General features: G+C 24.8%; 3 protein-coding genes across 4 annotated transcripts; 2 read left to right on the forward strand and 1 right to left on the reverse strand.

Moving 5' to 3' along the window:
* The first annotated feature begins 8,509 nt into the window (after nucleotides 1–8,509).
* Nucleotides 8,510–28,384, forward strand: LOC105362183 (uncharacterized). Of its 2 annotated transcripts, none has more exons than XM_011499555.1 (2): nucleotides 8,510–8,548; nucleotides 27,969–28,384. In XM_011499555.1, the coding sequence occupies exon 2, from the start codon at nucleotides 27,996–27,998 to the stop codon at nucleotides 28,362–28,364; it is 369 nt and encodes a 122-aa protein (XP_011497857.1). In that variant the 5' UTR covers nucleotides 8,510–8,548; nucleotides 27,969–27,995; the 3' UTR covers nucleotides 28,365–28,384. The 2 variants fall into 2 exon arrangements, with proteins under 2 accessions (XP_011497857.1, XP_011497849.1); XM_011499547.1 differs by lacking the exon at nucleotides 8,510–8,548 and adding an exon at nucleotides 26,592–26,717.
* Nucleotides 28,385–37,438: 9,054 nt separating this feature from the next.
* Nucleotides 37,439–43,653, forward strand: EDTP (Egg-derived tyrosine phosphatase). Its single transcript, XM_011499536.1, has 7 exons — nucleotides 37,439–37,730; nucleotides 38,109–38,330; nucleotides 38,471–38,805; nucleotides 38,883–39,202; nucleotides 39,712–40,174; nucleotides 41,686–42,012; nucleotides 43,311–43,653. Exons 1-7 carry the CDS (start codon nucleotides 37,644–37,646, stop codon nucleotides 43,483–43,485), a joined length of 1,929 nt encoding a protein of 642 aa, XP_011497838.1. The 5' UTR covers nucleotides 37,439–37,643; the 3' UTR covers nucleotides 43,486–43,653.
* A 1,145-nt stretch (nucleotides 43,654–44,798) lies between these two features.
* On the reverse strand, nucleotides 44,799–45,859 carry Pex10 (peroxisomal biogenesis factor 10). The gene is made up of 3 exons (XM_011499568.1): nucleotides 45,555–45,859; nucleotides 45,234–45,485; nucleotides 44,799–45,152 (listed from the first exon to the last, which is right to left on the reverse strand). The coding sequence occupies exons 1-3, from the start codon at nucleotides 45,837–45,839 to the stop codon at nucleotides 44,835–44,837; spliced, it is 855 nt and encodes a 284-aa protein (XP_011497870.1). The 5' UTR covers nucleotides 45,840–45,859; the 3' UTR covers nucleotides 44,799–44,834.
* Between the last annotated feature and the right edge of the window lie 26,230 nt (nucleotides 45,860–72,089).

A 72,089-nucleotide genomic window follows, 5' to 3' on the forward strand; every position in this document is an offset into this window, starting at 1 on the left:
AACAATATTGACACGATAAGGCCGCGTGCCCATTTTCATAATTTATTCGATTGACACTTCCGAAAGTTATGCATGAATTAAGTAACGCCAACAGAACTTTCACGGACATGATAAAACATGACTACGATTTATTTCTTTTCAGAGGCCATACAGAGGAATAAACTTTAGTTCGAGAATTTCACGTATTAAATAGCACATTTTCACCGCAGACTTTACCTCGATCGTTATCATATTAGAAATCTGGGCACGAATTTATCGTTCACTCATAGGATATGACCGACTCAGCTTCATTTCAATGATATATATACAAAACGCATGGGGCGGATACAAAAATGGGCGAATTTACTATTACTATCGCATTGAAAAAAAAGATTCAAGAAAATAAATGATTTTATATTGGATATCATAAAATCAAGTTCTGATTTTTTAATTTTTTTCTTAATTTTATTAAGTTGGTATTTTAAGCCTATAGTCCTCTTTAGTTGAATTATTATATACTTAATAATAATTCTTAGATTTTTTAGTATTAACTAATATTAGAAGAGTAGGTAGAATATATCCGTCATATCTGTGAAAAAATTACAAATAGCGGTAAATAACAATTAGATTCCTTACAAAGTTTTAATAATTTTTCTTTTAAATCATTAGGTTCATTTATGATATATCTACATTTTATATCTTACTAGACTACACATATAATACTCTAAATTTTAAATGAAAGAATATTGTTCTAGGATATATTTATAATATCAACTAAGTGAATAATATCTCATTTTGCCTTATTTGATTACGAATATACGTGAAATTTTATGAAATAGTAAAAGCTGTTTTATAATTTTAAAAATTAAGTTCGTTACACTTTCGTTTAATAATTTTAGCCTTATGATAATGTATACAGCACCCGATCATAATATATGAAATAACATCTCAGACTGTACACGTGATATTTAAATGATCTGAAATGTATTTACAAAACAGAATATGAAAGTAGAAAAAGTAAGCTTTCATTTGTGACATAAGACATTGGAAACGGTACTCGTTGTAGATCTTGAAACAGCTAAAATATGCAAAATAATAGCATTAAAAAGCATTAAAAATGAAACGAATTTTTTAATGTTTTACAAATTGCAATTAAAGTACTTATTTTTATTTAAAGCTCTACTTTCTTTTCTTTCAACATTCTATACATATTATAGAATGCTTACACATCAAGTTAGTAACTTTTATTGCATCCAATGAGACAAATAGTTGCGCGCAGCATCTTCATAAAAATGTTTGCTTGTACATTCCCCTCTCGAACCAATCGTGATTAAATTTCCATTGGGTGACCAAAAACAAAAAGTGCCCAAACGCTTTCCTTTAGAAACGTAGCCCAAGAAATCCGCGTTTCTCCTATTGTATACGCATGAGAAAGTATTCGATTTATTTTGTTTTTAAAACGAAGGAACAGAGTACCTTCGTCTCCGTAAGGTCGACAACCCGAAAAATGAAGTAAGAAGGAAAAAATGCCTGACCCAGACGATGAGCGCGCCAGGCCCCTCCAAAGGGAAGGAAGGGGCACAAGGTCGTTAGAGAAGAGGCCCCGGCCAAGGCCACGCATGCGCGCAGCAGAGGCCTTCGACACAAGACAGTGAAAGTCGCGCCGGGTAAAAGTATTCCGCAATGGCTCATCAAGGAAATGCGGAACTTCCGACAGAACAATGATATGATATGATGATGATATTCGCATACGTAAGACACACGGGTGTACTTCAGTGGATTTATCAGGATCGTATAGTCAATTCTTACGAGACTACTCCACCAATTTGATGATACGGCCGTATGATAATTCTCAAATAGAATATTTAAAAGTCTATCACTTTGGAAATATTGGCATTCAAGAAAAAAATAACTAATGCTTAGAGACATTGTGTACAAATTTACTAACAAACAAAATAAATCTAATTAAAAAATTATTAAGTAAGTTATGTAACTTTAAGGTCTATATAAATAGTCTCAATATTGATTTGTTTAAATCTTAAATGTCCATATCTCAATACAATATCAAGTCTGCAATATTTGCAAAACTCTTAGAACTTAACATCGAAAACAAAAATGTGATTACATGATCAAGATAATGAATGAATGTCGGTTATTACGGTTAACGTTGCAAACTTGGAAATGATTTAATTTCTTTAAATTATATGAAAGTTTGATTTATTATCAAGGAAATAGGTGGTTTGTCCATAAATTTTGTACAAAGCATTAATTTTACTATTTTTTTATGACATGTAAACGTTGAAATAAGTGGTAATTGAGATATTTACCTAGCAAATTCACTTGCAAAAAAGGAAGATCTCGTATGGTGCTGATGGATGATTTATATAAATATAAAAATATTTTCTTTTGAAAATAATAAATACTTCGGACCTGAAAAATTCTTTTTATTTCAGTAAAACATTTGACTGATTTTATGGAATTTCTATGTCAGTGATAAAATATTATGTATTTTGATGCCATATTATTAGATAAGCAAAAATTAATTTAAATAAATATATATGGTATTAAACAAGTACATAAATTCTTACTTTGAATCAATTATTTGCAATAATTGATACCTTATTATATTCATTATATTGTTAAACGATCACACAATGTATCTATGTTCTTAAGTAATCTTGATCATTGATATAGCTTTCTTTTTAACTTATAATTCTTTCTTGATTATTCCGTGCGTGTATCATTTTTTCATAGAAAATAAAGTTTTTTTCTTAATCTAATATTATCATATTTCATACTAATTTATACTTTCGTGATAATATATACCTTTTTAATATTTTAACTATGAATAGTATTTTCTTAGGCGATATAAAATAAACAGAACGTTATTGATTATTCTTAGTTATTTTCATAACGACAATTATTAAAATTATCTTTAAATATAATATTATTCTACTGTATGTATATATATATATATTTAAAACTCGTATATAATTAAAATATAATATTTATTTAAATATTGCAGATTATGAAAACCGTTTAGTCTTTTTTTAATCCTAGAAATGAAAAAAATTAAAATTTTTTAAGGTAAAGAAAAAAATCGGATTATATTAACATTTTATATAATAAGCTTATTTAAAATTATATGAAAAAAAGTATCTGAGAAGACTTAAAATGAATTTATCAAATTTAAAATTAAAAAATTACATGTCCCGTTATAAGAATTAAATTACAAAGATATATATGAGACATTTTAATTGATAAAGTATATTCTTTATATATGGTAATACATTTTCATTTCACATACATTAACGGAAATGGTTTCCGCAAATGATATTACTTTACAAAATTAAAAAATCTAAAGAAGGTAACATCTTATATAAAAGAACCATTAATTTAAAAGTATGTAAAAGCGTATACATTTATATAGTTTTTATCGGCTTTATTGAATTTTGTTGTTCCATTATACCTGACTAACCAATGATCTAATAATAATATGCAATGTAACTTAATTTTACATTATTTTATAATATTTAATTACGTTAATATATCCAAGTATAATGATTTAGCATCCGATTGATAATTAATTCTAAAAGTAAGTTAAATTATATGAGATATTCTATATTATAATTATTGAATTGGAAGTACTTTCATATATTTACACAACAAATAAATAATGAATTTATAATATTGGAAGTATTATAATAAAAAAAGTAATTTATAAGCTATTTAATAAATAGAATTTTAAATAACCGCAATGAATAATTCAGTCGTGAAATTACATTTCTTTACTATAAAATACATTAAATAATTAAAAATAGAATTAATAACCACGATCATCAATAATTCAGTCATAATATTTATATTCTTATACTTATTAAAATATTATTATATATATTCTTATACTTATATAAAAAATCTTTCTTATCAACTTGTCAATACTACAAATTTTAGGCATATAAACCCGAGACTATATTAAAATATAAAGAATATAAAATATAATGAATAATAATAATATACTAATAATGAATAGGGCATATCTAAGTTTTATTTGAAAATGATGTATAGTTTATTTTCCCAACAGTCATGTATATATTTGTATAGAAGAATTAATATTTTCCTACCTATAGTTTGTATAATTAGTTTATTATTAATCATCAATAATAGAATAAGATCATTTCATTATAGAAATAAATGTCATAGGTCATTTTTAATCGCTTCATATTCCATTATACACTTACTTTTCTATTACCTATACCGAGGACAATAAAACAATAAAATATATATATATATATATATATATATATATACATATATATATAATGACTCCAATAAAAAAATTTCACAGATCACTTAATTACATTACATTATATTGTGTACAGCTGATTAAATGGTATAACTTGAGCATTGTTCTATGCATTTAATTAAAATTTAATATAGGGTAAACAAGACACTATTAGTAATAACAAGATACGTTATTGAAAATACAGTGCTTTACATACTTAAAATTTACAAAAGTAAATTTTATATCTAAAATGAGATAAAACGGAAATTCTTAAAGATTCAATATATTACCGCCGAATGAACAAATATATATTTAAATAGGTACGTATTATAATGTAGATTCGGTATTTAGGTAAAAAAAAACAAAATTATTTATTAGGTATATTCAAGAAATAGGAAGTTTTACAACAGTAATCACAGGTATTCTTATAAAATTTAATAATTTAAATATAAATTATATAAATATTGATCTTTTATAATTTATTTATCTTACTATAAATTGATGAAAAGAAAATATCAACATTTATAATAAAATTTTATGTTTAAAAGAAAATAACGTAGAGGTAACAAGAAAAAAGGATTTAACGTCATCATTAATAGAGATAATCCACACTTTAGACAATATTATCATTTAAAGACGATATTACTGCAGGGATAATTAATGCAGTCTGCTTTACACATTTATTTACGTAGATTGTTAAATAAAAGATTTCAATCGATTTTGTATGAAAACAAATAGAATTTCTAAGTAGATGAAGGCGACGGAGAAAGAATAGTAAAATATCCTTGGGAGTAAGCATTTATTTTAAAATGAGAAGTAGAAATAAAAAGAATGACAAGGTTGTAAAATATTGAGGTAAATGATAATTAACTCTATGTGACAGTATTTCTGTTCAATATAGCGTTTAATTAACTGATAAATTAGTTTAAAATACATTAATAATTTTAATATATGGACAGCAATGAAATCTTTGACTGGTTTACTTAATAATGACAACAATCAAACAAAAACAAACTTCTTCTTATTCTTAACAAAATTCGAAGTTAAGCTAATAAACTCAGACCTCACCCAAATAACTTTCGAGCTTCATCGGATTTCTTACTGACCAGGAAATCGTGTAGGACCTTATTGCACAATAGATCAATGTCCTTTCACTCTATTGAGCATTCGTCCTGTTTTCGCGCACATTGTGTGAAAAGCCTTGCACTGACTTACGTAAAGGGACGATGCTTCCTAGGTGGAACTATTGTCCGGACAATTCTGGGCTTCTAAGAAACTTTACGGACTTATGGTATAAAGCAGTTTATACGCCGGCGATATTTCTACTTCTAAAAATTTGCCCTTTATTTTACATAATTGATAACCTTTTATATTTTTGAAATCGATAAGTATCCGAAAATTTGTGTTTATTTTTTCATATGTCTTATTATCATAATCGAATTTATTCGTTCTATCAACAAAAATATAATGAAATTGTTACAATTTTTATAAAATTAATTTTTAAATATGATCTAGAATTTTAAAATAGTTTATTTTATTAATTATAAAATTCTAATATTAATTGAATTTGAAGTGTACCCTTAATAATTACAGAAATAATTTAATAATAATAAAAATAAAAGCTTTTAGAAAATCTAATTATATAATTTTCTTTTCAAATATCAATAATAACAATAATTTTAATATCAACACAATGAAAAATAGATAATTAAAATTTATCTTTTTATGTACTTTAATGAATACTAGAAATGTTATGTAAAAACCCGAGAAAGCATTGAAAAAAAAACAAGAATGATAAAAAAAATTATTTAATTATAATTAACAATGTAGAAGTAACAAAAATCATTATTACATATAAAAACTAAATTATATGCTAAAATATTATATTTCTATTCAAATATATTATTCTGTAAATCTGAGTCTCTTGTTTAATTTTTATGTTATGATCATATTTATCATCATATTTTATGATTTATTTATATCATATTATATGTATTTAAAATGTTGGATGCATTTTATATAGGTTGAAAGAAATTTATTAATATAAGACATAATGTTTAATGGAATATATAATTATTGGATTGTATTTTAAATAATAATTTTAATTTTAAGAGATAAAATTTTTTAAAATGAATAATTAATGAGTATATCGAGCTGGCAATTTATTTAATTAATTATTATCATTTTTTAAAAGTTTATTTATATTAATAAGAGAATTAAAAATAGTTTCGTTATTAATATTTTTTACTACAATCTAAGTACAGGAAGGATGCATTGATCGAAGAATACATTATTACTCTCGGTTTGCTATATACTAAATTGTACAATTATTCTTTTTGAATATAAAAATTATAGTAATGTAATACTGCGGCATAGATTCAAAGAATCAGCGCATAATCAAATCTCAGATTATATAACATGTAGATGAAAAAGTATATAACCTCAAATGATTACCGCACATAGATAAATATTTGAAAAAAAAAGAAAACATAAAATCTCAATGTTAAAATGCTTGTTGGATCTGCGTACAGAAAGATGGAAAAATGTACTATTTATTACAAGGTTCTATTATGTAAGTAATGTAGGAAAGGAGAGTAACAAGGTAACAGTGCTCGCGTGCAATAATTTTCAAAAAAGCGCATGAATGCAGGTGAAGCTCAAACTTCTTCCTTGCTTATGTCGGTAATGAATAGCGGAAGAGAGAAAGACCAAAACGATCCGAAAAATCAGTGCTAATTTACAGAAGATCGTTAATCATAGTGCACCTAACGACTGTTAATTACGATTTATTGCTATTTTTATATAAAATCATTGGCTGAGAAACTCACGCTTTCCATTCGTTGTGTGCTCACACACGCGCGCACGCGCACACGTACATCTATATACGTATGACGCAGTCATTCCTTCTTATTCTTGCTTTTCTTCCGTATTTATACAACGCAATGCAATAAAGTACGATCGTAAATATTTTAATGGTACAACGACGGCCGATACTTAGAGGTAATCCAATGATCGACTCTTACTTTTAATGCCCGCTCGTGTGATTTTCCAAATGAAAAACTATAAGATTTCCATCATTTCTGCGAATATTGCAAAGATTATTGAATTAAAACCTTTAGCAAAATATGAATTTGATAAATGATATATTTTTAAATAATATTTTACTTCTAATATATACTTCTTAAGATAATAAAAAAAAACACATTTAATGTTCATAGGATATAATGTTCGTGATATATAATTTATTACTTACATCTCGATTACGAGATTCAAATAAATCCCGGAACTTAACCGTTTTACCATGATAAACCGAGGACTTTACATAAATCTTTTTATTATAAATAAGTGCGATAAAATAGATGTTTATATGTATAAAAGAAACCCGTAATTTGCGTACAGTAATTTAATTTTATGATTTTAAATATCCAATAATTATAACGTTATCATAATAACTATGCAAAAATGTTGAAAAGTGTAATTGATTGAGGAATTACAAAAAACTACAAATTTGTTTACTTTTCTGATTTATTATATATGATAAAATCAAGTAAATCAATTTTTTCGATTTCCATTACACTAAAGATATAAAGATATTTAGAATAATTGATATTATTGATTTTTTATTAAGAAAAAATGGGTATAATATGAAAATTTTATCAATTTATCTGTATTATTTATATGCCTCACAAATCGCCTAAGTAATTCAAAATTATTTAAACGCAAAACAATAAAAATTTTACGAAAGTATCTAAAATAGTAGATATGTTTTTCTATATTATATCTGCTAACAAAAATCTCTCTGCATACATATGTTTATATTTTTACGGGTACTGTGAACGTACAGTTTGAAATTTATTCGAATATAGCAGTGTATTCATTTTAATCAAACTAGTATATCAACAATTATAATGTAAAACTTAATCTAGCGGCATGTGAATCCAAACGTACACAATGTACAATGTAAACAACGTGCGATTAACGACAAAACCAAAACATAATATTGCGAATCCTTGTGTCCCGTTCAAATAATATAACGTGCATATATTCCCTTGCATAAGAGTTCCGTCGCTCGTGTGACGTGCGGGAAAAATCGTCCGTCATTATATCACTAGATACCGAGAAACTCTAACGTGCAGGTGAAAGTGACGATTCGCGCAGATTTTCGACACCTTGGCTAATTTTCTTCATCGTGTATGTTAATTCGTGAATCCCAACTGCTTTTTTCTTACGAACGGCAAGAAGGAAAGAAAAAGACGAAACGACTTCCTCTTAATTCACGTAAAGGTAGACAACGTTTTATTTTCACTTTGGAACAGAAGCATACGCTAGTTCTATTAGTATTGATTGTACGTAAACTAAACACTAATTTGATTACATTAAAAATTATTAAATGCCTTGGTTTTATTGAATTTGTCAGCTATTACAACGCATATGTTAGCCTGTGTTACTTGTATAATTAATTTATTATTTTTCTATATTATTAAATTAAGTATCAGAGTACAATAAATATTATAAATTATAACATGGCTCTCACGTATTTTTTTCAAATCAAATTCGATTTATAATATAAAATAGATAATAATTATATTTTTCCTTCTAAGTTCGATAATAGATTGAAGTGACATATTATCCATATTTGCAAATATATCATATTTTTTTAATATGTATTCAACATTTAATTTTGAAATAAATTTATATATATTAATTATTATATGTGTGAATGAGTGGCTCTGTGTTTTGTGCGTGTGTTCGTATGCTGAGTGCGTATATGTTTAAAAAACAAAGACTGTTTAACTTGTATTCCTCAATATTTTATATTGTAATTTCGATTTGTATTTATTTAAGTAGATGTATGCATCAATAAGTAAATGACATGTACTTCCTTTAAAATTTCAAAAATCGATTGTATTCCATCCAACTCTTTTGATCATTCTGCGTATTGTTTTTTTTTTTTTGCAACGAGAAATTTCATTTTTAAATAATATTAATTTATATGTCCTATCATATTGTGCAATTAACTATTATCATTAAGTTTTTATTAATAGTAATAATTAATAGTCAGTTATATTTAATAGGACATGTAAATTTTCCAAACAACGTTAAATTTAAATATTCTTTCTCCAAATTTAAGACAGTAAGTAAACAAGACTAAACTCTTGCTTAACTTCCAATAAATTTTATTACTCGAACTATCACGGAAGCCGGACACTATTAATAACCGAAAATTACGTAACTGTTAGACTCATCACTCGGTTGCAAGAAGTCTCTGATTTAACAGATACCCGCTCCAAGCATATTACAAAAAAGAAACTACAAACGCGACATTCATAGTTAACGACACGGCAAACATCACACATAAACGATATCTTTAAAGCCAATTAAAAATAGCTCGGACAGATTACGTGGCTTCCGATTTCCGCGTGATTGACTGCACAATGCCAGCATTAACTTTCTAAAATATATACAAAATTTATTACTCTTAGGGCGCACGGATGCCCTGAAAAAAATCGAGATAAGGTAAGAGAGAAAACGGAACCAAAACAATGCATATACGAGCCATTCTCTTGAAACGCTTATGAAGAAAAAATACACTAATGCGTATACGATAACATAATGTGTTGATCGTTTTTTTTGCTTTTCGGTGAATATGTTTTCTTCGTTACAATGTGATTTTTTATGCATAGCTATTTGCTTTCTCATGCTTTGTTCCACGTATAGATATTTATAATCCATTATGTATTTATATTTTTTTAGATATCATTTGCTTTATGTAATAAGTAATTTTTTTAGATGGAAAATATTGTTATGTGTTGTTCTCTTTAACATTTATACATAATTATCTCTAATAATAACATTTATTGGTTCCTAATATATTGAAAAACAGTTTTCATTCAAATATATAAATGTAGACTTATGCCGTAACATCAAAACATAAATATATTCAAAATATTCTTTTAATAAATAAACATATTGATAATTTATATAAATAATTGTTTATAATTGTCCATATGTTCATTCATATGTAGTAATTTATTATACATAGAATTATATTTTATTGTACTGATTTGTTATTGGTATTTAATAATAAATATTCAGTTTATATATTTTTTATTCTTTTTTAAATGTATTACAATCTTTTAAATTTTTTTTATAAGCTAGTATAATTAATGAAATAAATAAATATTCTTTAACTTTAATATTCTACATAATTTTGTCCTAGCATAATTCTTATGTATGATAATTCTTAAGTATACTTTCTTATATTTTGTCGTGCATTACTTTTAAATAAAGTTTATACATCAAAATTGTTATAAATATCAATACGGAATAATAACATTAATCTTGAATGAATTGGTATTCTAAACAATCGAAAATTAAAGTGATTATCGTTTTAATAGACCATACATTCAATTTATCTACTTTTTTTTATCTACAACGCTTAAACACCATATTTTGGAAGCATAATTTAAATCGTCCTCTCCTACAGTCTACAATTTTTTCATTTAAAATTTTAAAAGTAACAAGTGAATAAAATAGAATGTAAGTAATCAAATTTATCTCGAAAATAAGTGAAATTCTATTTATATTTAACACAAGCGTGTAACATATTCAAGATATGTTTATTATCCATTTAAATTTCCGTCTAATAGTAAACAAAAATTTCGATTCTTAAATTTACTTAAGTTATAAATTACCATTGCCAACAATAGTCTTTTCTATTCGGGTTGTACCAAAATAAACATTTAACAAAGGATTTGACATAACGGCTGATAAGAATGTCTCTGCTTTGAAAACTGTTCACAGTAGTTACGAAAACTCATATATGTCAAATGATTCCTGATTTTCCATAGGCCAGTCAAAACTGACAACCCTCAACCAACACTCACTCCAAAAACATTAATATAATTTAAATGTTTGCTTTATACTTTTATGCATTTTAAATCTCACCTTTTATCATTACATTTATCACTTTTATAAATGAACAATATAGGATTATTAACAGAGTTCGAAAGACTACGTCATATGTATAATTGTAATAAATTAAAGGAAAATAAAAATTGGAAATTATTTCGTAGATTGTGTATGTTAGCACATTTAATGTAAGATTAACAGCATCCTCAAAACCTCTTGAATAAATACTGCAATAATTATAATTGGTTAAATTCTGCAAACAAAAACTCTTTATTTATTGAAATGTAATCATGTAAATACTTAAAATTGTAGAGCTTATTCTACTCGCGCTAAATGTTCTATATAAACAATTGTATAATATATACTCTTGCGAGTATGTATATATCGTCTTTTAATAATAAAACATAAAGCAAAGCTATTTATTAAACTTTCACCTTTTGTTTGAAACCAATAAGAGCAATTATCCAAGTACCCAACAGACACACGTCGATAACATCTATGACGATGGATTACATTTGATCTTGATTCAAGTAATTGATATATGTTATCCGCAATTTTGTATATATGCATCAAACTTCTTAGAGTCCCAATTACGATAGTGTAGAAATCACTATTAACTTGCTGCTGACCATATTCCCACATATATGACCATGTTCCCACATATTCCCAATAGACATTTCCTGAGTTATGAATATTAATAAATAATTTTTCTTTTAATTAACTACTTTATTCAAAGAATAATAATAATAACTTTTGTACATTATCTGAAAAAATAATAATTATAAAACTTTTCATCAAATTAAATGAACAAAAATATAAGTCATACTTTCAAAGGTGCAATTAATATGTTTTCTCAACTTCAGACAAGCTTTAGCAAAGAATTTAGATTTATTTTTCTATGAATATTTTAGAAGTTTATTCATTAAGATTTTCTCGAGTAAACTAATAAATTTATTTCAATTACTCAATTGAAATGCTAAATTCCATATTTAGTAGAACTATTCAGTTGTGATGCTTCTTCATTAACCAATATTAATATTAATCATTTAATTAATTTTGTTTTTGAATATATTTTTATTATTTAACAATAAAGTAGAAATGAATTATAAAAATCCTGAAGTAATTTGTTTAAAATAAATTGAAACATATATAGAAAGAATAATTCTGCAGAGATGGAGTTTCTATCAAGACAAGCTGAGAATTCTCGTCAAAATTCTTTCATCAAGTATAATATATTAACGTTAAAAAATATAATATGCTAACTGTATACAATGCTTTTATAATATTTGAAATTTCCGCAATTACATGATTGAATATCACGAGCATATCGAAATTTATGATTTAGTGAAAGTAGCCTAGCCTCCTTGGAATCGACTATTCAAATATTATTTTATCGTTCATATATTTAAAATAGAATTTCTATGATTTTTAAATTATTTAGATAAAATCCTGCATTCATTAATAAGGGAAGCTGTATATCTTTTCTGGGAAACTCTTTATATTTTGTTACTGTTCTATATTACCCGAGGTATGTGAATTTGTATGCCATAATTCATCGATTTAATCAACAGTCTTATATACATCATGTATACAGAAAATTGAATCATTTGTGCTTCTAATGAGATACTCTATCGTTCTTTAAATGAAATGAATTTTAATAATTAATAAAGAATTTTTACATAATTTTATTCATTAATAAAAATAATAACATTTAATTTTATTTTTACTTATTGTTATTATAAACAACTACGTTCAAATTTAGGTTTATTTATGTAAAATAATTATTCAAACGGAAATAGGGTTTTTCAATATTTTTATTAAAAATAAAAAACTTTTTCGTTAAAAATATCGAACAATATATAGTTATCGAACTCTTTATTCATGCATTACTCCTACATTGTCTCACTACATCCAATTTAAATCGTAAATATAACGATTACTATCAAGTGAAACGTTTTAAATTATTCCTGTAACGTCTTACATTTCCATCAGCGTCTAAGCATTGAAACCATTCTTTTCTAAACATTTTATCGGATGTGTCCAAGATTAATAAAAAACTTTTTCCCATCATTCGCGATGTTAAGGCTGCTATTACATCATCGTTATTGTGAATATTATCAAATCGCATATGTAATGGCGTACTTCCGTTAGCGGAAAAGGGATTGCCCAACACTTATGAAATGTTATTTTGATAATACGATAAATGCAGTAGTTATAAATTAAGAGAATAAACAGAAAAAAGTAATTGAAAGAGAAAATTCTCACTTCCATTGACTTCTCAGTTAATCTCAGACACAAACGTTTTGATAATGAAAAACCTTTGTAAATTGATACTTTCTTCTGTTCTGTACAGTATTATTTGCATATATCCTTCTTCTCCTTCTTATCCTCCTCTCACTATCTAATATCTAAATAAGCTAATAATATTTAAATAACGAAAAATACAATGCCATTCTTGGATCTATCAATACCAAAACATTAATCGATGGATTTCATTTTTATACTAACAAATTCTCTATGTTATAGTTTAATTAGCACATTCACTTTCGATTCCCGCCACACATTTGCATACTAAAAATCAAAGGTACAGCGATAAAAAAAATCAGGATAAACCGTTAAAATAATCTTGGGAATAACTTGTATAGATTTGTTGTAATAACTAAATAACTTGTCTAGATTTGTCTACTATAGGTAAAACATCCTATAAATACAGCTATTGTTATTAATAAAATATAATCACTTCAAGTTTTTAAATTTTAACGCATTTAAAAGTATCTATATTATATAAATAATCTATTATATAACTATCCAAATGAGTAATATTGAGATTACAAAGTATATTAATATTTGAAGCCAAATAAATGAAAAGGAATTACCGAACCATTTCACCAATACAAAGTCAGTCGAACCATTTTTAATTTTAATATACTTTTTACATCACTGACATTACCATTTGCTCCAAAATATATTACTTTTTTCATAAAATTTTTCGAAGCATAAAACTCTTCTATAATTTAACATATTTTATTGGAATTTAGCTCAATATCCTAAATAAATAGGCATTAAAACTAAATTCAAAATAATATTTTAATTTCAAATAAATAGAAAAACTTATTTGACTTTATATAAAAGTCAAAGTTATATTTATAAAATCATATTAGGCGTGAAAGCAATTTCTAATTATTTTTATGTTTCGTTTTACTTTGGCAAATTAATGATTTACAATTAATATTAACATTACATATAGCAAACATTTGGTAAATAAACAACTATTTTCTCATATGAACTCATATAATTCATACGAATCACAATTGTGCGTGTATTCTAGAAAATTCTTCTTAGTCGGAATGCATTTTGACATTTTTGCGTTCAATTTAACAGACTTAAAAAATTTGTATAACTAAACAATAGCCGCATTAACATTAATTGCCTTCGATATTGATTATATGTGTATTATATGTGTAACAACAACCACATATATTATTGATTTTTATGATAAACAGGAAATCTAATAAATTTAATAGATATGATTACATATATAAATGAAAATTTATTTTCGTTAAAATATGAATTTCGATTAAATGAAGATATTGTAATGAAAGGTATTACAATGAAGTAAATTGTAAATTAATTAAATATAATAAAAATTTTAATCTATTTTTATAATTTAATATACAATACTGCAAACTAAAATAAAAATAATTGAATTATATATTTACGTGAAGTATCGTATATATAAATATATCAAATTTTAGAAAGCATCACATACATAAGGTATAGAATTACCAATTACAAAAAAATACATATAATATAAAAATAATTTATATGTACACATCAATGTAAAAAATAATTGTTTTCTATTAAATTTCACGGACAGCCAATTCTAGCATTTGTTGTTATAGCTTTTGCAACATAATATGAGCATTTACTTTTGTGTAGTTTTATTATTTATTTTCTATTAATTATTGCACAACTTTTATCATTTTTCAATATTATAATTCAATATTTAAATTGTTTCTACCTGTAGTAGAAACTATGTATAAAGCTTTCTTTATCTAATAACCATATATTTTGCATTTCTGAATAAAGTTTTGGTTAAAAATATTAAAATTCATTATTGTTTACAATTAAGCGCGTTTTTGTATATAAGTTAATTTTATAAATTAATTTTTAAATAAATTTTTCAATGCACTCAATATGTCGTATCATGACAAATGTGAAGAAAACAGCATCTTAAAACCATTACATGCCTACTTGGAGATCAATATATTAAAAAAAGTTTGTTACGAGCATAATTTTATAGAATTGTCTATGATACTATGGCGATTTGTACGAGATTCTTTACCATGATATTAAATGACCCCTTTATGTCAGTTTTATTAAATTACCATCTGCTTGTCTTCGTTTTTATAATTTTGTAACAGACCTCGCAAAAAATGTCCTCAATCGACCAAATTTCCGACACATCTAAGTCCTTCTCACGTCGTAATACTATCCTCACATCCTGTAAATACTTTTTTACGGATCACATAAGTGCCAATTATTATGCATAAAATCAAAACAGTAAATTAATACGTATTTTATCATACATCGATGAATTTTTTAAATATATTCTACACTAAATAGATTCTACAACAATTAATATCTTATAATGCCTTATTCCATTTTCCTTACGGCTAAAAAGTTTCATTATCAAAACTTCTTTATAAGTTAAACATTTTAAATTAATATAATAATACTAATAATTTGTCCTGAAAAATTATATATTTCATTATAATCGCTATTTTCATTATTATTTTTAAAAATATTTAGAAGTTTATATTTTCAGTAGTGGTATAATTATAAATTATTTTTATAATTATATTTTATGTATATATTATTGTTATACTAACAATTATAAAAATAAAAATGAAATTTCAAATTGTAAATTTCAATCCTTTATTCTAACAATTTATTTATTATTAATAATTTTCTTTTAATTTATTACATGAAATATGAGGTCAAGAGCACATTTATATTAAGATTAGTATATTAATACATTTATATAAAAAAAGTATGTTTGAAATATATTTTCCAGATGGAATTTCTTTGAAGACAAATATTTAGACATATTTTTCATATTATGTAATTCATAAACTATACATTGTTATATAAGAGATATAGTTTAAAAAAATTTAATTAGTTCAAATATACTATTTGTTCCTAAAGTATGACAATTAGTAGTAGTAGTAGTAGTAGTAAATATATATTATACTATTATAAACAGTTTTAAAATTTTAAACATAGCATTTTGCTATTAAAAATATTTTCTTTATTATATTTAAATAAAACCTATGGTATTTTTTTAGTAATGGAAATTTCTTCTTTACTAAAATTAAATTATTATATATATTATTATAGATAAGGAAATTACAGTTATTTTTTATAATAAATTCAAACATAAAAAAAGATAAACTCATGAAATAATAATGGCAGAAAAGAGATAACGAACGAATATTCATAAATAATAGTAGTAAATAAGTAGATTTAATCTACTATAAATATGGTTTGAAATTTGTTGAAGAAAATATACTTAGATATTGCCTATCAAGGATCCAATTTGGGACAGGATCGTAATTTATAGTTTATTACAGTAGTAAGACTAAAATAAAATTTATATATTCTTTTTATAACATTCAGTCGTAAACACTTGCTGCTAAATCAATCTTTAAAAATTTTTTGAAAAGACATTTCATTTTTTTTCTTTTTTTTCGGATATGTAGAGTTATTAAAAGATAGATATTTGTTGTCTATTATTGTACTTATTCGAAGAACATTAAAACTTTGGAAGATTAAATATTAACCTTTGCAACTACAGTATCGAACAGATATTGGAATTGCCCAAAGCCGTTATGAGAAAACGAAATGTACACAACGGTTAAAATGGTAATCAAAAGCGTTAATAAATATGTTAATTGTAATTTTATTATCTAACATTTACTATATAGTAGTTTATTTGCAAAAAATAAGTATTCAATTTCTATTTTAATTGTATTTAAACGATTTACAGTTCTCAATAATGATAAGTAGTAGAGAAGCTCATTATAAATAAAAAAAAAATTATTTGCTTATTGAATTTAATTAAGAATAGATTAAAAATGTATAAAATAATGATAAATATAAATAAAAATAGAAATATAAATAAAAATATATACAAATTTATTTATATTTTTAAATATTATAATACTATAATAGTAAATTTAAAATATGTATTAAATTACTTTTATTTTAGCAAGGAATACAGTTTTTGAAACAGTTTTAATTTATTGAAATAGAATATCCGTTGTTTATACTTTATTTAAATTTAATTTAACTGCATATTACATTTAATGTGTATTAGATTCTAATTTAAAAAATCATAAATTTTATTTTTATCGAAAAACTTTTTGAAATTGTTATTATTCCATGATTGTTCGTAATTCCATTCAAATTTCTTGAACCATATTTTTATAGCTGGGAGATTTATGTTTTTCTAACACCTAGTACGGTCGATAAATTTAACTATTTTTATCGCAATTAAACGATGAAACATTAAAAAAATTAACTTTTATAATAAAATGTAATCTTCATAAATAATACCTTGAGTCACAATGTAGTACAATATAGTAAAACTAACATTTAACGAGGTTTATAAAACTTTTAACTTCGATTTCTGCTTAAAATTTTTTTATAAATAAATAAATACATAAGAAAATTAATTATAAAAACTAATTAAAAATTTATTGAATTTGTTTTCTCATAAGTTACATGAATGCAAATGTAATAAAATTATATTTGAATCCATAAATATTTGAAATATATCTTCTAAAAATATGTTATGTTTTTCATTTAATGTCAAACATAAGGTTTAAAATGAAATCATAATCATATAAACTTGTAGTTCTTATAATTAATTCTACATAAAGTATTAATGTTCTAATTTATAAAATTTTAATATATAAATTGAAAATTGTTATTAGCATATCAACAATCGATAATGATCGATAAAACAGATATCTCATACAATCGTAGTTTCAAGCATGGTATTATATATACATAATCTGCTAAAAATTTTATACAATTATAAATTATAATCAATGACGTTATAAAGATTATTTATAATAATTAAAATATTTAAAATCATTCAAAGTTCATTATTCTTTAAAACATTTATTATATTTAGATCTCTTAAATTATATATGTAAAAGAATATAATAATTAAAATTTATTTTAGAACATTTCCATATTTTTGTACTTATATTATTCAAGTCTCTCTTTACTTATTATCTTTATTTATTTATTTATTTATTTATTTATTTATTTATTATTACCTTTACTTATTATCAGTTGTATAATGTGCTTAATGTATTAAAATATGTTTTGTTAAAAAATATTTTTAAGACATATAATTTTTATTCTAGTTAATAGATATTGACATTAATAAAAATGAATAGAAAATAATAATCATATAATATGTCAAATTTTTCGCATCTTTTTTATTTTCAACTTTAATATATAAATTATCATTCATTAAATTGAGGAATTATATTAAAGAGCAATAAAATATATAAAAAAACGAATAATGAAACATTAATGTATCTACTCATATGTATTTGTATATACTTATATAACTCATTTAAAACAATATTTAATTTATATCATTAAACCGTCGAATTCAAAATTTATAATATATAATAATATACATCTTCAGGACTATATTATAAAAATGTATATATTTCATAAGATTAGTAAGAATAATAGAGTAGTACTAATACTTTAAGAATAATAATGATAATATTCGTCAAATAAACAAAAATATTATTAGATAGACAAAATGAGATGAAGCAGATGTATGGATTCATTTATATCCGAAATTATGTTATATAACTATGTATATATATAAATTTAAAATAAAAGATAGATTTCTTTAAATTTTACCGGTATAAGAATAAAGTAAGTTTTAAAAGAAAGTTTTAGTAAAACAAAATTCCCAAATTAAAATATAGAAAATATGAGGAGGAATATGTAAAAGTGTAGAAACTGTAAAATAGAAATCTATCGATTTGATTGATTTAATGTTTTAGAATAGAATATAATTTTTATTAATAATTTTAAAAAATTAATATTTAAAAAAAGCAATTAACATTCGCATAATCTACACTTTTAATTATTGCATTCCAAAATTCAGAAAATCATATAAATAGCTTTTTAAATCATTCAAACAAGCTTAACAAGCAAAAATCATCATCAATTAAATAAATGCACCATTGTAGGTGTAATTAGAAATCGCTATTCCTTTGAAATCCATTAGGAAAGTAATGTATCCTTGTATTATGAACTAGTGTACTATGTAACTAAATACTCTATATTTTGTTATTAATGAAGATGACACTGGTGACATTCTGGATACATGCTTATCGACATTGTCTTTTTATCCTCAAAATTAAATAGCGTGACTTGCTGTTCAATGATAGTCAAGCAAAGCCTGTAAATATTAATTTTATTTTTCCATTTTTTAGTTCTACAATTAGATAAACGTATAAGTACCGTTGTATTTGCGAAACTTGATGGTGGAATCATTTGCGTTTAAACTAGAGCCAATCGATTATGAATTTGCATACATGTAAAGATATTGAACTTTATCGACATTCAATAGAATTTTCGATTCAAAACATAAAAAATTAATATGTTCATAACATTATTAATGCCAAAATATAATGATAAATAATAGAAATAATTCTTTCATTGTGTATTTATGAGTTATAACAACACGAAACAAATCGAAACTATTATCCATTGCCCAACTTCTGCATAAATCATTCAAAATAATATCTTCAAAATTGAAAAAAATTATTTTTATGTGAGTATGTATATGTTGAAATATATACAATGAGGACAAAAGAACTTTTACATAGGCTGCAATCGATATAATTTTTTCTTTTATGTTTCCCTAAAAATTGGTATAATTCAGTAAATTAACCAATGCCGCTTTTCAAAATGCGATTAACTTATTTTACCAGGAAGATTGAAAGTGTAATATAAAATTTGCAATAAAGATGTTGAATTTTCAGATTTTGTTCATTTTCCTTCAATTATATAGTATTTTCTGAGTTTCCAAAAATTTCGCAAATCTCAGAACATCTACTGGAATATATTTCATTATTATGATTTCATTATATTTATAATTATTACCAATCAACGTGAGTAATATATTATTTAAGCAAATAATAATTAAAATTTATAAATAATATATTTATAAATATAATTATAAATAATAAATTATAAATATAAATAAAAAATAAAATAAAAAGAATTTTTAAATTTAATAATATATATATTTACGTCTTACTATTTATAACTATTGTTTTTGGTAAATAAAAAACCTTATATTTCTATAATTCATTAAATTAACAAAGAAGTTAATTAATTCCAGCTTATGTAATAGATTATTAAAAATTTATATAATATTTTTGATCTTTTAAAAGATACAGTATACTTATTGATTAAAAGAAAATAAAATGTTTCTACATTTTCATTATTTTATAATGAAAAAAAAACATTGTAATATAACCATGTTCTGATTAAAAATTGTTTTCAATAAACAAATACATGGAGCTAAAAGTACATAAAATAGGAATAAAAATGAATTCAAATATGAAAAATATATTTGAATTTTCCTACAGAAATAAATAATCATATACATAACGATTAAATTAAATGTAATAATTTTGTAATTGTCATTTAATATTCTAATTATAATAAATATTCGATATCTTACCAAGAAAAAAAAAGTTGATTAATCATTTTATAAAAAATATAATTGATAAAATACGAAACTGATAATTATAGATTTTGATTATAATGTTAAAAATGAAAACTTTTTAATTTTCGAATTTTATTTAAATAATATATTTATAGGTTCTTTATTTTCTTTACTTTCTTATTATTAATAGTTGTTGTAACAACTATTAATACACATATGCTAAATTAAGAATTTATAATACTTAAAATGCTTGTTTGAATCGCGATACTAACAATAGGTAGATAATAAACTTTGATACATATATGTACATACACATTTATAATCGCATGAGGAAGCTAGTTTATCAATGCCGAAAGTACAGCCCATCAATTTCTTTATTTTGCCATAGATGAGATAAAATAGTGATCCGTCCCCCTTGAGAGGATAAACAAGCTCTGACTTTTTGAATAATTCTATAGGAAAATACGAAGCAACAGAAACATTGATCGGTTAACGTCGAAAGTTTTATATATTTTATTACCACATGACTCATTGTAAAAGCATACTGGAATCTAGCGGTATAAAACGTTATATGAAAGTGTTTCGTGTTAGTCAATAGAAATAGTGAAATATCTTCTCATTTCGATCGCATTTCAACTAAATATGCCAAAGTTACCAAAGGAGAAGCACTACATGAATATTATTCGTCTTTTGTATAACAATTTCAACTGAAACTCGGTTTTATTGGTAGTCCTGTTCTTTCTTAATTGATTTTCAATTTTCCCAAGTACTTTCTTATTTTACTAAGTACCCTCTCTATATATTACTACATGTTTTAATATGATGTTACACATCATATTTGATCCATTCTTTTTTATATCGTAGACCGCATATATTAAAGAGATTTCTTGACTGGATGATGATCTAACACGTCTTTGATGTAATAAAAAATATTGTTTTCTTTAAATTTATACATATCCTTAAACTGATCATATTGTGACAAAATATATGTCAGGATGTGCCACCTAATTGATAACATTTTGAAGAAACTCTTCCTTCATATTGTAAAATATGATCTAATTGTTGATAATTGTTCATTTATATTGATATAAAGTTCGATTACACAAACATATTTTACAGTTTACTTTGATATTTTTCGTCTCGTAGTAAATGAGAATTGCTTATTTGATATTTTATAAATTATTTGTTATTCATTCATAACATCGATTACTATTTACGATACAATAAATAATGATAATACTAAACAAAATTTACGATAGCATCATCATTCGGCTTAAACTTCATCCATAAATAAAACTTTTTCTAAGGTTTTTGCAATAAAAAATTACATGAATGTAAAATTGCAATTACATATAACTTTTTTTTTAATATCAATATTTTTAATTAAAAGTGCTCAAAAGATTATGAATAGTATTTTGATGATTATAATATAAATTATAAAATTTATTATGTGATTATAATAATTATAAGATTTAATTAAATAAATATTATTATTATTTATGAATTTATTGGTAAATACGTGATATTACATGATACTATTAATAATATATGGATAAAGCTGGTATAAAAATTTGACTATATTATCAATCTTATAATCATATATAATTGTGTAATACATTCTAAAATGGTAATACTTTTATTAAATACTATTATTGAATATTATAAATTAAAAATTTATTAAAAATGAAAACTTTATTATTTTGAAAACAAATGTTTTCAATGTAATTTGCATATTTTTAAAACATTTGAAATATAATCAATAAATTTTATTGAAATAAAAAATCAAATAATAAAATATCTGTTGTTAATCTGTTTTTATTAATAAAAAAAAAATTTCCAGTATAAATTATCTTCAAAATAATAAAGTTTTTTATTGGTTTCATTCTTTAATGTAAATTTTTTTATTATATAACGAACTTTCAAAACAAGTATAAAAAAATTATTGTCTGTTTTATAAAATTTAAGAAATTATTTACATATTAATAAAATAATTTATAATTTTCGTTAAAAACTATTGAGCAAATATTTGTTGATGTAATAATAAATAAATTTTATTGTATAAATGGTTTACCGCGCATAAAAAAATAAATCCTGGAATATTTAGTAGTGAAATATCTAAGTACTTAAATTTTAATGAAGAAAGATGTTTTTATAAAAACTTTTTAATTCTTCATATTTTTATAGTACAAATGCAAAATGAATCCATTGAATTGACAATAGCTAACAATAAAGAATAATTATATCACTGAATCCTTAATTTAATTTCATTCTTAAGAGCGACTTATAGAAACGCGTTTCTTGGAAAGACATTTCATACTAAATTTCAGCGTTTATCGAAATCCTTCTTTATCAAAATATCGACAATCTCAAATAAAGTGAAAACAAATTTCTTCACTGATATATTCTGTTACAATGACGAAAAATACTAAATACTGGTAAATTTAAAGTCAAGTCCTTCAATTACCAATGGCCTTTCATGTAGCCATCCGATTGTATCTTAATGACACTGAAACTTTCAAATCTCCTTTGATTGTTTCCAATCACAAGACAAGTTAACAGCAAAAATCCACCATCCGCTATGTTATATTACTACATCTACCTGTCGTCGAAAAATCCGACTGACACTTTCAACTGTAGTTTTCTTGTCGAATCATATTGTCTATATGTAACATTTGTTATTTCCAATTGTTGAACCGTCTTCCAGCAAACGGTCACTCAAAATTATTAGATATCTTGAAGTCACTAATGGAACTGGTTTTCATTACTTCGACTACGTCATTCTCCTGACCAATGAAAAGCACTTCGAAATGTCCAGCGATTTTGTCATTTTTGCCAATGAGATAGAAGTATTTAGCTAGAAATTGTAAAATTATTGGTATAATAGTTGCTAAACCCTTAATTGAAATCTTTCTTGATAAAGCTCTAGATTCATTAATCTTGTTTCCTTCGCTATCGTACATTATTCTAAAATTATCCAAAGGGCACATTATTTATCACTACATCGAAAGTATTATTATAAGGGAGAACATATTTTATAGAATCGACTACAACAGAAAAATCATGGAAGTTGCAATTTGACCAATAAAGTATGCGAACTATGGCTGCCTTCGTACGAAAGTCGGAATCCTTCATTAACCATATCAGAAATAATTTGTCTTCGCCAAAGTGGTAGAATTAAAATTTTGTTAAGATCTCATAGTGGCGATGATTGGGTACTAAATGAACCATAAATTTATGTGTATAAGTGGCATTATTGAAAACTGGAGTCTCTATAGTTAAGTTACAATTAAGCTCCTTAAAGGACTTGTTATGAAAATCACGGACAGCATATACGACACTGTCATTTTTGGTTAAACTTATTTCTCAAAGTTAATTGCCTATCAAAAAACATTAATTCCTTGTTAAAGCTTGAAAAGCCAAATATCAGATGGCTGTCCACGCCGATAAAAATTATACCAAAAATAAATAAGAGTCTTTCAAAAGTTCACATAGTTCACGTGTGATCGATCTGAAATATCAAATTAACCGACTATAAAATTTATTTAAATATAGTAATAATGTAGTAGTAAAAAGTAATAGTAATTTTTCTTGCATATTAAATATTTATTGTTAAAATTCTAGATTCCTACGATTATTAATAAAATACAAATAAGAATTTTATAAATCATTTACTTAATTTACTATCTAAAAGTTCCTTTGTGAGTTTATTTATTTTCGGTATATAAATATATAGCATCATTTAATAGGATTAAACGAATTATATTTCAACAGGATATTAACATATATAATCATTTGATAATAATTTAATTTATTCCTTAATAATTAAAAAATATTGCAATAAAATATAATAAAATTTTTATTTAATATTATTTTTATGTAATGATAATATATGGCTTGTCATATATTCCATTTTATATATTATGTATATTATATATTAAATAAAATATATTATAAAATTAAATATATATAATACAAACAAATATATTTTTAAAACAAATAAATTATTTATTATTATAATAAATAAAAAATACTTCATTAATTTTTAAACGAACAGATACTTTTAAAGCAATAGACGACATGCAAAACATGAAACCTTTAAATTAAATATACAATCAAATTATCCATATTTTAAGTAATTTAAGTTTCCTTATTTAAACTTTAATATCCATATTGGATGAAACAGCTAATTGTTCAGAGAAATTTATCAATAATAAATTCAAATATTATATATTCACATAATAATCATAATTAGCTATGGTAAGAATACCTACTCGAATACGTAATTTTTAAATTCTATTGCCGATGTAGTAGCTTTCCATTATGGTAGCAAACTGTTCGCATTAAAATTATATAAAAAACGAAACCTTAAGTACAATGCAAAATGAAGGAGTGGAATCTGCCGATAACGTAGAAGTAGAGATGAACTTTTGTTAATGTTTTATAATCTCAGGAGGTCTCAGTTTCAGTATTATAATTAATAGAATTTTTAATTTAAAAAGTTTTAAAAATAGTTTTAATCTCTAATAAAATATTTTTATTTATTTAAATTTGAATTATCAACATAAAAATAATCACAAAAATATTTACTGCATTATAATTTAATAATTGTATTAATTAATATAATGAATGATAAATTATTTTATAAATTTCTATCAATACAGAAAACTTGTAGTACTTATTAATTTATTGGAATTTATTAAGGCTGAAAATGCATATTTGTTCAGTTTGCAAATAAATATTTTTCTACTACCTAAAAAATAGAATATTTTATTAATATTATATTAAATAGTATGGCATGTAACAAAAAGACTTTAATTTAATTAAATATTCCAAATTGATTAAATATATTTATTTTACAATAAAATCATTAGGGCTATAGTCAATTAAATAATTGCATGATTTTTCTATTTTACTTTTCATTTAATAAATTAAATATTAACTTCATTGGTAATTGTTAACAAATAATAATGTTTATGATAAGTTATTATTCTTATATATTAACATTACTCTACTAATTATAATGACTTGAAAAATATTTATAGTAAAAAAGCTTCTTATTTATTTATTAAAAATTTTACTTGTACTTTTCTACTATTAGTGTTACTAAATTTATAATACTATGTTAACTAATATAGATGTTAAATTATAATAATTCTTCATATACAGGTATTCCGAAGTTATTGTAAAAAAAAACTTAATATTAGTTTATATATTAATAATTTAAAAAGTTTTGTCTTTCTTTTTAATGTAAATACAATCAAACGGTAAAATTATTTAAAAAAAAATTTTTTATAAGGAATATTATAATAGTTTCCCTTTTTACGTATAAAGGCTCTGTATATTTGAAATTGAAAAATTTCTACTTGTAATTTATTATTTTATTTATTTATTTTACATACATTGAAATTATGACGCAAATATACATAAAAAGGGAATACAGCACTGCCTGATTAATTTAATTATTTTGAGAACAATATAACTTTAATTACAGAGCTAATGGTTAAACAAATATGAATGAACAGTTGAGTTTTATGAATAGTACTCAGGAAAACATAAATTATATCTCATGACTGAGGGCATTATAAATAAATGAAGCAAAATTGTCAAATCTGTTGCTTCCTATGACTACTTTAAATCATTACAGTCAATATCACAGTACCGATCCCTACTCCAGCGTCTTCACTTATCAGTGATGACAAGTGTCCTGCATAGATGAAGAAAATTTTAAACAAGTGCAATATAAGAATTATAGCAAAAGAAGTATGTATTATATGACTAACGAAATGTAATTTATTTAAATTTTTAAAATAAATATAATAGTTATATCAGTGACGTTAATCATTAATCGATTAGTTTATGAGTAAAATGTAATAGTTTTCATATTTTCTAAATATCGAATGCCGAATCCCGAGAGACTCTTATGATTTTTTTATAAATATTAGAATATTCTATTTAATTAACCGAAGTGATTATAGGCAATCCAATAAAACTACAGTTAGTATTGCGTTAAATTACTATTACGTAGATTTCCAATTTACGGTCGTACAGGTACCATAAATATATGATAAAGATCAAAATAAGTATATAATTATCTCAAAAGATTTATACATTTATTTCATTTGATGAAATTCATTCAAATTAGTATTATTTAAAAATTACATTATCTTGAATTAAATGAAAAACAATCTTTTTATAAATTTATTTATTTAAAAATCTTAACAACAAGAATTCCTATGATAATTACTGATAATTAACAATTGAAACTACACAGTTATGCAGTAAAATCCAAGAAAACAAAATTTGTTCCTTACTCGCAATAAAAATCGTAGTAATTATTAAAAATGTGCTATTTATAATGTTTCGTATCATTCAGTAAAGTGAGATTTAAAATTAATTTTTATTAAAGTTTATTTAATATTTATTTATTAACTAATAATAAATGTTTGATCAAAATTTTTATTATTTTGACTTATACTTAAGTTAATGTAAATAATACTTTAATTTTTAAAAAACATAATTTAAATATTTATTCATTTAATACGGTAAAATACGATACGGTACAATTAATAAAATGTAATTGATGTCTTATAATAATATTTTTATAATAATCATATAATACAATTTTTAAAGTAATAGGAAAGTGTAATTTTATCCAATTTTATGCAATCAAATATAATTTGTTCTCACTGTTTCAAATTATACTTAATCAAGTCAACTAATAGTGTTCTTAAAATAAATTAACCTCTTTATTACTAAATTAGAGAAAAAGTATAGTGTTTTAACGGTTCTTTAGGCAAAGAAATTTGTTTTTATAACACTAAATATTTTAATTTCGATTTTACTAATACTCTTAGGTTTTATATCCAGAATACGATCTTAGTAATACTAAGATTTTCATAAAATGAATATCTAGATATCTGAATTATTTACATTACCACCATATCAGTAAACCACATAGTTAATAATTGTCTTAAATACACGAAACAACGAAATGAATGATTACTCATACAGGCGAACTCCATCGACATAAAAACTTAGATGATTATGCAAGGCATCGGATTGGTCATGACAGCCTTGGTCCTCGCAACGCTCGTTATTGCGGAAAATGGTTTCACCGTCGGTCGCAGGATTCCTGGTGACGACGAGATCGATATCAAAACGGAAAGGGCCCGAGGTCCACCCGATTACGCACTCAGCTACTACAAAACCTACGTCGGTGACAATTATCGGGTGATTACTCAAGTAGTGATCGAGGAAGTTGCTAATAGTGGAACATACACGGCGATTATCGCTGGAGGCCCTGGACACACTTACGTCACCCTTGCTTATGTTGTACCTCGATATGTCGAGATGAATTATAGAGTGTCTATATATGGAAAAACTCCTGCATTCCGAAAAATTCTCTAAATTGGGTAATCGCTTGAATGATCAAGCGACATTATTATTATGCACAGGTCATTGCCTTATTTAGGAAACTTTAGTGTTCTGGAATATATATTTAATAATATATATTATATACAGTATATGTTTTAGAAATGTATGATATGTATAATATAAAGTTTTTACTTTATTATCGTGTGTGCCTTTAAATTATTTAACATTTATATTGTGTTTTATATTGAAATTACAAAAAATTTTAGCTTTTAAGACCAATTAAAAAGAAACAAAATAGATATTTTTACATAATACTTTAATCTCGTATAATAATAAGTGCAACGATGCTAAAATATGTAAAAATATTAGACTTGTCATTTTAATTTACATTGTAATTTTCTTATCGATCGATACGATATCGATATCGATAATATCGATTTCGTATCGATACGTATATATAAAAATAATGTTTGATTATCTTTTAATCATTAAATTAGGGATTACGCTAAATCTATGCATATCATACGAAGTTTTAAAAATCTTGATAATTTGTTGACAGAACAAATAATTGCAAACTAAAATATTGTTTGATAATACAAATTTCCAAGACACAGATTATTAACATAAGATATGTAAATTTATATTCACTTTGATAAATAAATAAAATAATAATATGAAATAATAAAACTAAATTATAATAATCAATATTTGAAACTTAAACATTTCAAGCAGGAGTAAACTGCCTACATCTAATAAATGAAAAATATATCAAATACAGTAAATGTACAATTATTTCTTGTAACAATATTTATATAAATATGATAATTAAAAAATGGGAATTTTATTTATAAATAAAATAATATTTACAAATAAATTTTTAATGTAATATATTGAAATAATGACTTCCATAGCGATAAAAAAACAAATGTAAAATTAGATCTTCATATTTAATTTATGAAAACCGCTTTTTATCTTTATTATTACATTGAAGAATTTTTGAAAAATATTATGCAAATTATCAGAATATTATTTTTGTACAAAATATTGTTAATATTCTCGTATGATTAATATTATTGTTATTACATTAATATTTAACATTTGACACTTTATATCATGCATTTAAAAACTGAATTCTCCTCGAAGATTAAAAATTAAAATTGGCAGTAAATGTGATCATATATGAATGAATTTGGTAGTCTATATTTAATTAGTTTGCAAAATATTTTACAATTACTAATGTCAATCATTGTATAATTACATGAATATCTTTCAAATTTAAATATTACCTATCACACTGAGAATGTTAAAATGTATATATAATTAGTATATAATTTACAAAATAATTACTATAAAATAAATATTACATTTTTTATATAAACCAGGAATTGTAATTTAATGAAGAACAAACTACGAACAAAAATGAGTTTATAAAATACATTTTTTTCCCATTTATCGAAAAAATAATATATTTCGGCTATTTTGCTGTTTTTTATCCTTGCTCATTCCGTGCAGTTCATTTAAGATAAATTTATTATTATGTTTTTATTTTTATCCTGATGTATCTAAAGATATATTGTTTAATGTTTTTTCTGTAATCCATTTGTTACTATTGTTTGTTTCTTTAACTAACAAAATGTCAGATCAACTTTAACTATTTCCACTAACATTTCCGTAATTATAGTAAAATTTAAAAACATTAAATTTAAAAATAATTATCCATATTAGGAAGCTATGGAAGTGTATTTTTATTAATACAATAATACAATAATATAATACAATAATAATGTATTTAATTATTTACTTTATATTCGATATTTTACTGATAATAATGAAAATTTGACAAATAGTTGAATAGAAAAACTAAATTGAACAAATTAATTAAAAATCTTGTGAAAATCTGAAATTCACAACTATAAAGATTCTATGTTATTTCTCTTTTTTCATATGACAATATAGAATTGTTGAATATATTTAACAAATATTTTACGAGAATTTCTTTTAATAATGTTTATATTGTCATGCAGTTGCAATAATTGATGAAAAAATGTTTTCTTTTTAAAATAATTTCTTGTTTACCTTAATTAGAAAATTATAGTGCATACATAATGAATATTTTGATATTTTATGTAATTATATCGTTGCTACTATATTCTTGAAATATTATCCAATTAAAATTTTTATACATTCGTAGAAGCGCGGTTTTATGCAATTGCTTAGTAATATTTTTTCTATCAACAGATCAAATTTCAAAAGCGATTGCATTATACATATTTACATCGAGCTTTGCGTTATATTTGCTTCTTTATATTATTTGTATTATTATAAATATTTTATAAAAATTTGATTCACTTTATAGAATATAGAATATAATATATAGAATATAATATTCATTTTATTGAAACCGATTATTTTGATAAATTATGTTTTAAAATATTATAAATAAATCATTTAAGTGTTAGCTTTATATGAGGCTGTAAACAAATAATTTTTTTAGTTTTATTTTCAAAATCCGTATCTAATAAAGTTCAATTCTGTTAAATAAAAAAATCCAATAGCTTTATAAGGCTCAATCAATATATTTTTGAAAATATAAATTAATATATAAAAAAATCTCTTAGGATAAGCATGTCATTAACAAGTTGATTCAGTGATCAAAATATGTTTTAATATCATATATTATTAATAAAAAGTACCATAAGAAAAAAAAATTAAACAAATGCAATAATGAAATGCAAAATTCATTGTTTCTATAATTAAGACAAACAGTTCTTCTGAATAATTTATATGTTCGATATTTCTTTCCTTGAACATTATTATTCGTTATGCAATTCAATTTTTGAACTGAGTAAATCCTTATGAGATTGAAAATTATGATAGATTATCCGTTAACAAAATCACGTCTATGATGATATAGCCACAGGAAGAACTTCCCATGCACTCGCTAAGATTTTGCAATGTAATCAGAATATTAAGGATTTCTAGGATTTCTTTCTTAAAGGAGACTTTAACTGATGTCTGTTCTTTTTCGTTGTCGACACAAAGTTATAAAAGGTACTTAGTATATAAAAGCCTCTGAATCCAAGTCATTGAAGGTATCCTTACGCTATGAAATCAATATCACAAAGTTATCTAAGTTATACTCACTCACATGCACGGATAATTATAAATCCAATCAACTAACTTGTTTACCTTTTCATCTTATTCATGTCATGTATAAACTTCCAAACTATTTTTATTAACTAAAATTTTTCAATTTCTAAATTAATCTAATTCTAAATTTCTAAATTAATCATAAAAATAATGCATTAATTTTTTGAATATTATCATATTACACACTAACAAGTTTTACTCAAATTATTTAATTATGTTGGCTTATTTAACAAATTAATTAGAAATTCATACAATGTTCTTTGCAATTATTGATATTGCATTGGCTTCTGTATTTATTATTTAAATAGACTATATACATTTTCTTATTTAATCCTTAAGGTATGCAAGAAAATAGATACTTTATTTATTCTATTATTTAATGTAAAAACTGTATAATCATAAAATCATGAAAATTATATTATTTATTCAAATTAAAATAGTTGTTATTTGCCTATCTATAAATGTATATATTATTTATAATATTTACGTATATTAGCATACGTATATTAGCACCATTAAGAACAATTCAACATTAACTGAGATGTGAATACAATTAGATTAAATCGTAAATGACATTTAATTTTTTTTTATTTCTTATAATGAAAGAAAAAAACTTATTTCTTATGTTTAATAACACTTTTATAATGTTCGAAAATGAAAATATGAAATAAAAAAATTAATCATTACAGGAGGAATAAGATTTTTCATACTACGTATTTAATTTGAAATTAGTGAACCTAATTTAACATACTACATAATTTTATAAACTTACAACCTACTTAAATTTATTTAATATTTGAGTTAATTATTAGTACACATATTAATATCTTTACACACCACATAATAAATTGAATGTGTATTAGAAATTTTTTTATATACTGTGTTTGTATATTATATTATATTAAATAAATACTTACATTATCGTTAATTCAGCTATTTTACATAAATATATTTAAAATAAACTTATTAATTATTTACATAAATTACTTTTCTTAATTAACTTTTCTTATACATTAAATTATACTTTAAATAAGGCATTTTAAATTCAAATCTTATATCCGTAATACTAACCTGATTCGTATTATTTGAAAGTTATGAATATAACTAAACAATATTCCTTTTAAAAAATCAAAATTTAATAATATTAAAAATTATTTTACATACATCCAATTTAGGAACATAATATAATACACGTTAATAAAATACTTCAATTACGTAAATAAATATAATTCATTTTTATAAAATTTCCTTATATCAAAATAAATAAATAAATTTTAATAATATAATTGTACAAAAATAAATAAAAAATTATTTCAATAATTTCGTTATTTAATAAAAAATTAAAATAACAATAGTTCACTGATTCAAATAATTAATATGCAATGTAACAATATAATGTCAACATATACTAAAAATAAAATAGCATTTCTGATATTAGTCATATAAAAATTAATTTAATATGTTTTCTTCTTAAAATATTTTAACGCATCAAGTAATCAGTTAAGAAAAATTGATGAACAAAATTTAATTTATGATATTCATTTGAAATATTTTATACATATACAGTATCCAAAATAGCAATTAAACTATGTATTGTAAAATTATAATGTAATAAATGTAATAGTAATATATAAAATAATAATAAATAAAGTAATAATAATAGTAAGAATAAATAATAAATAAAATGGTAAAAAATTATTTTCATTTACTCATAAAAAATGTAATTAATATACATAATTTGAAGCTAAAGTTCGATAATTTTATCTGATTCTGTTTAGATTAGGTCTAATATTATGGTAGTGTATCAAATATATATACTGCTGAGATTACTTTATTAATTTAATAGTTGAACTAAAATTAATGGAATAATTATAATTTAAATATAAATAATATATAAAATCTATAATTAATAAATATAAAGATTTTCAATGGCTAATAATTTTTTTTTCATTTTTAAATTACAGTAAATACCGGCAAATTATAAAATGATCTAATTTAGATAAAAGAAAATTAAAAATTTCTATGAAATTAGGAACATAGCATTCTATTCTAGTGAACAACAAATATTATTTCTATTTAATTCGAGAATTTAATTTAATTTGAATAAAATAAATTTATTAGTGTTATTAATGAACAAATTTAATATTAATAAGTCTCCTTTATACAATATATTCTAAAAATGTTTTGCAAACAGAAATATCATTAAAATTTTGTTTATACATTATTACAAATCTTATTAGTATGAATACCGATAATACAAACCGATAAGTAAAAATACCGATACTTGAACAATACTTCACCAATAATACTTCAAATAAAATATTTAATTACTTTGATAGCATCTCTTACTGTTTAATTTCGTTTAATTTTCTGAATCGTCAATATTTTTTAAAACTTACAAGAAAGTAATATATTACAAATTTTGATCGTTTTAAATATCAATAATATCTTTTATTACTTATTATTATTACATATATGAAGAATTGAAGTTTATTAAGTAAATTACAAAAGACTATCAATACTGAAGTTATTGAAAAATATGGATTGCATGAAACCAATCCTTTCCTACTTCAACTACAATATTAAAAATGGTTAATTATATTTTGTACTATGAGTACATGTGTTTTATAAACTAATATAATTATTTACATCATTTGATGAATAATTATGAAACTTTTTTTAAGTAAAGAGTAATTAAAGAGAAATATGAGACGTTTAAAAATTTTTTGAAGAACAAACAATAGTTTTTTATTTTCTAATTCGTAGTGCAGTAACGAGTATACAAAAATATTACTTTAAAAGAAAAACGAAAAAATTATTAGTTGATTATTTACAGGAACGTTATTATAAAACAGTTATATATTTTTCGCATTGATCAGAAATTGTTCAAATGTTTATTGTCTATAACTTAAATAATTCAAAATTCCTTTATTTTAATAAAGCTTTAAGTTTAATATAGACATTAATATAATTAAATAAAAGTATAATATTTGAATGTCATTTAATTAAAGATTCTCTCTTAAAAATAGTCAATGGCAAAAAGTTTAATGATTTAAAATAATAATAAATTTGACGTTAGGTAATAATTAATTGTTAAAAATGACATATCTCATTCGTTAAAGTGAATTAATGAAAAATTACATAATTTATCAATCGAATATAATATAAAAAATTAATTACCTATTCACGTATTAGAAAATGTTTTAATTATATAATACATTTATTTGTTTTATTCAGTAGTCTCAGAAGTTTCTGCATTAAATTTTTTATTTTTTTCAATAAATTATAGTATTGTTTCGTTGCATTATATGAATTATGTACATATTAAATTCTTAAATTAATCAGAAACTAAAATATTCCTTTCAAGTCAGATCAACTTTAAGCCACAATCACTTCAAGTAGTCTTATTTCGAGAAGCTAACAAAGTACAAATTATTTTACCCGTAATCTTACCAAGGACTTTGAATACAGTCACACATAATACAAATTAATCGTTCGAAGGTTTAAAAAAAAACATTTGAAAACTATTGTTGACTTTTAAGAAGGTATCAGCCAAATGCCGTTATATTAATTAATTAAAATGTAATTAAATTGTATTATTTTTTAAGACATAAATTTACATGACATAATTGTTAATATAATATACTTATATAATTGAAAACAACCTTTTACATCAATTTGTAATTTTTTATATATACTGAAGCAAGCATTTACTGAGAATAATATTCCCCTTAAACTTTTGAACTCATTGCCAATAAAATGGAATTTGCCAACCTTGCATCAAAACACGATAGATGCCTACGTAATGGAAAAAAGCAATAAAAAACGTTTGTAAAAATGTTATGATAATGTGAAGACGAAACAAACACGGAAGAAAATTATGAGAGAATAGAAACTTAATGCCTCGTGATAATATAAATCTACGCGTCCGCAGTTATGTGATAAAATATACGCAGTGTTGTATAAAAATATATCTATATACATAATAAATTTCAGCTGTAAATATATGTACAGTGTATAGAACACGTTAGAGAGAGACACTCGTGACGCGACCTCGTTCCCTTGTACTCAGAAAAAGAGTAAAAAGAAGTGTGCATAAAAGAAAGATAGAGAAGGATAAAAACAGGTCGCACTCTCCAATAAGAAAACGCAGGCACTGAATAGTATTTTGCTTCGACCCGTGTGTGTATGTATTTGCATGTCCTTCACGTTTTTTTGGATCGCTGTATAATTATTAACAACATTGAGTGAACTATCGTGATGAAAAAAAAAAACAATAAACCTTTGTGAGGATGCACGTACATTTTCAACTGCTTGTATTTTCACATTTCCTTTCAGCTTGTGTACGACGACACACGGCATGCGTGGCTACGAGGTTATGTTCGCTGTCAGAGCCACGAGACTGTGCGCAGCACTCTTTCACGTTAGTTTTTTCTTAAGGAGTCCCGAAGTGTGAAAGTTTCCCTCCACATAAGAGAGAAAAAAATATCACGTAATAGAATTATTTTCAATTTGAGTCGCCCCACCAATTCCGCGCCAATATTTGTTGTGTCACTTATGTTTTTATGAAGTAACCCTTGTGTTTTATTTGGAAATTTATATGTGTTCCTTTTCCTTGTTTTGTGATTTTTGGAGTAACAATAGTTATATTAACTAATTATATGAATTCGAATGTCTCATAAATTTCAAATAATACCCTGGAAGAAATTTCATTGACACTTATCAGTATATATGTAGAATAGAGTAAATTAAAAATAATTTTAATTTGTTGTTTATAATGTCAAGCATGTTTGATGTGGAAATAATTTAATGACAATGAGATTATGGAATTTATTGCCATTGTCACCTTATTATGAATATCTATTCTATAATTGTACTTGTTTTCTTGCTCTATTTAATAAAATTTTATAACCAATTAAGAATCTTATTTTCATTTTTATTTACATTGAAGAAAACTAGTTGAAATTCCTAACCTTGATTAAATATTTAAACAAATGTCAAAATTTCAAAGAATTATAACAAATTTTCATTATAAAATATTAATTAAAAATAACAATCCTATATATTATATTAATACTACATTTCTTGTACTATTTAAACCAAAATTAAACGATGTTAATTATTTTTTTAGAATTAGAAAATTTTATGCAAAATATTGGAACATATATATCTACTCTAAATGATTTTTTATCAAAGGATTTCATAGTTTTTATTGTTAGCAAAAAAATATTTGCATATATATTAGAATATATGGAATTTATTTTTTATAATTGATATGTTTATAATAATTCTATTTCATATCATTAATAGATAAGATAACTATAATTTTAACGTGAATTTCAAACTGATAAATAATATAATTGAATTGATTTTTAGAAATATATAGCATAATATTTATAAATGATCATTATTTTGTTATATGAATAAGTTTTAAAATTACTTTTCCCTTAAATTGTCTTATTACACAAATTTTATTTTAAAATAGAACAAATTAATTTCTCTAAAATTAACATTTATTAGACTATTTCCAAAAATAAATTGTAAATTTATTGATAATAAGATTTATCGCAGAATTGTAAAAATAAAAAGTATTTATAAATAGCAATAGCTTATGATTTGTTGCACTAAAATGCATATTATATACATATTGCATATACACATATAAACATGTCTATCAATTGTATATACTTTCCATTATACTAATCCATTGTTTATGCTTTATCTTTTAATATTATATTAGTTCTTACATATGTAGCTATTTTACTTATTTAATGACTAATTTTATATGAATTTTTATTTCAAAAACTTAGAATAGTTATATTATAATATTTGTTATTATGTTAAATAATATCTTAAATTTGACCTTTATTACATAAATATAGTAATATAAATATTGATACAGATCCTAAATTCTGAAATACAAATTCTGAAATTACCAATTTATTTTCAGTAACAAAAACTGTATTCAAAAATTTATCAAACTGTCCTAAAATCAAGTTGATAAAAACTGTGCATCAAAAGAATTATTGCGAATGAGAAATTGTGATGTTATGTCGTGGATATTAAAATTAGTTCTATTTTATACGTGTAAAACACCTTGGCAGACGCTAATATTTAGTAAATATATTCAACAATTTAACCGTCAATCTGGATTCCATAAATATGACCGATATTACTACCAAGGATTTACATGAGTTACTACAATATTTTTCTAAAAATACTTATAGAGCTAAAGATGCAGATAGTACGGTATGTATTAAAAATCATATTTAGTTACAATAAAATTAAAATCATTATTTCATTGAATTCTCAAATAATTTTTTTTATTTATATAATTTTATAGATATGTGTTTTTATAAATATACGAATTAAAATTTGATTTTATCATGCATATGCATGGATATGTGTGTGCTTGTGTATATCTAATTTTATATATATAGTGTATTCATTTTATAATTGTATATTTTATAATTTAATCAACTAGAATGTAACTTACATCTACATCATCTTCATCAAATTACAACACATACATCTAATATTATATTATATTAATGTTTTGATTTAAATGAAAAGTCTAATAATAATTAGAACTTTAAACAATATCTTTTCATATTTTTCTCATTATAGGGTCAAGCTATTATGCAGAGATGTATACTGCTCGCAGATCTGGACTACACACATACAATAATAAGTAATAATAGTGGTGATTTGAGCGCTCATTATCCCAGTCACCTCATAATTCTAGAATATGAAAAACATCGTAATCAAAATGTCTGCGACACCCCACCACCTTTACAACGAACTACTGAAACTATTTATGAAAGTATCTATGATGTTAACAAATTGAAGGTACATGTAGAGTTTAATAAATAATTGAATAATTCATTTATAATCCTTATCGTTGCTAATTAACGACAACTATACAATAAACAGAGTAATATAAAATTAAAATTAATTAGTAGAAAATTTAACAAAGAATTACTTCTCAGGAGTTAATGAAAAGTGCAAGATTTGCAAGATGTCGCTCGCGATTTCCGCTACCTGTTATATTATATAAAGGAAGGCACGTTTGTCGATCTGCTACATTATCAGGTGGCCCAGAGATTTATGGTAGATCTGGGCTTGAGTATTTTTTTGCTGGTAATGAAACACCTGGAACGCTACAACAACAGGTTGATGATGATAGAACTGGAGAATCTGTGATGAGTGACTGGCAACTTTTTGACAAAGTCAGACACCAAGATATTAAATTATTGAAAACACTTAATGTAGGAACAATAATTGATTTTATGGTAGAGAAAAAGAAAGTTAAATTTGGCATGAAGTAAGTTGCTAGTTTAGTCTGAAATCGAAGCGAAAATGTTTTCGACAAAATAATTAAATTATAATTTGATCTTTTAGTGTTACTTCTTCAGAAAAAGTTGATAAAGAACGAAGGTACTCCGATTTTACAATTATATCTTTGCCGTATCCAGGCTGCGAATTTTTCAAAGAATTCCGAGAAAATGACTATCTGGCCATGGGTTTGGTTTTCGATTGGTCTCAAACACATGTAGATGCTGAAATTGGTGTACCAGAGGATTCAATATCCTCCCAGCTCCGTATAAATTGGGAGCAGTATCAAGTCTGGGACCTAGTCAATCTTACACAAAATTATTTTAAGCTAATTTTAAGATACCTGAACGATAGTAGTAGTGGGATGCTTATTCATTGTATATCAGGTATTACGTTGAATATTTAAAAAGCATTAGCTTACGTCGATGAATTTAAATAGGATAATTTATGGTATTACTGTGTGCTATATTTTAAAGTTTACAAAGTTTATATTTTAGAATTTGCCTTCATCTGGAGAAGAGATACAAGTATTAAAAATTTCTTTTTAATAATTATCTAGTGTACAATAAAATTCAACGATTAGATATAATAAATTTATCCATATAAATTCATTTATTTATATGTAAACATTTGTTTGTGTGTGCTCGCGTTTGTGTATTAATTATAACCTAATAGTTGATAGGGATAGAATATTTACTTTTTACTTTAACTACAATCAAATAGTATTCAGCATATAGATTAAAAATAAAGAAATTTTTTTATAATTGTAATATAACAAACATATATAGATATACTATCAATTTTGACAACATTTGAATATGGAGTTTATAATAAATTACTTTTAAATTGTATTGATTTTTAAAAATAAAGATTTTCTATTAATGCAAATTCATAGGTTGGGACCGTACGCCTCTGTTCATTTCGTTGTTGCGAATAAGCTTGTGGGCTGATGGCGTCATCCACACATCACTAAGTGCACAGCAGCTGTTATATCTGACAATAGCTTACGACTGGATGCTATTTGGTCACGACCTCCACGACCGACTGGCCAAAGGCGAAGAGATTTTCTATTTCTGCTTCTACTTTCTCAAGCACATCCATGAAGAGGAGTTCAGTGTGAACAAACGCCACAGCAATCTTAAGCACGTGGTACTTAGGAACGATAGCGACTCTCAGCTAGACAACGTTATGTTTGATACGGAATCAGTGGTACCACTCAGCTCCGTCAGCTCAAATCTTAGTCTCAACAGTTGCTGTAGCAACGTGAGCCAAAATAGCAGGGATAGCCAGGACAACAATCCCCCCTCTGTCTTCCACTGTACATCCTTGGATAGCCAAGAAGAAGCACATAGCAATGGGTATTTAATCTAATTATCGCTCAAGCAGTTTTTTATTCGTCATTTTTCCCTTTCCAATGACATTCTTACCTTTTATTTTTATTCGCTCTCTCTCTCTCTCTCTTCTCTCTTTCTCACTCTCACTCTCTCTTTCTATTTTTTTCTTTTATCGGAAAGCATCGCTCTACCTTGATGTATGAAGGAAGACAAAGTATGATTTGTTTTAGTTTTAACGATGTTTTGCCTTGTGTTTATTTTAATTTAAACAGCTGCATTCAGTCGAAAGAAAACCATTCGCAGAACAGGATCTTATCCTCGGATTGCATGATCGGGAAATATATCATGATAGGATTTGTACTACTTTACCACACGAGTCTCATTTGAAAGTCCACTAGTAACTTCACGCTGCTTCAAAACGTCTGGTAGAAGATCATCTTGCTTAGGATTGTAACGTTAATCATTTGACCGACAGGTATGTCACCCATTTGCTTATACCCCACCAGTCACTCGCCTACAATATAGAAAATCTTCCACGCGCTGATGACTGTATTCTGCTACTTAAGCTCCTTAGATGAAGTTGTTTCGCATCATAATCTCGTCATTGTTATATGTTTCTAATTGAAACCCATTATGAATTCCAAAAATCCACAAAAGCAAAATAAATCACTTCAGCATCAAATTTTAAAAAGTTGAGAAATTTATGTAAGTCCGAATCTCGTAGTATCCCTTTTCTTTGATTTTGTTTAAATTATAGCTTGCATTCGGTATTACGTCAATAAATATATACATTCCGCTTGTGAAGCTACCAAACACCAACGACCATTAAAAGCGAATTGTGTCGTGAGCCACACTATATGAAGTGGAGATTGAGCTGCCAACAATATATATATAGACACAACTAGAAGATATCAAAGTAAAATAGAGTCAAATAAAAAAGGAGAAAAATTTTATAGAGCGATATATCAATTATTTTAATCTAAAATATTGTTGAATAATTTATTAGTGAACTAAACAAAAAAGTAGAAACTATTTTGTAAAAATAATGTTTTTAAATACACAAATTGAAATGTAAGTATAAATAATGGCATATAAATTGTATAAGTGTATAGTATAAATTGTATAGTAGTGAATAATTCATGGTAGAGAAAAGGCGTGGTTATTGAACTTGATGAATAGCTTGACGATATAAGTTGATATTCTAAAAATTTTTATATAATTGACTTTAATTTTATTGACAGCAACATTTTATCGATTAGGTAAAACTAAAAATTTTCTTTTAAATGACACATTTGCGAAACTTCGTTTTTGAACTTACTCAGAGTTATAAGTACATTGTTATATATAATTTATATAATTATAAATCTCTGTTTAAAAAAAAACGCAAAAAAAAGTAATGCTTTTTCTACTAGAAACTATATCAAGGTAGTATCCTGAAATGAGAAGCATAAACTATAGTCATGTAATATTCAAATGTGAGAACATCGTATTGGAACATCACGTCTAACGTCAATGAAATGTAACTTAATGTACAGTAATGTAATGCCGTGGTCGCTCTACTCTTCATCAAACAAGGATAGCGCTTCGAATCATGGATCGCGATCGCCGCTGCCAAGCAACCGGACGTCCCCGGTGGCGGTACCGGTACCAGGTCGTGTCCGACAACGCAATGAGTCTTCGTCATCCGGCGGTTCCTGGCAGATGATAAGCGGCACCGGAAGTTTACGAGGTTCCACCACCGCCAACGCGCCCAATCTTTCGGACGGCTTACCATGTTCCAGTTTCGCCAGTTCGACCTCCGGGGGCCAGACTTCTCAGGAATCAAGCACAACCGTTATCGAAGAAGATTCGTGCAGCTACTTGTAAGTATGGTTGGTGATGATGGTTGGTGATGATGGAAGTCTATTTATTACATATTTTCTGCTTTATTTAAACTTGAAATGTGCAATGAAATCATTTTTATGTAATTTTCTAAATGATACGTTGTAAATAATACATATTATGAATATTCGTTGTCACCAACATTATACAATTATCAGAGAAAAAATTATATAAGTTAAAATAATAAAGAACAACGCAATTATGGGATCAAGAGTATTCTCTCAATTATGTGTCCGTGCTACGCTCTAAAAATTTCTAAATATAAACGATCATGTGAAACATGTATTGCCTTATTATAAAAATAGGACCCTTTAATACGCATATGGCAAAAAAGTGAAGAGACACTCAAAATTACAAACTCAAGATTTTCATTATATATACTCTAATATCGCGAACCAAAAAAGAACGAGATAAAAGAACCCTTGAAAATTTAAATTATAGTCAGCCGTCTCGAAATATTATAATTCTTTTTAGAATGATAGGTAACAGATGTACTTTTATTAAACTTTTAATATGTGTACTTCTCGGTTTTTAAGCTATGTTACATTTTTAATTTGTTATGACGTGGAAAATGACGAAAAAATAGCTGTCAAATTATTTTTTTTATAATACGTTGTTATTTTTGTATAAAAGAATGTAAATTATAATATTTAGAGATTAAATAATGTCGTATAATGATAAATGCCCGAATATAAATACGGCGTTGAAATTTTACTTGTTTCTTTAAGACACACTTCAATGGCTATGTAATAAATTCTTGATAATTGTATTCATTGATAAGTGATTTAAGTAATAATAACATGAATAATCATAATGATATAATTCTCGTTAGTTAGTAATAGTTATATGCAATATTACTCGTAGAATATTTTACTTCCTGTACAAATATTGAAACTGTTTAATTAATACATTTTTTAATGAATTTATAATTAATTTTAATTTTAATGGCTACATAATAAATTGCAGTTTATAATAGACATTATTCATTCGAATGATGTATTAAATTTTCTTGTGCAGATTCTAAAAATCATAAAAGATTTTTTAGAATTAACATTTTGTTAAAAACATATAATATATAATTTCGCGGTAATTGTAATTTCTATATTTTATCATTGCGTCAGAATGCATCTAGATAATACACCATATACAAATTAAGTAACAATCGAAAGTGCAAAATTGGTATAGCATGCCTACAAGTAGACTGGCGTGGATCAACCAATAAAATTCATATTTATTGGATAATTAAAAAAAAAAGAAAAAGAAAACCTCAAATTTCTAGACACACGAAACGTCAAAGCAGACTCGAGTGCCTGCGTCAGATATTCTACAACGTCTACAATCAGACAGTGGGTTTGAAGATGAAGGACAACTCGGAGACGACGGGCATCGGCCAGTTGCTCGGAAATTTTGCGGAGAAGGTCGGCATACTATCGGTGCAACGTACGTCCTTGTGACATGAGACGTACTTCAGCAACGGCTCGATTACACCACGAATCATGGATTTATAACGAATTATCCGGGCCTTAAGCTATAAGAATGACATATGGAATTCGAAGCATGAAAATGCGACTAAGATCCTGTCAAAATTTTATCGTCGATTTTCTTTCTCTTTTTTTTTAAAACGCGCAATGTATATTATTTCTTTAATTAATTTAATGATCGAAATTTTTGTAATTTTAATAATTAACTTGTAAATGAAATCATTAGAACTGTATACAATTTTTAGTCAATTGTCTTCTGATAATCCTAAATGAATTAGGATGTTTTATAGTGATATTCATAATGAAGTTATACATTTTTCATACAAATTTTTTAATCATAAGTAAAAAGATTAATTTTCACAGGACTGTAATATATGCTTAAGTATTATCAAAAATTATAAATTAAATAAGCATACGTGTGTGAGTGCTAGTATGAGTGCGTTGCGACAGAGAGAATGTGTGTGCACATACATGTGTATGCATATGCATATATATAGCATGAATCCAGAGAATTGTATGGAAAAATTATGCATTCTTGTAACTCGAGGCCCAATAACAAGAAATTGAGATTGACTATTTCTGATATTCTGGAAATTTTATAAACGATGTTAAATAAGTGGAACAACATGATTATTGTACATTATTATTTATTATGGGTAAAAGTTACAAGAAACATAAATAATTAACGAAGATGAGTAGACGCGCTGTAGAAGCGCGCAATGTGTAATATAACTTGATATTTTTGTATATATTGTGGAGTCAATAATACGTACATATATATATATATATATATATATATATATATATATATATATATATATATATATATATATATGTGTGTGTATGTGTGTATGTATATATATATGTGTGTGTGTGTATGTGTATATATATATATATATTTCTTTTTTCATTTTTAATTAGTACGCTTAGATTAGAAGATTATTTATTATATTTCATGAGAAGATTACATCGTGTAGTCAATACTTGCCTTTTACAAATGTATTATTTGGTAGGAAGCATGTGGTGCTTATCTTTTTGCAGATTTCAAATATATTTTTCATATTAGTTATTTTCAAAACTTTTAAAACACATTTACTGATGTATCATTTACTGTAAAGATGAAAGAAACTTATGTAGATAAACGATTAAAATCAGTTTTTTTATTTAATTTTCTGCTTTCTTCTTTCTTTGCGTATCTTATAAGTTCGTAATAAAAATATTAAATATATTTAAAATTCATATACTTGTATAAAATATGTTCTCTTTCACTTTAGGAATATTGTACATGATTATTAATTTTAGTAAGCAATATTGTACTTCAATTACAAATTCATTAATGGAACAATTCGGGATGAAATTACAGTTTCTCGACAAATAGGGCATTGACTTTTAGTTTGTAGCCATTCAGTTAAACAATCCCAACAAAATAAGTGTCCACATGGAGTTGTGCTAACCGATACATACTCTAAGCACAATTGACATTCACTAATTGAGTTATTATCAAACATTGTGTCTTTATTTATAATTTCCAGTTTAGACTTCTTAGATTGCCAAAGTTGGAACAAACACCGAGTAATTGTTATGAAACCCAAAATTCTTAGAATCCAATTGAGATTATTATCCGAAAGTGGTCCATATATCTAAAAACAAAATGTTTGGAATTTTAATTACTCTATTTAATATATATTTTTCAAAAATAGTTAACGTAAAATAAAGTTTACTTTTACATAATCTATTCTAGTTACTCTTCTTCCTATACTATAGTATCTTCCAAAAATATAAAATAATCCCCGATGAACCATAGTTAAGGTAGGTAATACAATGCATAATTTATTAATAAACATACTTAAAAATAATTTAGTTTCAGATTTTAAATTACAGTCATTCTTATTTACAGTGATTTGTAATTTTTTAAATATTTTAATTAATATTTCTTCTCCAAAATAATCAAGTATTGCTGACATTATCCTTACCTATGAAATTTTTGTTATAAACTCATTAAATGTTTTATCCAATTATGTAATTATATAAATTTTATGTACCATTAAAGAAGGAATTTTGTATTTGCTTAAATTTGCTTGTATTATTCCAGTATATTCTTCACCGAGAGTTTGATTACCTAATCCTGAAGTAAATATAAAGTAAAGTAATTTTGCAGATATGTCAGACTTGGTGTAACGTGAAAAATTCCTGTACAAATTATATCTGTGTAAAATATCAGTTATTCGTTCACTCATATCAGATATTAAATCATTATCCCTTTGGTAAGATCGCAAAATTTCTGCTTGGTTTGCATTCCTTACATTTTTATGAACTTGATGTGCCATATTTAATTCTACACTTTGGTCCTTTAAAGATAAAAAATTTCTTATTAGTTCAAATTTTTACTATGAAAAGATTTTAAATAGAAAAGAAAAATTCTACTCGCTTTATTATTTCAAAGAATATATTATACTAACATAATCTAAAATATTTACTTATTATGAATTTTTAACCTTACTTCCTTATGAAAATGTTGCACCTCAACCTATTTTTGTTGTTCGTAACAATCACGAGATACAAATTAATAAAACAGCACCGAAGACAGTAAAGAGGAAAATTATAAATGAAGATCAGACTAGACTCATTAGATCCTTTATGTCACCCACGCTTTTCGATATTTTTTCCCGCGCCTGAGCAATAAAAACAGAAGTAACGCGTATACAGCCTTACTATGCATTATTAAAATACATATTTAAGATAGTGAGGTATGTAATTAATTAATCCCTTATAACTAGTAATCAAAACTCTTGCAAGACATTGCATCTACTGTTAAGAAACAATCAACTTCACTAGACAGCACGCTAGACTTGTCAATTTGAAGATAACAAGATGGTGGGTGTTGATGTGCGTTATAAAGTGTATCATGAAAAAATAAAAGGAAACATACTCCGGCATCTGCACTATGTTTTAAATCTAAAATAGGACGTAATAACTGACATTCAATTTATTTATCACTGAAAAGTAAAAGTCTCTTTCTTATTTCGATTTTTATATACATCAACAATAAACTCTTCGTTTAATTAAATCTTATTATAAGTAAATAAAAAAAAATTATCGAAATAATTTTAAAATTTATTTTACGATTAAATAAATAAAACCGCTATATATAACTGTAAAGTACTTTTTTTTAATAGAAAAAAATTCTGTATTATACATACTCGAAAATCTCCATAAAAATTTTATTTATATTAAATGTTTGATATAAATATATAATCTACATTTTCATAGAGGTCTTTAATTTGCTAATAATTGTTTGTAAATACTAGTTTTTATACATAAAAGCGAATACATTCATTCTTCATACCATTGTATCAACTCAAAGCCAATACATACGAATACCTATCTCAATCCCACTTTTGTTCCACTTAAACTTAATTTACTTATAAAAAGCCGTATGATTATAAGATTATAATTATAATTCATATATATATATATATATATATATATATATATGTGTGTGTGTGTGTGTGCGTGCGTGCGTGAGTGCGTGAGTGCGTGCGTGTATGTGTGTGTAATTTAATAATTTTTTTAATTTTAGATAAATTATTATACGTAAAAGACAATACTAATACGTGTCTTGCTATATTATAAAAAATATTCGAACATTAAAGCGTTTCAGACTTGGAAAAGAGATTGGACAAAAGTGTAAGACTGCCAAAGATTACTACTATTCGATCCACTATTTTCACGTCGATTTCAAAATCGTTATGTGCAATTCTGCTCCAAACAATGTTACGTAGTTGAATGGAATAGAATTAAGTTAGAAAATCGTAAAAAGATAATAAAGAACAATGTGTTGAAGGATGAATAAATAACAGTGAATTATTTTATTCAAAAGACAACAAATAAATAAAACGCCTTCGTATAAGAGTCGACTTTTCAGATTTTCTTCTTTCTATTCCAACTTGAAATTAGTAAAATTACAAATAAAAATAGCAACAAGCAATACACAAGCAAAAATAAAAATTATATGATAGTATAATAATGAGAGCTCCGGTGCTAAAAAGGCTTTTATAAATAATCGATTCGAAGCCAAATGTAATATGCAAGAGCTTCTCCGTAATTTTCCTCTGAGATTCGTCTAGTCTAATTAGTTCATTATATAATGTTGATAGGTAGAGGTTGGTAGATTAATTGGTCTGTATTGTGAGTAAAAAAAACAAGGTAAAGAGCAATCAACGGAAAAAGAGCTCGAATTTAGCTTTCGTCGTTGTTTGTTTCAGTGATCACTTGCTCATGAATATTTGCTTGTCTCATACACTACAGCCTCTCGAGTCGATGATTATTTCTGTTTGAGCTTTCTTTTGTACTCTTCAAAAATGGAAATACTGACTGGCTTGTATTCACCACTACATACAATCTGTCCATCAAAGCCGGAAAGAACCGATAGCTACTCCTGTATCTTACTGTGTCTCCTATAACTCGCTCACTCTTTTTTGTCGTTCATCCATCGTAGAAAAAAATTTTCAACATATTTCTCTCACCTTCGTGGATTTTTCTTGATACACCCTCTTCCTTCCCTCTAAATACATCGTCAATGCGATCTATCGTGTTTGCGGGGAAAACATGACCTTGAGCTCATCGTTGCTGCTAAAATTAACTACGAGTCAACCGATCGCAACTTCTTGTAAACAAACAGAAGATGTATAAGCAATGGAATTAGTAGTTTTTAATTTAAATATTTTTCAATGGCATTTATAGCATTGATTTTATAGTTTCAAGTTGAAAAGTTTAATTATTATTCGCTTCATCTTATAAAATTATTGATTAATTAATAATTGGTTTAAATTTAATTGCACTTTCACGATATTATAATTATTGTGTAACTAAAGCTTTTCAATGCAAGATTGTTTGCAAATTTAAATGTGATTTCCTTAATTTAATATAATTTAATAAATAACAGTTTGAAACAAATTGAAACCTCTCTTTTATTGTTAAAACTAAAACCTTGGCAATGTGGAATTAGTTGAAAAACGAACTGAGACTTGGCGGTCAAAATACATAAAATTCATTAAATTCCTTTAAAATGTTTTCTTGATAAACTATGATTTTTTAATGATACGAACTGATATTCCAAAAAATCTTTTAATTTTAATAAAATATTTATTTAGGTCATATTTCCAATCCATCCGCTCACACTAATTTCTTTAAACTGCCTGTCTAAACAAATGATAAATATAAAAATAACAGCAATACTGTATCATTTTTATTATACTGCGCTCATTTGTAAATTTAATTTCTTTTGCGCGAGTTCAGTATATAACAGCGCCTTCTCTGTTGTGTGCAAGATATATTGTGGTATTGTAGGTCGACCTTAACTCACATGGAATCCGTAGCGTGGCTCTCAACACAATCATAACCTTGCGTACCATATATTAATAAACAAAATTTCTACTATATTTACTTATGTTATACATTATGTGCAGATTTTTTATCATCTTATATTAAGTTAATAATTTAAATTAATACCACGGTGAAAGATTTATTTATATAATATAAGTCTTTAAAGAATGTTACGAATCACAATAAAACTCAATAATAGTACAATTATAAATTTTCTAAATGCATAAGAACAATATAGTATATATACGCAGAGTGTCATTTATTATAGGCATTCGCATATACGGATAAATTTCTTTAAAATTATGCACGTTGGTTTGTTCGGTTGATGTTTTAATTAATATTAAATTTTTAAATGAATTGTTATATATAATTAAATTATATTGAATATGATTTGAATATGAAAGAAAATTTTTTATATTTGGCAATATATGAATTTATATTTTATTGTTGCGCACAAATTAATATAATTGTAAAGCACAAAGTCTAAAGAAATTATTTCAAATAAAATATAAATATTAATGATGAGATTTGAATTATAATCTAGTTTCATCGCAAATGTAATTTTGTTATAGCTTAACAACAAAATTTCGACACTCGTATATTAATAAAATAAAATTGTAATGTTTAGTGCAAGTTGCCAATTTATATATAAATAATATATATATATATATATATATATATATATTTATACATATTATTGTTAATACTAATATCATCATAATGCTGCTTCCAGCTTATTGCGGATGTTGGTTCCAACATCATGATATGTCGTTATTGTTGTTGTTGTTGTTGTTGTTATTGAAACTATTATATTATTATTATTATTATTGCTGTTGCAGCTGGTATTGTAGTTGCTTTTTCTACTATTATTATTATTATTCGTATTAATTATGGGATTACTTTAAGAATGCCTTATTTATAGATAGTATATAAAGCACATTATGAAATATCGCTCTTGCGAAATGTAATATTGAATAGCGAGTACATCACATTTTCTCTCTAGTACAAAGAAATATTAACAACGGTTACAAAATTCATTAATATCTAATATATGCATAATATCTAATAGCAAATGTCGGATTTCAAAATGCATCTTTAACTATTACAGGTACATTATCTAATTGTCTAAAATTGAATTATCCAGATCAATCCCAAAGACAGATAAAATACATAAACTTTTTAGCTAGATCAAATGCATAGATAAACACTTTGAATCGTGCATAAATATAAAGATGATTGTCTTTGGTTTCCGCTGGGGTTTCGCATTCGTCTAATAAACTGCTTGGTTTTACGAGTTTTCATGTACATTTTCACGAGTTATCTGTAAAATGACACGAAAATATCAATCGAGGCATCTTCAACGTCCAATGATGTACTGATGTATTATAAAAACCAAGAGACTGTCACTTACTCAAATTGAGTTAAGGGGTAGCAGCCTCATTGCACTCCATATCCTCACAGGAGCGAGTGACAGCTCGAAGCACTTAAACCGCGAGGAAAAGCCAGAGGAGAATCATAACGCGTCGACGCTCCCGCGCCGGCGCACCCGGGAAATAGCATCCGCTGGCATCGGCGGCCGAGGCTCCGACAGTGAGCGGCAGCTCCTCGGCAAGCTCGTACAGGCGTTCATTAGTCGACAAGTGACGCGGTTCCGGGTGATGCGCTGCTTGGCAGGCAGTACTTTTGTCGAGCGAGACACACGTGCTGACGAGGGAGTTGCCGCGGTGCCAGGCCGCGGGCGCACTCACCGAGCCCAGAACCCGAACGCCCGAACCGCGAGAGGTTAAGGTCTGGCCGCCTGGAGCCCACGCTCCAGGGGAAGCGGCTCACGTGCTGGAGACGGGCTTGACTTGCCTTGACTACCATTTCCTCTGGCCGGGAGTTGGCACCAGGTGGCTCACGGTAATTAGTGTCGACCTTGCCGTTGAACGAGTATCTGCCCACCCTTCATCCTACTTGGCATATTACGTTTATCCTTTTGATTGCAAAGCTTTAGAAATTGACTGGTTACCCTCTTCTTTTCTCGAGCGACAGTTATGTATCAAAGCAAAAGCTTACTTAGTTCCTTAGATATAAACGGTCAACGCTAAATTAAAATTTTGATTTATATATACAGATATTAGTACATTTATGTCGATTTTATCTGGTCTAGTTTTATCTAGTCATCTATTGTGGATTTTATTTGTCTTTTGCAATTTAGAATTTAGATTTTCAATGTATTTATTTACATAATCAATTACCAATATTTGATTTACATATTCAATATGCAAATAATTAATTAAATTAATACTTAGTTATCTGTCATACATATAGTACATATAAAATTATGTAATATTTGTATATTACACATCTAAAAACAATAAATGTATTATATATCGTGTGAGTACATTTACAAGAAAAACATATTGACAAAATATTCATAATACATTATTTACTATGAGATACATTTATTGAGTTAAGAATTCTTATGTTAAATTAACATTATCTGGCTAATGATAGAATATTATAAATATCTATTTTTAAAATTTTATAGTTTATCAAATTATAATCTGAGTTTTAACGTTGAAAAATAAATATAACTATTGAAGGGCTACATTAAAAAGCTATGCTACAATAATATGTATAAATTTAAAATTTAAAGTATTTCTACATGTAAATGTAGGAGAAATGAATGTTACTTATAAATTTTTATTAGCAACAAGAAACAAAAAAATTAATTCTACAAAATTTCTCATTTATTGATAACATTTTTTTTACCTTTTACATAATTCTTTTTATTAAATTGAAATGTCGATGCTGAGCTTTCAATAATAAACTGACTTTAATATTTCTGTTAAATTAATTTAAAAATTCCACTTTGAAAGTATCCACTATTTAGTCATTACACATAAACATATTAAATTCAATTTTTTAATTTGTCCACTAAAACTTATAATTGTAGTATTCATCATTATATTAAAATGATATTACTGAATACAACAAAATTATTATTTCAATTATTTAAACGATATTATACACCTTATTATAACAGTGAAAAAAAAATATTTTTTAATCTATTGTAACTAAAAATATATAATTCGATGATTTTCCAAACTGAGGAAATGTAGGAAAATGTAATGGGAAGGAATAACGGAGGAAAATAATTGTTTATTTTGATACATAAATTGGCTAAATAAGTAGATCATGGGGTATTTGTTTTCACTCATGTAAACAGTTTTCGATTTACTATTATCCAGTTATAAGATCAAGAGATAAAAAAATTATGAATTGATCGATACACCAAATTGTCCATTAAATTATTGATTTTGGTTGCTTTACCTTTTCAATTTCTTATAATATATTAGAAAAACGATACGGCCGAAAAATGAGTAATAGCGAGGATCAATTTATGATGCTTACTTTTATACGATCAAGAAGTACCGAGCCAATGAAAAGCAAACTTTTCTACAATATTCGATAATCGATCTCATCACCTAAGAAAACACGATAAATTTGACATTTAGGCTAAGCTCACTGTAATAAAAAGCTCTGAGGAAAGAAGCAAAGCTGTCATCGCATAAATGGAAACTTGAAAAATACTGGAGATAAAGAACCTGTTGGGCTATTTATTGGGTTCCAAACTCATCATTCTCATGATGAACTATTCCTGTGTCTACATAATCGCGATTGCACTAATCCAATTTATATTCAGATAATTTGTAATCCATTGCGTATGTGTTAATGTATTAAATTTATTGAAATTATATCATTGTCGAATTCTAGTAGGCGTCTAAAAAATAGCGATAATTTTTAATAGGTTTTAATTATTATATTTAAAATGGATTATAACATTAATATTTACATACTTTAAAAATACAATTTAATAATTATATTTATCACTTGAATACTAACAATTTCTTAGAAAAATTGTAGTTTTTGTTTTGGGAAAACCATTTTTTAAGAATTATAATGCTACATTAAATTCATCTAATATATTTCTTTCACAATGCGAGTATTCATTTCTTGCATAAGTCAAAGATTAACATATTGTCACAAATTAAATATAATCGTTCAATATATACTTTTTCACTAAGATTATTCTTTATATAAAATCATTTGGTAATACTTAATGTACATTTTATAATTATTGATTTTTTATTTGTTTTACATAAATTGTTGAGAGATGACAATCAGATTTTTATGGTAAAGATTGTTATAAAAATCTTTTACTTCTTTATGTAAATAAACATTATTTTAACTGTTTCATTTATATTTAAACTACAGGGTACTAATTCATTTCTGTTTTTAATGTTTGTAAATTCTGTTTGTCAATGTTATTCTTTTTAAATGATTGTACAATAAAACTTGTTTAATTATATATATATATATATATATATATATATATCATTTACACGTTTAAATGTGACACTAATACTTATAATTACAATATAAATTTGGATAATTATTGTATATTTTATTATTTATATTAATGTAAAATAATTAGAAGATATGGATCCAAAATATAGGGTGTTATGTATTTCATTATAAACTATTCTGAAAAAAGAAATTATGACATTAATTATTCATATTGACTAAGAGTCCATTATATATCAATAAGCTTTTTGTAATAAAAATTTAATATTATATAAATAGTTTAGATAATATTGTTTTTGTTTTTAAATACCTTCGTAATCCTACGTTACTTATTTTTATTGTCTTTTATTCTTAAAAAATATTAATGAAAATTGATATTTTAATTATTATTTCATTTTCTTCTATAGTTTAAATTAATGTTTACAAAACCAAATTCAAAAAAGAAAGAATTAGGCGTATATTAATATAATTAATATCAGTACTAAAAATTTCATATCCTTTTTTTAATATACGAAATATTACCTTTCAAAATTTAAAAATAATTTGCAATTAAAATTGAATAACATTAAAAATACATCTTTCCATATTATTGAACCTGCAGACGGATAAAATTTATAATAAATGGAGATAAAAATTCTATTTATTTGCACTCAAGTGAATTAAGGAATATAAAAATCGTCGATAAAGTAATTTGAGCTTGTTAGCTCAAGTTTGAATAATAATAATAATAACAACAATAATAATAACTCATAAGCTTTGAAGTTGCTCGATTATAATTACTTGCATAGGGGATCTTGCGACATTGTAAATAATTGAATATTTATCGATGCCTTTCTCGTAATTGGCCACTCGTTACCTAGTAATCACGTTCCTTGAGGAGTTATAGCTTCATAATATAATATTCAAAGAATGTTTCAGTCATCTAGCATAGAGTTTTGCCTTGGTGGCTCTCCCAGCAGACGAAAAATAGGGCGATCGAGAAATTTATGAATTTATCTATACAGTGTCGTGATGTACTCGTAAAACCGCGATTTACACCTTGTGGATATTATTATTATTTTTATCGCTGTCGTTTTGCTGCCTTTTGAAGAAGCTTATTGGCACGAGGAAATATTCATCATTTTATGTGCGCCAGACGCATGCGCCTTATAGATTTTTACAAGATGGTCATTTATGAGCGTCTTTTCTTCTTTATTTATGGAGCTCTTAGGATATCAATTCTTTGAATGTCCTAATTTTTCTGTTGCGTAATGCGCAATTTATATATTAATTTGGGCATAAATATTTAAAACAAACGCTCGAATACTTTGTAACTGATTTTGTTGTTGTTGTTGAACAAGCTTAGTCATTATAAGCACTATTTATGAACAAGTAATTTTAGAATAATAATAACTATATTCGTCATACATATATATATATATATATATATATATATATATATATTTATATATATGTGTGTAATACACGTGAAAAAAACAAGTATTACAAAATATTACAAAATATATGAATACATATAGATTTTTCTTAATATATTTCTTTATAGAACGAAATATTAAAAATGGCGATCAATATACTTATTTTATAGACTTTTTCCTAATACCTACTAGTACTATAACTAAAAGTTCGGGAATTTTAACATTACTCCAAATCGGTTTCTGTTCATATTTAATAAGATAATCTGTTCATCTAATTTACAATTTTACCTTAAAATATTTTATATGTTTAAGTTAATGAGTTTAATTAACCTTTAAATAATCAATAAAAAAATAAAACATGTCAATTTCTAGTCTTTCTATTTAAACTATATAAAAAAAAAGCAAGGAAGTGATATAAACGTATTTATAACATCATTTTTTTAATTTTTATACTATGTAATAAATAAAATAGTGATCAATATAATAAGCGTGCATCATGGACAAATCTGAAAGTATAATAAAAAGGCAAATTGACTGTGTATTGTTAAAATTATATCGCGCGTTATACTAAAAATAAAAATTTTAAAGATAAAGAATTTTGCAAAATCTTTCATATTATGTGTAATATTTGATAAATATATGTAAGCTGAATTTAATTAAAATTTTAATAATAATTTTGATAAACTTCCATTATACAATAGTAAATTATTCGATTTTTTGTTAAATTAAATAAATGAATCATTTGTCGTTGAATTTTATATTTTTATATTTTATATTTTTTGTATTTGATATTTAAGAAAATTTAAAAAGCTGATTAAAAGTCTATTGAGCAATCAAGCTTTGAATTTTTGCTCTAAATCATACTTTCTTTTCATATCAGAATTCAAAAACTTGTTTTAATCGAAACTATTAAATCTGTTAATTGGATGCCATTTCCAGGCTAATCAAGCATCGTAATATTGTGAAGTTATCATCAACAATATATTTCTAATCGACGGGGATGGCAACGCCGCCGGACTCCCCAGGACCTGAGGAGGCTCTCTTCGAGTTTGAAAGCACGCGGGTGCGCCAGCAGACGACGCGCCCGGTTGCCCTCGAGGAGTTACTGAAGCAGACTAAGTTCTCCAGGCAGGAGATACGTGTTATGTACCGTGGTTTTAAGCAGGTCAGTATAAGTCTTATTCATGTGCATTCATCATTGGCGTAATTCAGGATATGGAATTTTTATTCGTTTGTAATTTTGAAATAATAATGGAGAATTTATATACATTTCCAATCGATTGTAACGCAAACACAATGTTAATATTTAATGACGATTTGTACTCAGAAAATTGCCGTTATGGGAGGTAGTGTTAATCGTATGATAAATTTTCAAGTCTACTACTGCCACATTCAATTGCAATTCACTGCAAATAAATTATATTTTCGAGTAGCGATTCGCATTATTGATTAATAAAAAAAATCAATAGTTTTGTGAATTTCGAATGCCTACTATGAAAATAATGCTATCATAATGATATTCATCGATATATTATAAAATAATACAATATAATTATTTGAAAGAATTTTTAATTATGATTTTTTTATAATTATTTATATTATGTAATAACAAAAATTTTATGGGCTTCAAATTATTTATTTTGATTTATAATCAATTCATAATAAAATTAAAATATGAAATCAAAGATATGAGTTAAATTAATGAAGTGAAATATAGAAAATAATATCATCTAAATAATAATAGCATAGTAATAATTCTATTATGTAAATGCTTATTTACAACTAAGATCATCAATTAAAGCATATAATGAATTATAACCAAATTAGATAGATTTTGTATAATTTATAAAACTTACATAATACGTTATATATCCATAACAAGAAAACATATATATTAAATTTTATAATAAAATATTTAAAATTAATAAATTTTATTAAAGATAGTAGATAATAAATATCTGTGTATATATATGAAGAAAAAGCTAATATATGTTACCAATAATGATACGAAATATCATAAACAAAAATGAATAATGAAAACCACAATTAATATAGAATCAAAAGAAAAAGAAAAGATTTAGAAAAAAAGTTCTATATTTATTATATATATATAGATAAATGAATAGTTTATTTTAAAAATTTTAAATTAGAAAAGTAACAGATACAAATAAAAATAACAAAAAAGTATCAATACATAATAAAAGAAAAAGCTTGAAATTATATTCGAATATAGAATATAGAAATATCACATATTTCTATTTTAATTATAGTCTTGAATTTATTTAGAAAATATTAATACAAGAAAAATTTAAGCAAGTGCAACCTATACGATAAGGGAACGAGGAATATTACGATACAAACCTGAACTTCATTTTGAAAAGCCATTTTAAGGTATATGTTTATTATCGCAAACACAAGCTTCTAATCACTTTTATAAATTTATTTAATCGTTATACAACATAAAATTTATTAAAAATATGTTTGAAAGGCGTAAAATGTTTGCTTTATTGTTCATTATTGTTACTTGTCAAATGAAAATAAATGCTTTTTTTGAATCTCACTTGAAAATCTATAGGTTAAAAGCCAGTAACTCAAATTGAAATGACTTATTAAGGATTTCGAATTTACTCAAGAAAACTAGAAGAAATAGTAAATACTATAAAATTAGCTGCAAGTAATTGGTTAGAAGCAGTTTAATCAAGTAACCGATATATTCACTGAAAATATGTAATAAAGTAAAAGTAATTCTTAAGCTGAACACTGTTAGCATATCTTTATCTTACTTATATACGTATTTTCAATGTAAACATTCATTATACTTTAATAAATTAAAGAGAGATTTACTTCATTTTATTATCTTTGTCATTTTGTAAAAGGATTATGATTCTAGAGGGTGAAAGATGCAAAAGACACGTTTATTTTAAAAAATGTTTAACATTTGAATTAATATTTCAAAGCAAATTGAGTTATTATTATTATTTCATTATTTTCTTGTTCCTCTTGCATTGTTGATTAGAGTAGATAAAAAGATTAAAAAACTAAATTGGATAGTAGGAAATGTGCTCAGCGCTTTAAATTAAAACAAAAAAAATTACAGGGAAATGAAGTTTCTTATTTTCACATTATTCAGAAATCTCCGATAAAACTGGTGATGTTTGTTATGATTGAATGATTATTTCTCTTTAAAAGAAAGGTATGCATACAAATGCAGATACAATTGTGTTCTGTTAGACGTAAAACAGACAAATATAAGCAGTCATAAGGAAAGATCGAAGACTTTCTTGATTAAAAAGGGCCAAAAATAAAATTCTCTGTTTGTAGACGTCCAATCTATTATACGCTAATTGCAAAAGTATCAATGCAATTAGATCTGAAAGCTTCCAGGACGTAAAAGCTTTTCATCTTTGAACACATCTTTTTGCTCAATTACTACTTGATCACACAGTAGTTTCGCGGTATTCGTACAACTTCGGTTCGGGAGAATTATATCTCAAATTTATAGCCACGATAAAAAGGATAAATAATCAAAAAAATTTTTGAAAGATTATCTAGTTAAACATTATCTAGTTAAACATAACGGATAATATTAGATCGAGACTTAAACGAATGCAAATTCTTATTCGTCTAGCTTCAACAATTTTTGATACAAGTCTCTTGAGAGTGCAAGATGTACTGCAAATAGGAATACTGTGTAATATGAGTAACTCTAAAGAAAGATATATTCGAGCATGCAAATACTTTAGCTAAAAGGTAGTTTTTTTTAAGGTATTTTAATTTATTTCGAAACTTAATAACCCCTTGAGAATATAATTTAAATTATGTACCGATTCTTGTATTCTTGTTGCCCATATGATGCAATGAAATTGTAATATGATATTTGATTAATTTATAGTTGTGATAGATAAAAAATTGTATTTTAGAACATAGTAACCAAAAAATTTTTTCTATATTCTACTTATATTTTTATAGTAGAATAATAAAGCAGGTTATCCTGCATCTGCACTCTTGCAATTTTTAAAAATCAGTGCATTCAGATTTCGCACATTATTTTTAATAAATGCAGCTTAATAATATAATAATGTACTTTAATAAATTAGCTAATAAATTAATACACTGAAAAAAATTGCTTATCGAGACAATTAGAATAAGTGTATAATGACCAAAGGTGAACGTGTAAATTAAGGAATGACTGGTAATTACGTTTAAGCGTTTTCATAAAAAGAGTTTATTTAATTTAAGTGTTCAATATAATAATAGATATTATAAAATTACAATGACTAATTTGGATCATAAACAATTATTTTTCTCAAATTTCTATTAAAAATTAAAATATTGCTTTTAAATTAAAAATGTTTAAATAAAAAGTATAAATAAGATACGTACTATATATATGTGTGTATGCGTGTGTGTGTTTGTTTGAATTAAAAAGTATCTATTTTGCATATATGTTATATATTATAATTCTGAAAGTATGGGGGTATTAGATTTAAAGTAATATAATTATCATTTTATTACAAATATTCCTAAAATTTTTAATTCTAATTTAATTTTATGTTATTGTTATAAAAAAGTATCTATATTTTTAAATTTATATAATATAAAATTATACGAAATAAGATATAATGATTAAATTTTATAAGTACCTCTAAGAAATTAACAAAAATAATAGCCTACAAATAATTTCCTCAATTTCTAAATTAAATTTCCTTAAAATTAATTTAATAATACATTTAAATAATGTTTATATGAAGAAACAGTAATTAAGTGATACTATATCAACAACAAAAAATAGACAAAATGTGCGGAAGCTTAGCTTCTGTAATTAGAGAAAAATATATTGTAGGAAAGTGTACAGAGTTCAACTCGATAACCAGAATTTTTTTTCGAACTTATCAAACAGAAAAATAGTTGCAGATAATATGTAGACATAAGTTTTAGTTGACGTTATGTTAACTTATTATTAAAGCTAACTGTTATTAAAGCTTATTGTTATATAGCTAAGTGTTATTTAAACTATTTTTTAATAAAAAAAATTTTTCTAACGCATTTGTATAATTTAAGTTTTTTAATACTTTTTTTTCAATAGGTGAAATTTTAATATAAGAATATAATTACTATGTTTTAAAATTCAAGTTGATCGTTTTAATTTTTTAAAATCATTGCATTTTATCAACTGGAATATTAAAAAATTATTTAAAGATATTACACTTTCCTAATTAGTAAAATGATTTTATTGCATAAATACTATTACATATTACAAATTGTATTTTAAAATTGCAATAGTCTTTAGAATGAATGTATTTTCATTACTTCAATATAAATTTTTTACTGAAAATTTGATGTAACTAAGAATTATACTTTACTTATAATAGAAAATGTATTAATATCTCGAAAAATACATTAATATCCAATAATTTTAATTATTAATTTATAATATAATAAATTTTAAATAATATTTAGAAATCTATATTAGAAATATTTTGACAAGAAAAGACCACAAAAATATTTCTACAAAAAATAAATATTTAATATTTATAAACACGTTAATCAAATAATGTTAAATAAGTATTTTGAAATAATTTGTATATACTGCAGAAATTAAAAAATCTTTCAATTTAATATTGAGAAAAAATTTTGAATTCTAGTGAAACATAAAATTTTTATACAATTAATTGGACGTTATAAAGTAACTCTACAGCGTAGAATTTTCTAATAGCTTTTTTAATTTAATATACTGAATATGGATTCAGTATTACTTTTAATTATTTATTCTTTATATTTTTGAAACTTCATTTTAAAAACAAGTTGTATTACATTGTTATGTATTATTTCAAAGTAAATAAAATAAAGAATCTATGACTTATAAAATCTATATTTATATATTCCAATATACTGCTACTTCAAATTTGTAGTAATATTCTTTCCCAAGGCCAATATCAATTAATATAAAGTTTGAGAGATTCTTTAATACTGAAATAATTTTTAATTGATCTTTATAATAATTTATATATGATGTGTCACCTCATTACAATATATTAATAGAGATTAGGATGATGTTAAAATTTGTTGTTTCTAGTTTTATGCTAAATTTAATGTAGTCATTTTATAAGAAACCATAAAATTAATTAAAAATAATAAACTATTTGTTTATGTTAATTTACGATGTTTTATATCAATACAAAAGTATTACATAACCATTTTATTGTTTATTATGATTTATTCATGCTTAAAATATTCAATAGTTCCTCATTTCTGTGAAATTAAATTTAATATTAATTTATTATTTTTATCGTTCTCTATTGAGGAACTATTCCTTTCAAACTACTGATATTTTATATTTTACATTTTTTGCAAAACATGCATTATATATTTTAGTTTACACTAGCTTAATTATCCTCATAATGATGAGTGAGTATAGAGTTCTTTTTGTTCATAATTACTTTTAAATTAAAGATTGATTTAATCCTACTTTAAAATAGTTTATTCCGAAAATAACGTATTACTTTTAAGATTAATTCATTTTAATTACAGTTATATATTAATGTTAAATTATTGGATATAATAATACGTTATTCCTATAAATTGTAATGTTTAAGTCATAAAAAAAATTTGAAATTTGTAATCGCTTTTTGATAGAACAATTCTTTATTTTTATTATAATTTCTAATAAGTTTTTAAAATTAATTTTAAATTATAAACACAGATAAAGTCTTTATATATTTGCTACTGTGTATGTGTTTTTTGACTATCCATAAAGCTGAAATCAATAAACTAATTTTTTTGTACCCAGTTATCATTTTATTAGATCTTTTATATTTTTTAATTTATGAAATGAACATATTAAATTATTTTCATTTTGATCTTTTAGGATGAATCTTCAAATACATGTTTATAATATTATATTTTACAATTCTTTACATACTAGTAAAGAGTTTGATATTTCATGGTTATTTTTATCATGTAATTTTATACAGCGTTTCAAACCAACTATATTGTACAATATATTGCTTCATAAATATGATAAATTGTATGCATCCTAATAACTATAATATCTTTTTCTCAATTAAGAACAGAAGTTTATGTGATTCTATTCTTTTTATACTAAATCTATCTTTGTTGCCATAAAATATTCTTTTTTAATTGTAAAATATTTTTCATCAATTTGTATTAAAAATTATAGTATATTGCAACTTAACTTAATTTTTGTAATTGACATAAATAATTTAATTAGATAGGTTTATTGAAAATATCTTCGCAATGTTTGATTAACTGTCCATTAAATCAACTATCCACAATTTAACGTTATTATCCTTCTTGACATACTATTGGAATATTAAGGCTTTGATTTGGAATAAGCATAATAATAATCTCTAGCTACAGAAATCACTAATATATAGATTTCCTATGAATTGCTTAATTAAAACAATCTATAATTTCATAATATGATAAAGATTAGTGATGAAATATTTATCAGCTTTTTACTGTGTTATTTCATTAATTTGAACTAAAATAATACTCATTAAATAATTTTTCATCTTATCGTTTCGTTTAAAATAATAATAATATATTTAAAACTTTGATCAAAGCTTTATGAAGTAGCACCTCAATACATTTAGTTTTAAAATATCTAGTCACAATTTTATTTAAATTCTTGTATGACATTAAATTTTTTTTTCCATTTTTCGGTAAAAAGTTATAATTTTGTAACAAAAGTACAAGCAGCTATAATTTTAATTAAATCCATGGAGTAGTAAGCATTTTATTGAGCGAAATACATAACTTTATGTCCACAATAATAGACATAAAAAGATAATGTTGCATTTATCGATGAACGAAAATGCAGTGAGAAAGTAATGAAGAAATTATACGTAAAGTAAGTTAGCTAATTCGCTAACGTAGTTTATCTCATGAAACTAGAAAACATTCTTTCCATACAATAAAATTCTTTGACAGTCAAGGACGAAGGGACAACAACTCATTAAGGCCATTCGCAAATCGAATTCCAAAGCGTAGATCACAAAATGACGATAAAGATAACAAATACACTTCTGTCTCTTTAGAGTCGTTGTATTACGGTGTTGATATTACAATGTAATAATTTTAAAAATATCGTAGTGGTCAGAATACAAATAATTATTTTGCCGATCATTAAGCGTATCTTGTTTTATAAGCGTCGTGACCCAATTCTTACCCGCGTACAGTCGATCCACTCAACATCATCTGCTAGGTAATGTCAGGGTGAGCGTCGATGGCTCTCAACACGCATGCGCATTGGTACTCTCTGATTTATCGGGCGATATTGACGTGCGCGTAAAGACTCCAAAATATGTGCTCTGCACGTAATTCTGATTGGCTGAAAACGTCGGAGGTGGGATTACAGGCGGGTTATGAAATTCATCTTTTCCACGCGTCATCCCGCAGAATTCATACCGTATATATCGTACTATTAATTGATACTATTAGGGGTTCTTTCTGTTGATCGAAGATTTTATACTGAGCGATGAATGTAACCATTTATTAACTTGATTCAATCGACCAAAACATAATAAGAATCGAAAAATCAATAAAATTGATTAGAGATTCTTTATGGATGTGAGCAATATACGTTTACTTTTACTGATTTAATGGACGGTATATGATTAATAACTAAAAATACACGGCAGCTTATTTTTTATATCGAAATTTACCATATTGATAATTTATGAGCTAATGAGAATTAATAAGCTCCATTTAAATACTGTAAGATATGACACATCTTTCATTTATGATATGTAAGCGTGTTCGTATTACAAGGCACTAAGTGAAATGTAATAAATGAGTTGTAACAAATAGTTCGATATTTAGTTACTTCAGTTTTGGAATATCTTACTTTACTAATTTATTTAGTAATTTACTTTATTAATAGCTTTAATTTAAATATTAAGTTTTTAATTAAATTATTTATTATTAACAAATAGTTAAAAAGTTTCAGATAAATTTTAATTTTTAAATACAATATTATTTAAAAATATTTAATTTCGTTATGTTAATTGTTCTAAATAATTAGTAATGAAGTCAATAATCAGTACTTTATAAGATACAATGAGAAATTCATCATATAAACACTAAAATAGCTAATAAATGATCTGATATTTATAAGTATTATGGCTAAATATAAATTTTATTTTATTAAATGTATAACAACATAATCATATTTAACAAATTTATAACAATATCTATTATTTAATTTCACTTTAACTTTGAATGTTTTTAATTACTTTTTTAATTACGAGAAATAATGCAAGTTTATTTTCATGTCTATAAGAAATCAAATATAATTAATATTTTAATATCTCGTACAAATCGTAAGCTAGTTTTACGGTCAAGTTTCTTAGTTTGAATAAGAATGATCATAATATGAATAATTAATAATAATAATAAAAAAAAAAACACTGAAGTCTGTAATATATTAATTCATATAAAAGGAGATTTTAATATTCAATAGTACAATTTTATATTAAGCATTAGCAAGTGTATCAAATTGGATTTTTGTAGTTGCAGTGTTAGAAGATTGAGGATCTGTTTAAATTTGATACATTTCAAATAGAAATGGTTAAACAGGATGCCAAAATAACGAACGCATTAGACTTTTAAAATTTTTTGAGACATATCGGAGATATATATTGTCACCGTAGTAATAATGAAAGTAGTAGATAATGCTGTAACAGGACAGACACGAAGTAGTAAGTGAGATGGCAATGTCAGACATTTCCGATCTCATTCTCATGCTTACTGCTGTTTCTCGACGTATGCATCACTCAAGAATTTTTAAGTACCATTAAAATGACTTGGTACATTAAACTATGGTATAATCTTTGTTAGAGACGTAATATTTATCCTCTTTATTTCACCTATTATCGAAATTTTACTGTAAAGTTTTTTCTATTTACTTAAATAAAACTAAAATGACATGCTATTAATTAGTAATGTAACTTCATAAAACTTCCATTTTTTAGAATTAATTAAAAGATATAACGTTAGAATTTGAGAAAGAATGTAGTATTCTAGATGGGTGTATTACAAATTATTCAATAAATCCTTATTAATTTTAATTTTGAAATTCATAAGTAAGAATTAAAGAATATATTCTAGAGGATAACTTTACAAATTTGTAGCTGTGTCTTGAAAATTAATTATTAAATATCCTTAATAAGTAAATAATCCTATTAAACATTGTGCAAAATTTATTTTTATTATTTTAAATTATCAGAAAAAAGAGCTCTTTTAACATTTCTAAATACAAGAAAAGTATAACCTAATATATCTTCTCACGAATTTTTTTTATCGAATACTTATTTTTCATGGCATTTAAATCTTTTTAGTATGTTACTACTTTGGTATAAAAAACTTAAAGATAAATAAGAATTTCATTATGTTTTTAATTTCATTCATTTGTTTTTAATATATTTGTTAGTAGTATAATATTACAAGCACAGCGGATACTTGATGTTGAAAGGCACTTGGCGTTTGAAACGAAAAAATTTGTAAACTTCATTTTCTAGAAAATTGTGGATATCATGTTAAATTTTAGTATAATTCTTATATTCATTAAATGTAGAAATATTAAAATAATCAATTTTTATAATTACTTATTATTTTTTATGATTAAATGTGCATATATTTTAAAATAATTATACTCTTATCACTCGTTTTAGCATACACCTTGAAAATTGCATTAATGTAGATGAATTAAAAGGTGTGCATATGTAGTACCAATCATATAGCAAAAGTATTTATTGTATGCACCTAAATGAATGCATACATCTATGCAGGTGTGATTGCGTTGGTGTGTGTATGCGCGTGAGCTGATGTGCGTGTTTGAGTGTATCCATAAGCATTTATGAGCTATATTATTAGATCATTAGAAGCATCACGCGATTTGTTGTATTTTTATATATGTTTTAAGTTAACGAAAAAAGTAATAACATTTATAATAAAAATTATATACTTCTATGCTGCAAGCTCTCGTGACTAATTACAATTTAATCAATATTTCACACTAGAGTATTTAAAAATTGTATTAAATATGTATATTTTTTATAAGAATTTCGTAAGATTAAAAATCGACAAACGATCGATATTTTCGTAGTATTCAAAATCACTTATTTCTTATGGATTCCTAATAATATTTCCAAATTGAAATATTAAATATCAAATGCAAATTTCTATTATATAATAACTTAAGCATTATTGTAACATTAAACTTATTATTAGACTTATTGAATGAACAATGCTTTTTTAAATCATCTAAAATAAAAGATATTTTTAAAAATGTGAAATATTTTTTTTTAATTTACTATATATAAAAGTATCATTATCGTACTTAGATATATTCGGAAAAAAAATATTTAATTGATTGGAATAATACTTGATAGAATGCATTAAGGACTAAATGCGATCAAAAAATGGATAAATTTAGTTAAAAATCGCCTATTACTTTTAATAATGTTTATTTGCGAGTCTTTATAACACTTACGTACTCGATTTATTCTCTTCCTAGTCCTTGAAAGCTACCTGAATAACAATGAAAGTCTCACAAGAGGAATATATCAGCGATTAAATAATTTGATAAATATACTCGATAGATAAGTAATATCACTATGAAATTAATTCAAATACATAGTTTTTTAATCATTTTTTGTGATTCAATATTTTTTCTAGTTTTTTTTTTTTTTATCAATCCATTAATACTTAGGCACTATGCTGACATGTATATAACGAATATAAAAGAGAAATGATTAATGTGTCGAGTACAGTGCTCTATTTATTACGGATTATGCATATACTTTGAAAATCCAAAACTTAAAACGTAAATTACAAAACTTCATCTCATTACAGTAGATGATTAATTCCTGCGGTTCTTCGGTGATAGGACTTTCTCATCTATTTGATAGACATATCCCAGAGGTCGTTCTAATTACTCGCTCCCATTTACCAGTTGATAAATTCATCAGCAACCCCATGAGTCTATGCACAAATATAATTTTCTAGAATATCCACCGCATAATAAAATCAATATCAAGCTGGATTTTGCACTTTAATGCGTTTTACAGTGACTCTTACATACGATTGGCAATAACAAGTTAAGTACTAAAGTAATTGAAAGAGCAAGTATCGAAGAATCGAGGAAAATTAATTGGACAGAATATAGTTTCGATTTATAAAAGTATTAGGGGCGTCGAGCTGCGCCACGGTGGCTACGTGGAGTAAAGTCGCAAGTAAACTTCGGCGCTGGTGTCATTTAAGGTGAATGAGCTCTTAAATCTAATCGTGCCCTGTAATCTGCTCTTGTACTCACGTGCTTTGCATCTTCGGCTATCAATCACGTCACTCAATGGACGAGTGAGACATAACAATAGGGAAACTTTTTAGGTTGCACTTTTCTATCTTCAGCTAAAGTGTTTCATGCAAACAATCAGTTAATGCAAATTAAAGTATTTAATATATGAAAACAGACTTTTATTTTTATCTTTTTTTAACGAGTACTATGAGATATAAAATAGTAAATATACTAATCAATATAGGATTGCCAATAACTTACTAGATTCTAACTTTCGAATAACATTTCTATACTTTATCATAGTCCTTTATCAATTTTATTTTTTGACAAGTTCGAAATTTTCACCTTATAGTATACTGAAGAATTATAATTCTAAATAACCAATGAACTTGTAGATGAATAAGATGTGACAATATAAGCTTAAAAAGGTTCTATAAACTTATTATATATATATATATATATATATATATATATATATATATATATATATTATTTTAATTACGGAATTACCTTATTATAAATGATATACATATAATATAAAATTAAATATAATAATTTTAATGTAAATACTGTCGATAAATATTATTTAAAATTTAAATTGGTAATTTGGAAAATGCTAGAATGTATTCATGTGTTTTACTATTAAAAATCATGAGTAAAATTATCCATTGCCTACATTTTAAAGACGATGCAGACGGTATTCTTAACCTTTGACTTTTATATATATATAGTTCATTATTTATTTTATTTTTCTCGCTAATAATACAACGGGCCATCGATCACGTTGATTTCACATATATTTATGAAAATTCTTTACGTTTTTCAGATTAGCGTCATTTCACTCGTCAACGCCTATTTGATCTTATCTTGATCATATTTATCCTATCTTATTAAAGCAAGACTCTGTGGGGCTCAATCCATTGTAACCGGCATAAGCCGATATTATCGGTTATGTATGAATTCACTTCAAGTATATAAATGAAGATATGAAAATTCGTTACAATGAAAGAGTCCTGATTGATAATTTCGATTAATAAAAATCAAGGAATTCATTTACTCTAAAATCATAAAGAAAAGTACATTTAAAATTACACATAACAGTGTTGATAAATTAGTAAAATATATTGTTTTAAATTCAGAAGTATTGTTCGCGTCGAACTTTTACATAATTAAGAACCGAATATTTAAAATCTTCTGTAACTATTATATATTAAGATGGTGTTTGTTATTAATAAAACTGTGATTACTGAAAAAAGATGTCAATTTTTTAACTGTTTTTTTTTGAAAACTTAATCGCTTAATAAAACTTAATTGAATTCAACACGATATAAATTTTATGGTCACTAAAATAATCCAAAGCATTATACATGTTTTTGTTTCCATATATTTAATTTAAAAATAATTAATTAATAATTAATAGAATAGAAACATGAAAGGCCTGAGAAACAAATGTTACAAATAAGTTTAATGGTGACGTTCAAATATTTACGGGAATTATTTGCGGGAAGTTAAATGTAGAAGAGAATAATTAAAATATTTCCTTATTAGAAAATTCCTTATTAAAAAATTATAAGAACCGATACACGTATTAAATATTTTATTCAATAAGAAATATTGAATTATAAATAAAAATAATTTTATAAAAATAATACCATTATAGAAGTAAAAGAAATACATTCCTTTTCTAACGAAGGAATGTATCTAAAAATTTTTTTTAAGAAACTTTAAAAATAAAATAGTATTTGTTTTATTATAAATTCAAATTATAATATAATATTTATTATAATACATATCATATTATTAAACATATTTTATAAAAGGAATTGTTCAAATTACAAATAAAAAATTTATTTGTAAAAAATTAGAATTGATTTTATATTCTGTCAAAGATATCCAAATAGATTTTTATGATCCAAATTAATTATTAGACAATAAATATAGTTGAACGTAGTACGAGTCGTTTATTTTTTATGAATAGCCATATATTTCGATGGAAATGAAGAAAATGTTTTTATTTTTTTAATTCGCAAATAATAATATTATGTTGATAAAACTGTATAAAATTATTTTCATACTATTTAAAATCTAAGTGGAAAAGTAAATAGTATTTAAAATTTCTTCTATAACGTTAATATAGAGAGAAAGTAAAAATTTTCACAAACTGCAGACGTTTAACCATTATTAGAAAACTTTGAATTTTAGTATATTAAAATTCAGTGAAAACAAAGTTTCACAAATGAAAATTCCAATCTTTTAAAGTATAAATAATTATTTATAATAAATAGACGATATCAGGTTAGAACAAAACGTAACATATAATTGATAGTTTAGAAAAACAAAAATTTTCATAGTAATAGAGTTAAGACTAACCATAAGTGAATAAATAAAAGAATTTTGAATCTAAGCATTAATTATCTTGCAACGATAATACAACTTTAGCTTTTCTTCAACTTCAATCGTGAAAGATCATAATCACACATATACATACATGCATTTACATTTCCATACACAATTTGAAGTATTGATCTTTAAATTAATTTACTTTCGCTGATTTACTAATATTTTGACATTACTAAAATATTTTTTATATAGAAGTCTTCAAAAAATAGTTTAGTATTATATTTGGCTTATTTAATATCAGAAAATGTAGTGAATTTTAATGTAAAATATTCACAATCATTTTAACATTTACTACTTATTTCATAAAAATTATAATTATATAATTAGAAATTAAACATGAAAAGGATTGCAAAATATGTAATATAATTAATGTTATCAAGAAAGCTTAAAATATGCGTTCGTGTACAATATATTTAGTTATGAATTATTTTATATATTAGAATTTTCTGATATTTTACATTTATGCAATTATGTACGATTGTAAAAATGATTACGTAATAAAAAGTATGAGAAAACAATAGAATACCTAATATCAGTGAATTAATTTAATGTTCTACCGGATAATAATCAATATAGTACCAAATATTATTTGTCAAAATTAGTTTTCAATTGATTTTTATATAGAATTATATATACGTTTTCATAGTTAATTAATCATATTTAGTCATTTTCAATTAATTCATTAAATATTAACTGATCGTATATACTTTGACACAAGGAATTAATGGTAGTAAGTGCATTAATAATTAGATATTCAAGAACTTCATTACTTAATAATACAGTTTAATATTGTTTGACGATCAGGAATCTCACAGGTCTTAAATTCAAATCGACAATCCATTGAAGTCGCTCTTGATCAATCAATTTATCAGACGTAAAAGGATTTGAAACGAGATTAAACATTTGCACGAAAGGCTTGACATACATATGTATAAAAGTGCAATCAGTATTAGCTTGCGAATAATTGACTATCCGTAGATAATAAAATTGCTTGGCTCGTGTAATCAAATATACAAAAGGGAAATATGGATTTGCCTAAAGGGACAATAAAAGTCCATCGTCTTGTCATCGTTTAGCAGTCGGAACAATCAAATTATATCATATATACTGTTATGCGTAGCTATAGCACTAGTAGTATCCCACAGAGTAATCTGTATCAACCGATATAAATCCCCAATCTGTGCAACTAGAGGCAAGGGTGTGTACACAAAGGTATGCTGCCGCCCCCAACATGTATCGACCTCAAATAGGCGCGGTTAGAGTAGCACTTATAGCCTGAATAACGGATACACTCCGCGTGAGCGTGCGTAGGTGCATGCGCACACGTGCGCCATTAGGATAAATAGTTTCGTAAAGGTTGAGGTTGTCTCGAAGGTCGAATAATAGTAGCGAGCATGTGCTATGTCCGTTGAACTTGCAGCACGCGATCGCAACTCGAAGGACGAAGATAGCGAACAGTCGATCAATCAGCGAGACCTACTTTATCCTGCAGCAACTCGTCACTGATAAGACAAATTGTCACAGAAACTTGCAGACAATTGTGTTCTTGCCCGTCGAGAAAATTTGCAATCTCATTGCTATAAGGATGATATCTATTTATTTACTCAAATACAAACTGACCCAATTATATGTAATGTTTAGTAGAAAAGAAGCCATATTGTAAGAGTATTTAAAACATTGTTTGCGTTAGAGATGATTATAGGATATTTTTTAATAATGCATCATACGATAAATTTGCTGAAGAAGGATGCGAATTATTGTAAAAGCTCTTAGAAACATTGTTGCATTCGCATTGTGAATAATTTAAAGGAGAGAGCAGATCAGATAACATGTAAATAATATTTAATAGAGAATAGTCTTTGTTTTTAGTTAATAAGTTTATTAATTATTTATTTCATGCTTAAACGAATAAAGGGCATTTACTCAAGTCCCATACGAAAATTTTATGAAATTATTAAAAATGGTGTTTTAGCATTGAGACTGTGATATACATAGTCTTATAATTATAGAAAATTAAAGTATTTTCTTTATCAAAAGATACGTGGAGTAATTTTATTCTTTTGATAATTCAATCAAGTAACATTTTAAGGTTGCTAATAAATAAATAAATTTTACCATCTAGACGATTTCAGTTCAAATGAACGCTTTTAAGCGTTATTTTGACGATTCACCAGCATAAGCACAAAAAAATACATGTACTATGATTGCGTATTCTTCTTTTATGAAATTTTCAATTGATACCTCATTAAAGTGCGTCGATGAAAACGTATTTGCACAGTTCACTCTTTTCGTTATTTTTCGATGTTTCTATAGCTTTTGCTGACTAGCTGATATTAGAATTAATGAAGATGAAACGAAAGTGAGGCTACTTCGGACAAATATACATAATTTTCTAACTACTCTCATTCTTCGATTTGATTTGTTTAGGGTTTCACAAATGTCTACTCAATTAGTGTTTGTTCTTTGTTTATATAAAACACTTATAAAGAATATCAACAAGTTTGCGTTTTTAATTCATGATTTTTTAATTATATATAATAATAATTATATATTACGTACAAATTAAATATTAAAATATTTAACTGAAATCACGATTCAATGCGTAATACACTTTAAATAAGAAAATAAAAATAATTCAATACATGCAAGTACAATTCTATTAAACTTCTTTACACATCAATGTCAAGGTAGGTCAAAGTTATTAT

This window comes from Ceratosolen solmsi, unplaced genomic scaffold, assembly GCF_000503995.2.
Source record: "Ceratosolen solmsi marchali unplaced genomic scaffold, CerSol_1.0 scaffold10, whole genome shotgun sequence".
NCBI classification, from domain to species: Eukaryota; Metazoa; Arthropoda; class Insecta; order Hymenoptera; family Agaonidae; genus Ceratosolen; species Ceratosolen solmsi.

Excerpts from the sequence above, each read along its gene's own strand:
- LOC105362183 (XM_011499555.1), top strand. The coding sequence starts at position 27,996 with ATGATTATGCAAGGCATCGGATTGGTCATGACAGCCTTGGTCCTCGCA.
- EDTP (XM_011499536.1), top strand. The coding sequence starts at position 37,644 with ATGACCGATATTACTACCAAGGATTTACATGAGTTACTACAATATTTT. Across the intron at positions 38,331-38,470 it reads ATGATGTTAACAAATTGAAG|GAGTTAATGAAAAGTGCAAG; the intron begins GTACATGTAGAG and ends ATTACTTCTCAG. Across the intron at positions 40,175-41,685 it reads GAAGAAGCACATAGCAATGG|TAATGTAATGCCGTGGTCGC; the intron begins GTATTTAATCTA and ends CTTAATGTACAG.
- Pex10 (XM_011499568.1), bottom strand. The coding sequence starts at position 45,839 with ATGGCACATCAAGTTCATAAAAATGTAAGGAATGCAAACCAAGCAGAA. Across the intron at positions 45,486-45,554 it reads ACAAAATTCCTTCTTTAATG|GTAAGGATAATGTCAGCAAT; the intron begins GTACATAAAATT and ends AAAATTTCATAG. Across the intron at positions 45,153-45,233 it reads CTAGAATAGATTATGTAAAA|ATATATGGACCACTTTCGGA; the intron begins GTAAACTTTATT and ends TTTTGTTTTTAG.